Raw genomic sequence first — 72,089 nt, 5'->3', positions numbered from 1 at the left:
GTAGCTAAGATTATAGGCATGAGCAACTAATGCCCATCTTAGAAGGTAGTTTTTAATATTAAAACAATAAAAAATGAGCTGGAAGCATACCTCAAGCACAAAGCACAAAGCCAGCATCAAACTATAATACCATCAAAAATGAAAATAAAGACAAATATGATCGAGTCTTAAAGTTTGTAAAGAACATACTTTTATGAGGTACAGTGGGTCTCAATGTCACCAACTCCATTTGGCAACAACAGTCATTATTGGAACACAGGGTGTCAACCAAGCTTATTTGGATAGTAGGCATGTGGTGACCTCCAATTTCTATTGAGATGGAGTCTCATGGAAGTTTCTGTCCCAGCTGGACTAGCACTGTCATCCTCCATGTAACACCTCAGCCAGCTATGGGTCCAGAAGGGGTCTCAAAAACTTTTCTGTGTGGACTGGCCTTGCAACATACTCCTCCCATTCAAAGTCTCCCAAGTAACTGGAATTACAGGCATGAGCCACCAGCACTCAGCTAGATGACATCTATATTCTAATATATCCCAGGCACTTTGACTTACATTGTAGCCAGTGGTCACAACTGCATTTCTCAGAAGATGAAACTCTCTCAAAATGGAAACAAGTTTTTTCTTTGTTGCTGTTTTTGTTTTCTTTTCCTTTTGTCTTGTTTGTTCATTTATCTGTCTTTGGGAGGGCAAGGGGGAACAGAAATGGAGGGTCAAAGGGTGACCAAATGCAGCAGTGGTACTCACTAGACACTGTTGAAAATGGGTGATGATGGAAGGGAAAAACAGGGAGAAAGCTAGGGAAGGGGTGACATTCTCCAAAAAGAAATGTACTCATTACCTAACTATGTAACTGTAACCCCTCTGAAATCACTTTTATAATAAAAAATCCAAAGCAAAAAAAAAAGAATTTTATTTTACTGAAAGGAAAACTCTCTGTTTCATAGAAGTTAAGTTACTTCTCTAAGGATGTTCTTTGACCCATGTTGGTTCTCTAAAAATCATCTTACTATAAAACCTACCCCCTCTCATGGGCCGTGACTGGTGACTTCAGAGAAGCCATTTGGCCATTGGCCAAAAGAAGTCATTGGCCAATTCTACTTTGATTAAAGATGTAAACATAAATAAGGATGCAGCTTGTTTTATCTAATTTGTATATTTCTACAAGGTAGTGGGTATTATTTTTCACTATTCTTTTTGTTGTTGTTCTTAAATCTGTATAGCCTCTTTAGAGGGAGAATTCCTTTGTATACTAATATGACCTTAAGTGACATTAATAATGCAAATATTACTTCACAAATATCATTTAGGTATGAAGAATTACCACTTCAGAAAAAGGAAAGCAAGTCTCACAGAAATACACCTTTAATATGGAACCATCGAATCCTATACAAATTGCCACCATAAACCTAGTGGCTGCTGTCAATAACTCTCTAACCTCTATTGATTGAAAAATGGAGGAAAGTACTGAGTTGGGAAACCAATGGCCAAATCCTCACAGGTAACAGAGGGACCTTGAATTACCTTTGGCTTTTTCAGAGCTAACTGCTTTTCACCAGTGCTTCATTAAATTATTTGGCCTTGTGAAAGCCATGGGATAATTGTTGGAATAAAATGAGGCGGCATGTCTGGAGGTATTTTAGGAAAAAAATCCTTTGCAATTGTAACTATGTTATACATAATATTTTATTATACTAGAAGGCATATAGCTGCTTGCCTATGAATTTATTTAAAGAAAATATTTCAAGATTCTAGGCAACAAGACAGCTCAAAAAAAAAATATACAGAAAACGGCCAGAAGTGGCGCTGTGGCTCAAGTGGCAGAGTGCTAGCCTTGAGCAAAAGGAAGCCAGGGACAGTGCTCAGGCCCTGAGTCCAAGGCCCAGGACTGGCCAAAAAAAAAAAAAAAAAAAAAGGATTCCTTGTGACACAGTGAAGGACATTCTAAGTTAGAGTGCAGTGACATGAAACAGGGAAATGATTTTTAGAATGAGATGTTGCCTCAAAAGACCCAGAATAAAGTCTACCTTCAAACCAGAGAAGCCTTTTATTCTACACCCAGAAGAGTTGACTTTGAATCCTTGCTCAAGACATGTACATAGTGTGAATGCTATTTATCTGAGGAGAGGGTAGATGACAGGAAATGATAGACTTTGTAATCTGTGCCATTTTTTTTGTTGTTGTTGTATAGAAAGAACCCCAGCTCACACTGAGGAAAATGATCCCAGTTGTGATTCTACCTACCAGCACAGAAAATGGTCATATTTTCAGATTCTAAAGGAATAGCTTCTTTCCTTTTTTTCCTGCATTTCCTGGGGCTTGAACTCTGAGCTTCTTTTGCTCAAGGATAGTGCTCTACCATTTGAGCCAAAGTGCTATGGACTTCCTTGCTGGGGCTGGCTTTGAACTGTGATCCTCAGATCTCAACCCCCTGAGTAACGAGGATTACAGGCATGGGCCACTGGCAGCCAGCAAGGAATAGTTTTTTAAATGTCTTAGTTAGAGAGCTTTCATTTAACCATCTCCCCATAATGTATAAGGCAAATGACTCAGTTGAGCTAACTTACAAACATTATGAAGGACCTATATGTATATAGAGTCCTGGAAGTTTTGACATAGTTATAAGAAAGATATGGTGAACTAAATTAGGAATGTATAATTAGATAAAAAATAAACTATGATTGAGGGAATAGGTGGGGTTTAGAGATATGGTAGGAGAATGATGGAAGGGGTGACATTGATGAACATTAACTGTACTTATAAACAGATGTGTTGAATTGAAACCCCTTTGTAAGCCACTTAATTTAAAAATAAATTTAAAGTTAAAATAACAATAACTAAGCTATGCTATTTCAATTACTTACTTCCAAATGAGAATTTCCTCTGTCCTTTTTCTTTCAGATCTCCAAAAGGAGATACAAGTTTAGCACCGTATTTTTCATGCTTTAAAATTGAGATAATTACTTTTGCAGATGTTTTTATGTAATTACTGGATTTACCTTCTTGTATATACAAGCTATTTTTTTCTCATATAAGTGGAGTTCCAATTCATATTTGCACTGATGATTAGGTTTGTAATGAACTGGGTAGAGCAGGTTTCCACATGCTATTGCAGACATGCTAAAAAAAAAATGAACTCTATAAGCCTGCATACTACATTCTATGCTACCAAAATTTAATATCATTTAAACTTCACCAAAACCTTTGAAGCGTGTAATTTTGTTATACCCTATTTGCATATAACAATGCATCTGCCTGGTACACTAACAAGTCTAACACTCCATTGCTTTCATGGTTTGGAGTCTTAGTATTGGTAATTTTTCACACAATTGTGGATAGAAAGTGGAAACAGGGCATGTAGGGGTGTATGGATTAGAGGTACCTTAACACCAGCATGTTCATTAAAAATTTGCAAAATCATAGCACCTGTGATGACGGGAATCTTGTTTCAACAACTACAGTTTGGAATGACTCAATTCAACTGGCACTATAGAGCAAATAAGCTTTTATAAGACTAAATCTGGGAAACAGAGAGGTGTAAATTCCATTGGCTTTAATAGTTTTCATTAAGAGGCTACTAGAAATTCCTTACAGTGCTCATCTATGTTATAATAAACTAGGAGTAGGGAACCTTTTTCTGCCAAGAGCTATTTGGATATTTATAAGATCATTTGATGGCCATATAAAACTTTCAACTTAAAAAAATTACCCTGCTATATTTCTCCAAACGTTTAATTCACTCACTTCATATGAGTGAGTAATGGTGTTATTTAATACTGATTATGATGTATGTGTTTTGCCAGATTCATGTCAGTCTGAAACACAGTTAACCATTTGAAAGAGTAAATTTTGAAAAGGAATGTTAATAGTGATTCTAAACAAGCACACATATTCCAATGCATGTCTCCGCAAAGAGGAACATTCATCTTTGCTTATGTAACATTTATAGAACTCAAACAGTGGGAGGATGTATCTAGATTTCAGCTTATCATGGCTTTGCAGCTGAAATATTTCACATTTTCAGTGATCAGGCACATCATCAACTTACTTTTCATATTTTGGTGGGGTTGCTTTTTTTGTGCCAGTCCTAGGACTTAAACTCAAAGCGTGGGAACTCTTGCTGAGCTATTCTTCTGAAGTCTAGCACTTTACCACTTGAGCTACAGCTCTACTTCTGGCTTTCTGGTAGTTAATTGGAGATAAGAGTCTCGTGGACTTTTCCTGGCCCATCTGGCTTCAAATTGTGATTCTGAGTTGTCAGCCTCCTGAGCAGCTACAAATAGAGGTGTGAGACACCAGCACCCAGCTTACTTTTCATATTCTTGTCTGAGTCTTTAGTTCAATATTTCAATTATTTTCCCAAGTTTACCAGCATATTCAAGTGTCATGGAAAGTGTTTGTGTTTCCCCGAGTAAGGAAATGTGCTGTGTTATTCCTTCCACATTGAACTTTCTAGGGCCTTTAACTTTAAATGATTTACTCTTTGAAAACAGGGAACTGAGAAGCTAGTTGGGGCCCTATGGCTCTGAGAAGTATTCAGGAATATCCACCATGAAAGCTATCCAACACAGCCACTTGTTATCACTAAGTTCCTTGATAGAATTTTTCCTTATCCATGAACTGCTTGACTTCATTCCACAGTTCATAAAACTTCATGTACACGTCCCCGAGACTTCGTCATTGCACTTCAGTGATAAACAAGATCATTGTACTCAGTTAAGATCAGTTACTCTGGACTGGGAATGTGGCTTAGCAGTAGAGGGCTTGCCTAGCATGAAACCCTGGGTTCGAATCCTTAGCACCACATAAACAGAAAGAGCCAGAAGTGGCACTGTAGCTCAAGAGGTAGAGTGCTAGCCTGAGCAAAAAGAAACCAGGGACAGTGCCCAGGCCCTGGGGTCCTAAGCCCAGGACTGGTTAAAAAAAAAAAAAAAAGATCAGTTTTCTGTAAACTGGTAGCTGTTAAACTTTCTGCTTTTGATAAAATTTATGCATGACACTATAGTTGACAATTGTTGAGCCCACATGACTGTGTACAGAGACTTTCTTGGTGTGTGGTACAGTAGCATATAATTACATCACTTGATTAAGTTTGAGAGTATTCTGTTTTTTTCTTCTTTGTGTGTGTGTGCGTGTGTGTGTGTGTGTGTGTGTGTGTGTGTGTGTGTGTGTGTGTGCTGATCCTGGAGCTTGAACTCAGGGCCTAGGCACTGTCCCTGAACCTTTTTTACTCAAGGCTAGTGCTCTACCACTTGAGCCACAGCTCACTTGCAGCCTTTTTGGGGTAGTTAATTAGGAATAAAAGTCTCACAGGCTTTTTTGCCTGGGCTGGTTTAGAACTGTGATCCTCAGATTTCAGCTTTCTGAGTAGCTAGGATTATAGGCATGAGCCACTATATCCAGCTTCTATTCTTTATTGACAAATACAACTAATCCTTTTTGTGAACCCACCATGGCTGTCGTTCTAAATGTAGTAAGGGTACTTAACTTGTCAAATGTAACTTCAATTTTTTTTCATTGATAAAATAAGTCTCTGAAACAAGTGCTCAGTTTTTGTAGTGCTATATATGGCTTCTAGTGGCAGCAGTTCCTCTTGAGTGTCAAGCTCTACAGCTATCCCAGTGATAAAGACAGGCAGTTGGACAGTGTATGTTATATCCATTGTCTTGTCTCAAGTCAGAGAGAAAAACTAGAAATCTGAAGAATTCCATGATGTTTTTGTTTTTCCCCACTATCAGTACTATGATCCAAGTTTCTCTAAGGCAAAGTAACAATTTTACTTTGTTTGGTTCTAACAACTGTATGGCAGCACCATGAACTGTTTTCTTTGCTCTAGGCCCTGTAATTAGCTTGCTCACTACATATCTCATCTGAAAGACATCATATAACTCATCTGGATGGGATCTCTGTCACAGCGAGGGCTAGTGAAAGTCACTTGTGATTCCAGACTCTGCTGAGAGCATTAATGTTATCAAGGTAAATATGACTTTCCAGTTCAGGGAGTTAGTATATTTTAAATTGCTATGACAATCCAGATTAATTTCATTATTGATAATACATTGCTACAAACTAGGCACACAGATTGCCTTTGACTTCAACAAAATATAATCATTTGTCTATTTCTCTTGGAAAGTTTGACAGTCTGCATTAACTGGAGATGGAATCTCATGGACTTTTCTACCTAGGCTGCGTTGGAATTACAATCCTCCCATCTCAGCCTCCTGAGTATCTAGGATTACAAGGCCTGAGCCACCAAACCCAGCTCATTAAACATTTTAATATTTATCTAGTGTGTCACCAGCAACATGTTTATTTTGATTCGATCCCTATTCTAATCCTGCATCTTGCATTTGATACATATCCAACATTCATGTAATTAACCTTAGAAGTCATTTCTACATCCTTCAATTTCTTTCATCTTCATCTCAGATTCCCTTTTTGCAAGGCTTGTTCATTATGGATGTGTGGATACTGGTCAGATGACATCATTGTCAATCATCAGATGTAATGTCATCAGTGTCACAAGGAATCATTTCGTCACATCTTATCATCTTTGGATCACCATGGTATCACCACAGTGTGTTACCACATGGACAACATGTACATTCCCAGGCTGCCTTGGGCACTGATTGTCCTCCAAGTCATCACAAAGTAGACAGACTGCCTGCCATTGATGAGAAATGTACATATCTGTCCAATTGTGTACCTGTCATGTATGTGTCCTGTCTATCCTGTGATGGAAGAACCTTGCTTGAACCTCAAATTTTACATTATTATTACAATTCACATAATATAACTTAATGTTACTATGATAAAAAAAATTCTAGGTTTTATTGAATTTCTAGTTGAATTTCTAGGCTGTGGATCAAATGATTTTTGTTTAGACCACCCACCCCAACCAAAAACACAAAAGCTCAATGACTCTATTTCCCTAGACCACTTTTTCTCTAAAATGTTATTCAATTGTTCAGAACAGAATAAAAGATAGAATTCTTCCTTTTACAAAATGTGAATTCCAAGGATATGTGCATCTTGACATAGAAATTTGGTTACTATCACTTGTTTACAGGTTGTTTTAAACTACCTTTACTTTTTTTTTTTGCCAGTCCTGGGGCTTGGACTCAGAGCCTGAGTGCTATCCCTGGCTTCTTTTTGCACAAGGCTAGCACTCTGCCACTTGAGCTACAGCACCACTTCTGGCTTCTTTTTCTGTTTATGTGGTGCTGAGGAATTGAACCCAGGGCTTCATGAATGCTAGGCAAGCACTATACCACCAAGCCACATTCCCAGACCTACGTTTACATTAAAATTTTTTTTTTTTAAATAGTGGCCTAGAGACTGGGAATGTGGCTTATGGTTGAGTGCTTGCCTAGCATGTACAAAGCCCTGGGTTCGATTCACATAAACAGAAAAAGCCAGAAGTATTGCTGTGGCTTAAGTGGTAGAGTGCTATCCTTGAGCAAAAAGAAGTCAGGGACAGTGCTCAGGCCCTGAGTTCAAGCCCCAAGAAAACAAAATCATATGACCTTATTTTCTTCTCAGATGCTTGGATGGACTTCCTTGTGAGTCACTTTTGGTTTTACAAACAGTACTAAATTATGGCAAGAGAGAGCATCACCAAGGATCTGTTATTGACTTGCTATTTTAGTCTTCTATATAAAGACATTGTTGTGGGCTCTCTCTCTCTACTTCCCCTCGCTTGGGGGGGGGGAAGGGGCTTGTCCACCCCTTCCTGGGTGGTCCTTTATCGCTCTCACCTGGGAGCGACAGCCACAGGTAGCCTCGTCTCTCTCTCTCTCTCTCTCTCTCTCTACTTCCCCTCACTTGGGGGGAGAAGGGGCTTGTCTGCCCCTTCCTGGGTGGTCCATTATTGCTCACGCCAGAACGATGGCCACAGGTAGCCTCAGTGGCGTGTGGTGGCAGGGTGCCCCAAAACCGCCAAGAACAACACAGATGTGCGGGCCCCTGGAGAAAACCTCTAGGGCTTCTGTTTATTCAAATGAGGAGCCTCCCAGATATACCCCAAAGGTGGGCACAAGAGAGGGGCCCCTGATTGGTCCCAAGGGGCTGTCCCTCAAGTGATGTCAGACTTCCTTCTCTTCCTGTTAAAGACAGGAAGGGGAGGGACAGGCTGAGGTCAGCTGTGGCACCTTAAAGGTGCAGCTGACCCCAACACATTGTCACGTCTTGAAGTGATTTTTTAAATTTGCAAACACTAGTTGTACAAAGATGATTCACTGTGCCATTTCCAAATACTCATCCTGATCAAATTCACTCCATCACTCTCTCATGACCCTCTCCCTTGTAGAAACAATATCAACAGGGTTCATTGGTCAATTTTCATACATACAAATAAGCTACAGTAATAGGTCCATTTATCTTGATGCTTGAAAATCACTTGAATAACAAAAATAAGACATTTAAGTGTAATTTGGACCTAAATTATCTGAAGGTATAAAATACTAACAAAAACTTTATGAAGACATGGTGCTGGCAAAACTGGTTCAACACATGCAACAAACTAAAACTAGATCCTTATATATCACCCTGCACCAAAATCAATTCCAAATGGATCAAAGACCTCGAAAATAAAAGAGATACCCTGAAAACACTAAAGGAAGGAGTAGGAGAAACACTTGGGCTCCTTGGCACAGGACGGAACTTCCTTAACAAAGACCCAGAAATGCTACAAATCAAAGAAAGGATGGACAAATGGGATTGCATCAAACTGCAGAGCTTCTGGCAGGGCAAAGGACATAGCTCGCAAGATAAACAGAAAGCCCACAGATTGGGAAAAGATCTTTACTGGCCATACAATGGACAAAGGCCTCATATCTAAAATATATGCAGAACTAAATTACATTCCCCCAAAACAAAACCTCAAAGAACCAATAGCCCCTTCAACAAGTGGGCTAAAGACCTAAAAAGAGACTTCTCTGATGAGGAAATGAGAATGGCCAAGAGAAATATGAAAAAGTGCTCTACATCATTGGCCATAAAAGAAATGCAAATCAAAACAACATTGAGATTCCATCTCACCCCAGTAAGAATGTCCTATATCAAGAAAACTAACAATAACAAATGTTGGAGGGGATGTGGCCAAAAGGGAACCCTACTTCATGGTTGGTGGGAATGTAAACTGGTTCAGCCACTCTGGAAAGCGGTATGGAGATTCCTCAGAAGGCTAAACATAGAGTTCCCCTATGACCCACTTTTGGGCATCTACCCAAAAGACCCACAAACAAGAACACACTAAAGCCACGAGCACAACAATATTCATCGCAGCACAATTTGTCATAACTAGAATATGGAACCAACCCAGAAGCCCCTCAGTAAATGAATGGATCAGAAAAATGTGGTACATATACACAATGGAATTTTATGCCTCTATCAGAAAGAATGACATTGCCCCATTCGTAAGGAAATTGAAGGACTTGGAAAAAATTATACTAAGTGAAGTGAGCCAGACCCAAAGAAACATGGACTCTATGGTCTCCCTCATAGAGAATAATTAGCACAGGTTTAGGCAAGTCACAGCAGAGCATCACAAGAGCCCAATAGCTATGCCCTTATGAACACATAAGATGATGCTAAGTGCAACGAATTCCATGTTATGGAAACGATTGTTACATCACTGTTGTAACTACTTTCAACGTGATATGTGTAACTGTAGCTTCTATTATTGATGATCTTCTTGTATCCCCTTCCTGTGGTTGTACCTGCACTATCTCTGTATCTTATCTGAATACATTGGAAACCGTGTATACTAGTATTAGAACTAGAAAACTGAAAGGGAATACCAAAATCAAGAGACACAGGGTAAAAAAAGACAAACGACTACAAAAGCAATACTTGCAGAAGTGTTTGGTATAAATGAACTGAACAACTCATGGGGGGGAAAGGGAAAAGGGGAGGAGAGAGGGAGGAATGAGGGAGGAGGTAACAAACAGTACAAGAAATGTATCCAATGCCTAATGTATGAAACTGTAACCTCTCTGTACATGAGTTTGACAAAAAAAATTTTAAAAACTTTATAAAGACAGTACTTGATTTTTGGAAAAACTGACATAGACATATCATACCATAATCTATAATTTCCCACTAATACTAAAAGTATTCAAGCAATATCTTTCTTACTGTTGTCTTAGTTCTCTTACATAAAATAAGGATATTGATTATACCTCCTCTTTACAAAGTTGTGGTAGAGATTGACAGCAATAATGGAAGTTGTTACTATTACTAGAATTTTTTTGACATTTTGGACCACATAACCTATTCATACTAAATCAGACGGTTTAAAGTATACCTCACAGTTTGCACTGCCTAAAGTTTTTGCATATTGGGTCTGTTAATAAGGGTTTGGGTTTTTTTTTTTTTGTGTGTGTGTGTGTGTGTGTGTGTGGTACTGGGGTTTGAACTCAGGACTTCATGCTTCCTAGGCTGGTGATCTACCACTTGAGACGTTTCCCACTCTTTTTGTTGTGCTTAGTTTTGAAATAGGGTCCTGTTTTTTCATCCTGGTTGGCATGGACCAAGATCTTTCTATTTGTTTTCTATGTAGGTGGAATGCCAGGTGCACCACACCAATTGTTTTTTTATTGGGATGGGTGTCTTTTTGCCCGTGTGTGTGCGTGTGTGTGTGTGTGTGTATGTTTTCACACTTTTTGCCAGTACTGGGGCTTGAATGCAAGGTCTGTGATCACCTGGCTTGCTTGTTGAGATGGGTCTTATGTGGCCCACAACCACAATTCTCCTGATCTCTGCTTACCACCTAGCTGGGATGACAGTGCATGCCACCTTGCTGCCTAGGTATTGGTTGAGAAGGGGTGGAGGGGAGTCTCATGAACTTTTTGTCTGGGCTGACCTCAAACTGAGATCCTCTCATCCATGCCCCCTGAGAAGCTAGGATTACAGGAGTGAGCCACTGGCACCCAGCAAGTTAAAGCCTTTTATCATGAAGGGCAATATCACAGTCAATATACTTTAAAAAAAAAACCAAATTATCCAAACTAATAGTGCCTATCTGTGGAGTGTGGTGAATTTCAATCCACTGCCATGAGTGAATAAAGGTTACAGTGAACAAAGCAATCAGTGTGACTTCTGAGAGGCACATTTATCAAGCAGTTTAGCCCTGGGACATCTGTACTCTATAACTCTATTTTGGATGGTGGATAGCTTCTGCCAGGGACAGAACAAACTGTTTTTTTTCTTTAAGTGTGCGTTTCCTCCTTCCTATTTCCTAGTCATGAAAGAGTAATGGCTATAAATTTGCTTCAAGAAGTAAAATTAAATCAACAGTGCAGTTGTCTTTAAATTTGGCACAAAGACACATAAAATACACACTACAAAGAGTAATGAATGCAAAAAGACTTTGCTGGGTTCTAACCAAAATGGAATTTTACAAATAAATGGTCCTGCATCCTAACTCTGGGCAGAGGATAACTTCGTTGCTCACACTGTGTAGATAAACTGTAAAAGGGAGCAATGTTGGGGTGGAACAGTTCTTCAGGATGAAGAGTTGTCTCTCAGTGCATTACATAACCTTTGCCACTGCTGATCTTAAATGCCATGGAGTATTAAATGCCAGCAGTACCTCTACAGATCTGCAAATCCTTCTGGGGAGATGGGTAAGCCATTGCTGTAGAGAAGCATGTGTTATAGATAATAGAGATATTCACATAATTTTTGACTGATTTTCTTTTTTGAAAACTCTGAGGTCTTGAAGACTGAGATGACATTTCCTCATCAATTAAACCCAACATCTCTGACTCAGTTTTGGGAACTGGATTCGAAGTCACTTTCCAATATTCTAGAAAATGAATACTCTGCAAAGAGGGATGGAGTATTGCCAAGAGACAGAATTTATTCTCGTTCTATCACTTCCTATCTGTGATATCCTGCATCATCTTTGCTAAGAAAGGGATAATGTATTTATCTATGGCTTAACAAATGTATAAATATGTGCAAATCTTAGCTCAGTTCCTAGTAGTCAAAAGCCCTCAAATGTCAGCTGAATTGCCACATTATGGCTGATACTTAATAAATACTCCCAACTGACTAGAACTATTCTTAGGGTTATGTAAAATTATGGACTTCAAACTTTAGGGGTTCTACCTACTCCTTCAATTAGAAGCACTATCACATGGGAAAGAGAAAAACAGCTGTTTGCTAGCTAGTGTGGAGGGGGAGCTCAAAGGGAAGGCCTCTCTCCTGTCACCAAAAGCAAAAATGACTCACCTCTGCCCTCCTGTGCAGGCTTTTTGTGAGTCTTTCACTCTCAAAATTCCTATGACATCTAATTTCTCCCAAATAAAATGTGCTTGGGAAGGGAAGTGTCATTATAGCTCAGCAGGGATCCTCTGCTCACACTGGGAAAACCTATCCAATCCCGGGACCTATGGGACACCAGCCACCACCCCAGGGACTGATTCCTGAGAATGATGGGCCTGAACATGAAAATCATTTTATTCTATTTTTAAAATATAATTGAAGTGTTTTATAAAATAGGTATTCTTCCTTGAGAAAGGCAGACATCTGTATAGATAGATCTGTATAGTACTAGAAATTCATTTTTGTGACGCTTCCTATCTTTTATACATTGGCAGAATTTGCTTTTGGACAAAGACAAGCACTAGCCTCATTATAAAAAGAGCATCTCAGGTAAGTCACACGGGTCTTCAGAAAACCAGCTTCAGGTATAAATAGGAACAAATGAAAGCTAGTATACCACACATGTCCTTTCGTTGAGATGAAAACGCTGACATTAATGCCATGCTACATGGTTGAACAAAGGAGATGAGGCCAGAGTGCCTTGTGGATTGCACTGCTCAAGAGGAAAGCGTAACGAAGGGACAGAGTGAACTGGACACTTCAGCTGCAAAACAGGTTAGGGCAGAACTCGACCTTATGGTAAGATAAAATAAGTAAATTTCACACATTATTTATGCTCAAAAATTGTTTTAGGGCTGGGAATATGGCTTAGTGGTAAAGTGCTCACCTTGCATGCATGAAGCCCTGGGTTCGATGGCTCAGCACCACATAAACAGAAAAAGCCGGAAGTGGTGCTGTGGCTCAAGAGGTAGAGTGCTAAAAGGAAGCCATGGCCAGTGTTCAGGCCCTGAGTCCAAGTCCCAGGACTGGCATAAAATAAAACAGCTTTCAAAAAATTGTTATATTACAAAGAATTCTTAGGAGCATTCTGAATTCTAATCATTTGTACTTTTTCTTATACTTAAGTTATTCCAGTTGCTTGATAGCACATATTTGTATTCTGAAAGAAATATTTTGATTTTGGAAATCACTGTATATCACTTGTGCCTAAAACCCAGTAAGAAGTTACATATTCTTCACTAGTTTTCCTCATTTAATAAATTAAGTACCTAAAACCCAGACGCTGTTGATCTTTTTCAAGGTGACAAGGAGGGGCCGGTGTACAATGGGTCCATAATTAGCATCATACCTATCCCCCCAGTACTCTGAGGCACACCTCAGCACCTCTGAAACACCAAAACTTACTGAAAGCCTGCTAACAGGCTAGCTTTTGTTTATATATACAAGAGTACGTAAGTTTCCTTTCCTGCAAACATCTATACGTGATGTATTTACATGGTCTAAATCATATACACATATAAAACAGCACAAAGATGAGCTTTTTGGTACAAAAGAATGTTTTGAACTAATAGTTTAGATTCTGTGAAATCCAGGGGGCTGAAGAAGCTACTAAATTAAATGTTAAAAAATTACATTAACCTCTTACCATTATTTCAACAGTTTATTTATGTTAATGACAGGAATATTTTCTCATTAATTTTGTAACAGTGAGTGATAAGCTAGATGTAGAAAAGCTAACACACATCAGTACCTTGACATTTCAGAGAAAAAGGGTGTTACAATGGAAATTCATCTATCTTTTTTAACCAAACAATGTTGAAATAAGTAAATTTTTAATAGAAAACTGAATCTTGTTCTTTCATACTTTAAATGTAAAAGTATTTTAATAGAGAAAATTCCATTTTATGCATCAATTTAGATTACAATAAAGGTACTGGATTATAGAATGTATCAGCAAAAACACTGGTAAATGTAAAAACAAACTAGCTGGAGAAATTTCCACATAGGATAAAATCAATGATCACGTAAGTTCAACATGATTACAATGACTAAAACAAAAATACAGAGTATAATTTTCAGTTTCTGGTTTGGCACATATATTAATACATTTTCAAACATTAAACAATTTTACACCAGTATCTACTAAAACCAATTACCACAATAAAATTCCTAAAGCTTAGTTAACTATTAACATCTTAAAAACTAATTCCCACATGAATTTTGTAAGCAAGTATATCCTCTGTGCTGTGTAAGCTGTCTGCCTTAGGATTCTGCAGGATTAAAAAGTATTTCCAAGTTAGTTTAGGCTGAATCCCCCAATTCCTTTGGTGGATCTGGTCAGGCCCTTATTTGCATACACTCATCACAACTTTGAGAAGAATGGAAGGCCTTCATACATGTCAGTTTTTAACTTTATCCAATCATTAATTTTCTGCAGAGTTGTTTTTTCTTGACTTAGTATTTTTGCAAGTTTCTTCATCTTTTGTTCATTCCGTTCTATATACTTCAACCCTTCTGACTGCAGCTGATCCAGCTTTTCATTTCGACTTTCATCTAGAGGTATATTTTCACACATGACAGGATTGAATCTAAAGTATGTGTCAGGAGGTAACAGACCATCAAGCATTACATGAACTTCTGTTAAAACAAAAAGGAAGAAAGAGTGGAGACATTCTGCAATACTCTTATTAACTTTGTCTTCTTTTATAAGTACTTGTTTATTTCCCTCAAACTAATAGTACCAGAAACCCATAGTAAACAAAACTACCAAATAAAACCTACCTTCCAAAATACTTAATGTATTTTGCTAACTTAGGATACTTGCTTCAGCTTTCTCTTCTTTGTGGAAATGTCTTTCCAAACTTCCTTTTTTGGGGGGTGCAAGGCAAGAATTGTGTTTACTGGGATATAATTTACATTTAATAAATTCACCAATTTTAACTTAACTAATCATGCATATACATTGTGTAACTACTAACCCCCCCCCAAAAAAAAAACCTCACTATGTGAACATATTTTTCTTATGGGTACAAACCTAGGAAGAAAATTCCTGAGTCATATGGTAAAAAGTGTATTTTTTTTTTTTAAAGAATTGTCATGTAGGGGAACGTGGCTTAGTGGTAGAGTGCTTGCCTAGCATGCATGAAGCCATGAGTTTGATTCCTCAGTACCACATAAAAGAGAAAAACCCAGAAGTGGCACTGTGGCTCAAGGTGGTAGAGTGCTGGCCTTGAGCAAAAGTAGTTCAGGGACAGTGCCAGAACCTGAGTTCAATCCCCAGGATTGGCCAAAAACAAAACAACCCCTCCCCCCCCCAAAAAAAAACAACTGCCACACTATTTTCCAAAAAGAACTGCATCATTTTGACACTCATAATATTTGATACTGACATTAATAATGTGTTTATCAATAGCTGGACTTCAGTTCCAGTTTCCTGCTTAGTGTATACTTTTTTTTTTTTTTTGGCCAGTCCTGGGCCTTGGACTCAGGGCCTGAGCACCATCCCTGGCTTCTTCCTGCTCAAGGCTAGCACTCTGCCACCTGAGCCACAGCGCCCCTTTAGGCCGTTTTCCATATATGTGGTGCTGGGGAATCGAACCAAGAGCTTCATGTGTAGGAGGCAAGCACTCTTGCCACTAGGCCATATTCCCAGCCCGGTGTATAGTCTTGAAATAAGAAAGAGTAAGTCTTCCAGTTTTTTTTTTTTCTTTTGCAAATTGTATTGGCTATCCTAGGTCCTTTGGGAACTCTTCTGTAAGAGTTGTATTGAAATACTAGAAGGGTGATATTGATCAAGATGCACTGTGCTCAAATGGACATGTCAAATTGAAACCCTCTTGTACAAAGATAATTTTTTAAAAAGAGTTGCACTGACATTGATTCAACTTCAAAATGTTACAACTTCCAATTTCTTATGCTATATCTAACTTAGGCCTTTAAAGTCTCTCAGTAATGTTTTATCGTTTTCACTGTTCAGGTCTTTTCAATAGTATACTGTGCCAGGCATGGCAGTGCATGCTTATAATTCTAGCACTTAGGAGCCTGAGGTAGGGTCACCACAAGTTCTAGGCTAGCCTAGGCAACACGGAAATATTTTATTTCAAAAACATAAAGGGTGGGGCTGGGGATATAGCCTAGTGGCAAGAGTGCCTGCCTCGGATACACGAGGCCCTAGGTTCGATTCCCCAGCACCACATATACAGAAAACGGCCAGAAGCGGCGCTGTGGCTCAAGTGGCAGAGTGCTAGCCTTGAGCGGGAAGAAGCCAGGGACAGTGCTCAGGCCCTGAGTCCAAGGCCCAGGACTGGCCAAAAAAAAAAAACAAAACATAAAGGGTTAAGTGGTTTGTCTTTGTTATTTCCAATGTACCCTATGAAGTGATGCCTTTTTCTATTCCCTTTCTTCCCCATGGTTTCACCCCTGATGTCACTGTAACTGACTTTGGTACGCTGGGTATTGTATGTATATTTATTGGAAGTAGGGGAGGGTAACGCCAATATGGAGAGATGAAGGGTAAAAGGCGAACCAATGCAACCGCAATACTTACAAGACAATATGCTGTAAACCAACTGTACATCTCAGGGAAGGGTGGGGATAGAACCAGGGAAAGTGGGAGAAAAATGGAGGAGGTAATAACAAGTTTGATAAGAAATGTACTCACTTGTACTCACTGCCTTACGTATGTAACTGTAACTCCTCTGAACATTACTTTGACAATAAAAAAAGTTAAAAAAAAAAAACATACAGGAATAAGGAGTTGAAGGTATGGCTCAAGTGGTAGAGCCTAACAAGCAAGAAATCCTGAGATCAAACCCCAATTACTATAGAATAAATGAATTTTCAGATCCCCTTCATTGGGTTGAGAAAGTTCCCATATGTTCTTTGCTGTTTTGTTGTTTTTTTTTAATCATGAATGGATGCTGGATTTTGTCACATGTTCTTTCATAATCTAATGGGATGATCAATAGGGCAAATTATACTGACTTTGAAAAAATGTTAATCCTATATTCATGGGATGAACCTTACCTGGTCATGTAATGTTTTGAATATGTTGTTGAATTATGTTTATTGGTATTATTTCTAGATTTCTGTGAGTATATAAATGGGAAATACTGGTTAGTGGTTTTCTAGTTTTTGATTCTTTTTCTTGGTAATGTTTTTGTCTGACTTTGGTGTCAAGGTAGAACTGTATAACAGAAGCTGGGAAATGTGTCTCTTCTATTTTCTGAAAGTGTTTTTATAAATCTACTGTCAAGTATATCCTAAATTTCAAATACTACATGGTTTACCTCCAGTAGTTTGATTCATCTTCCATTTCTCTCATCATGCTATGTCTTTCTCCACCTTACTGAACATATACGTTTCTTCACACAAATGAACAAATCAGTATTTGACCAAAGACTCTAGCAGATTCTTTTGCGTATCTCTGGAACACAATCTGATGCTCATGAAGTTGCTTCCTCTGTGGTATTCTGGTACAAATTCTAGTTTCCTTTGCATCACTAAACACCAAATTCTGTTTCCTAAACTCTTAAGAGATTGGTCTGCTTTTAAAGTTCCTGTTCCATGCTACTGTTTTTTTTTAAAGTTTTTATTATAAAACTGATGTACAGAGAGGTCCATGCTACTGTTATCTAATATATGCAAAACACTGTTTTCTTCCATTACCTTGTGGTAGGAGGAAATATCTAGCCCTGCTATTTTGTCATGGTAAGAATGGAATGGAATATGTTCAAGCCCTGGCTGGGTGCTGGTGTCTCACACCTATAATCCTAGCTACTTATGAGGCTGAGATCTGAGGATCACAGTTTAGGCTAGCCTGAGCAGCAAAGCCTGTGAGACTCTTTCTCTCCAATGGACGCCCCTCCCCCCGCAAAAATAAAGCCAGAAGTGGAACTGTGGTTCAAGTAGTAGAGTGCTAACCTTGAGCAAAAAAGCTCAGAGACAGAGCCCAGGACCTGAGTTCAAGCCCCAGGAGTAGCACCAAAAGAGAGACAGAGTAAGAGAGAGTAAGAGAGAGAGAGAGAGAGAGAGAGAGAGAGAGAGAGAGAGACAGAGAGACAGAGAGACAGAGAGAGACAGAGAGAGACAGAGAGACAGAGAGACAGAGACAGAGAGACAGAGACAGAGAGACAGACAGAGAAGAGAGACAGACAGACAGAGAGAATGGGAGGAAGGAGGGAAGGAGGGAGGGAGGGAGGGAAGGAGGGAGGGAAGAAAGAAGGAAGGAAGGAAAAAAGAAAGGAAGGAGAAAAAAAAGAAGAAAAAGAGCCAAGCAATAGTGTGAGGCTCTGGAGTCCAAGTACCTCCTCCCCCCAAAAAAATATCCCAAAGAGATATTGTATTCCTATGCTCATTGAAGCTTTATTCACAATAATCAAGGGAAAAATATCTCTGAGGAAATAACCTTTGATCTGAGTATAGATCTGAATGAAGTGAGAGTCATGAGACTCCAGCACGTATCTGGGGAAAGAGCAGGAGGAGGGGAGAGAAGAGAGCAGAACAATAACCGAGAGGCCCTAAGGCAGGAGAATTCTCAGCAAGTATAAGAGTAAGAATTAAAGTGTGGCTGATATACTTTATGCAGGGACACACTGCCCTAAGTGATATATTTTCAAATACTAGTTATTAACAGTCTAGTAAATTTCAGTGAGTGAGGTTCTTGGGTTCTGTTAAGTGTGATGGGAAGCCTACAGGGTTTTCATAGGGGGAAGATGATTTGATTTACATTTTAAATGTTGTTGTTGTTTTTTTTTTTTTTTTTTTTTTTGCCACTCCTGGGCCTTAGACTCAGGGCCTGAGCATTGTCCCTGGCTTCGTTTTGCTCAAGGCTAGCACTGTACCACTTGAGCTACAGCGCCACTTCTGGCTTTTTCTATATATGTGGTGCTGAGGAATCAAACCCAGGGCTTCATGTATACAGGGCCAGCACTTTACCACTAGGCCATATTCCCAGCCCTTTAAATGCATTTTTATTGGACCACTCTTGCCTGTGTAAGTAGAGTATATTACAGGGGCAGCAGTATGCTTTGACACCAGACACAATCTAATTCCATACTAATTTGAATTCTTTTAGAGAGGGTAAGTGTACACTTGAATCAAGTTGACTTTTTTATTGTTGCTTTTATGTTTTTTAACTGGCTAGTGTCTTATATGCTATACCTGCTTTTGCTGTTTCTTCACCCATTAGCAGGTGAAGTACTACTACTCTTAAGTAGAAACCAGTCTCTATTGAGGTCAGTTAACAAGAAAGGGTAAGTAGGGCTGGGGATATGGCCTAGTGGCAAGAGTGCCTGTCTCATATACATGAGGCCCTGGGTTCGATTCCCCAGCACCACATATACAGAAAACGGCCAGAAGTGGCGCTGTGGCTCAAGTGGCAGAGTGCTAGCCTTGAGCAAAAAAGAAGCCAGGGACAGTGCTCAGGCCCTGAGTCCAAGCCCCAGGGCTGGCCAAAAAAAAAGAAAGGGTAAGTAGAGAGAAAGAAAACAAACATAAATTATCCCTTGGGCATGTGAAGCCCACAATACAGATACCATATACTCTTTTGCAGTTAAGATCTGCATTTTTTGGCCAAACTAAACGCTGTAAGTTTAAGTGTCTTAAGGAAGCGATGAATCAGACTTACCTTCTGTATCTGTAGCACTGTTGATAACATTAGAAAGTTTGGTTTTCAAGCTTGTATATGTTGCTGTGTTTCTCACATCACTCTCATAACGCCCAGTGCCCAAGGACACTATGCACTCTAATGGGACATCTGGCCAAAGACATTTACACTCGTGCATTGCCAACGCTGATGGGTTATTCAGAAGCAAGCCTCCATCCTGCAAAACAAGTTTTTTAAAAGAATCTTTTAAATAAGAAGTCACTACTACAAATAAGAAAACAAGAAGTATATTTTGAAAAAGGTTGATATTAAAGAGAAAATTAAAGAACATAACAAGCCAAACAAATTAAAGTGAATTAATTTGTTTTACATACTATAACTGTAGAACTCATGTGAAAACTCATCAGGCCTCATGAGGAAATTTTGTATTAAGCTTTCCTTCCCTATTTTGAACAACCTTTTGGAAGTTTTGCATACAATGACTAGAAATACTGATATGAACTGTATGCTTTTTCTTTTGTTGAAAACAGTGCCTCATTATGCACCCCAAGTCTGGTCTTCAACTAACAATCTTCCTGTCTTCCAGGAGTGCTGGTATTACAGATATGTACCATCATGCCCAGCTTCTGAACTGTTATTTTTTTCCCAATCCTGTGATTTGAACTTCTTTTGCTCGAGACTAGCACTTACCACTTAAACCACAGTCCTATTTCCAGCTTCTTCTATTTATGTGGTACTGAGGAATTGAACCCATGACTTCATGCATGCTAAGCCACATTCCCAGCCCTCTGAACTTTTTAAAAGACACATTATCTTTACTTAGTGGTTAATCAGATTACTAACAGAACCATGGTTCTACCAATTAAAACTAGTTCTTCTCTCCTGTGTAAAATATAACAAAATTAATTGTAAATTAATTGAACGTTTAATCAACATTATTTTAAAGAATTAAACAGTAAAAAGAGGGAAAAATATACCCATAAGGGTATTTTAAATGCATTAAAATAAAAGTATTTAAAATTTTGGTCAAGTATAACAAAATGCATTGCACAATTATATAAAATAGACCAGGAATGCAGCTTACTAGTAGAGCAATTGTGTCAGGCCCTGAGTTCAATCCCCCAGTGCTGCAAGAAAACAATAAAACCTCTATTTTACTTATTTATTTATTTAGGTTTTTTTTTTTTTTTTTGCCAGTCCTGGGGCTTGGACAGGGCTTGAGCACTGTCCCTGGCTTCTTTTTGCTCAAGGATAGCACTCTACCACTTGAGCCACTTCTGGCCATTTTCTGTATATGTGGTGCTGAAGAATTGAACCCAGGGCTTCATGTATATGAGGCAAGCATCTTGCCACTAGGCCATATTCCCAACCCAAAACCTCTACTTTTAAAATACATTACTTTATTAACTATTTTATTTAAAATACAGGGTTATATGTGAATATATACGAATATATAAAACTATATTCATATATGTACTCATACATATTCTTAGATATCTTTTGTTGGATATAAGACTGTATAGTTTGTCTCTTAATTCTCTGGAAAGTATCTATAAAGAAGAGCAAAAGTTTCTTAATTTTGATGAAATTCATGTTATCAACTTTATTTTATGGATTAATTCTGTGTAACTGCAAACAGTCTTCACCTAAACCCAAGCATCAATGTTTTTTTCCTACTTGTTTTTGAGATTAAGTGTACACTTAACTTTTATTTTGCATTTAGAACTATGATCTACTTTGAATAATCTCTGAATAAGGTGTGTGGTTTAAGGCAGGTTTTGTTTATTGTTTTTGCCAGTCCTAGGGCTTGAACTCAGGGCCTGAGCACTGTCTCTGGCTTCCTTTTTGCTCAAGGCTAAGCACACTGCCACTTGAGCCACAGCACCACTTCTGGCCATTTCTATTTATGTGGTGCTGGGGAATCGAACCCAGGGCTTCATGTATATGAGGTAAGCGCTTTTGCCAGTAGGCCATATTCCCAGCCCCAAGGCAGGTTTTTTGTGTTTTTTTTTTTAATCTATGGGAGAGACAGAGAGGAAGGGGTTGGAGAGACAGAGATAGAAATTGTGACACAGAGGGCTGGGAATATGACCTAGTGGCAAAAATGCTTGCCTCATATACATGAAGCCCTGGGTTAGATTCCTCAGCACCACATATATAGAAAACAGCCCAAAGTAGCGCTGTGGCTCAAGTGGCAGAGTGCTAGACTTGAGCGAAAAGAAGCCAGGGACAGTGCTCAGGCCCCTCAGTTCAAGCCCCAGGACTGCCCCCCCCCAAAAAAAAAAGAAAAAAGAAAAAAAAAGAAAAAGAAATTGTGACACAGACTGATATGATCAATGGTCCCAACAGAATTTGTTGAAAAGTCTGTATTTTCTCTGTTGAACCTCTTTTACATCTTTCTGTTTTGTATTTTTGTCAAAGATCAAATGCCATACATGTAGGTCTCTAGTTCTGGACTCTATTCTGTTCTATTCATCTGTATTATCTGCCTTAATGTAAATGAAACAGTCATGATCACTATACTTCTATAGTAACAAGTTTTTAGGTTGGGTAATAGGATTCCTCTAATCTTGTTCTCTTATTTTCCCTGAATTGTTACTTTAATTTCTATTACTTTTCATATAAATTTAAAAGCTTGATTATATAATTCAAAGAATCCAACTGAAGGGGTTTTTTTTGTTGTTGTTGTTGTTTGCCCTTCCTGGGGCTTGAACTCAGGGCCTGGACACTGTCCTTGAGCTTTTTGCTCAAGGCTAGGCTAGCATTCTACCAGTGCCACTTCCAGCTTTTTCTGTTTAGGTGGTACTGAAGAATTGAACCAAGGGCTTCATGTATGGTAGGCAAACACTTTACCAGTAAGCCACATTCCCAGCCTCCAACTGGAGTTTTGATTAGTATTACATTATATCTATAAATCACTTTGGGAATAAACATTTTACTGTGTTAGACTTTCAATCTCTCTATCACTTACTATTTATCTGCAATACCTGTATTTCTTTAACTAGTATTTTGTTGTTTCCAACATATAGAATCTTTATCTGTTTTTTTTTTTTGTTGTTGTTGTTGTTGTTTTGTCAGTCATGGGGCTTGAACTCAAGAAGACTGGGTACTGTCCCTGAGCTTTTGTGCCCAAGGCTAGCACTCTACCACTTTAGGCCAGTGTCACTTCCAGTTTTCTGGTAGTTAATTGGAGGTAAGAGTCTCATGGATTTTCCTACCTGGGCTTGCTTTGAAACATGATCCTTAGATCTCAGCCTCTTGAGTAGCTAGGATTACAGGCGTGAGCCACCAGTGCTGGTTTTTTTTTTTCATTCATTCATTCATTCATTCATTCATTCATATATATATATAATGAATAAGTATTTTTTGTTTAAATTTGGGTTTACAATTATTGTTTTTATATAGGAATATAATAGGTTTTCCCAGTTTCCTTTCTTTATGGAAAATTATTAGCACAACACCAGTATCAGTTTTATTGCTCTCTGGCTTGAAGGCCCCATGAAAAAACGTACAGGATGCCAGGCACCCTTGTAATTCTAGCTACTCAGGAGGCTGAGATCTGAAGATCATGGTATAAAGCCAGTTTGGGTAGGAAAGTTTGTGAGACTCTTACCTCCAAATTAACCACCCCAAATCCAGAAGTAGTACTGTGGTTCAAGTGGTAGAGTGCTAAATTTGAATAAAAAAGCAAAGTGACAGTGCCCAGCTCCAGGATCAGCACAAAATCCAAACAAAGTAAAAGAACAACAACAACAACAAAAACCATTCATCCGAGTTTTGTTCTAGCTTAATACACTACTGTTACAAAAATTTTCCATAAAATATAAAATAGAAATACCTTTCATCTTTCCATTAGTTTGTACTTGGTTATTTTATAGGTGTGGAAGTGTTTGTTTTAGCATTATAAAGCAACCTTCTCACACATAAGCATCTTAAATAATACTTGAGTTATGTCACTGAGATCACACTAGAAGGCAGCTATATAGAAATGTCTCAAAATACTAACCACATTTCCCAGAGAATATTAACTGCCTCTTTAGATTACAAAACAGCTAGTCTGAGGCTCATGGACAATTATTGCAGTGTATGTCACTCATCACCAATATAAATAGCTTAATGTTTTTGAAATTACAGGGAAAAGTGGGACCTGTGGGTTCTCAGAAAAGCAGTTTGGTTTCATTTCCCATTGCTTACTCTATTCTCCATTTCGGTATAGATTGTTTATTGTCACTTCCAATCTAATTTCTACCTCCTTTGACTTACTGATCTCCATCCCTTGACCACATCCCTGAAATTGGAATGTGCCTTATGTTCCCATACTGTTCACTAGAAAGAGACATCCTTTTAAAAGAATCTCTTATCAACATAAGCATATTTACCCATAAGCCCATATTATTTCAGGCCTCTGAATCTTTCCATTCATGTCTCTTTGTGGCTGAGATGTGCCTGATTAGCAACAATCACTGAAACCTGAACAGCAGAAACTGGCCCGTGAATAGTCCGAGTCTGAGACAAAAATAACACCTTGTTTGCCACCTGCCAGACAGGAGTTAACCAAAGAACAGTGAAGCCTCTGTTCCTTGACTGGGCTCAGAAAGAGAGCAATTTGTTTCAACAAAATGAGAAAAGGAGAGCATACATTCTAGGTCTTGGGCTTATTTTTGTTATTGATTCAACAAAGTGAATTTTTACAGAGTGCATCTTAAACACTCTAAGTAGAATGGCAGGGAATATGCAGCAAGGAGCGAAATCCTAAACATATTGAAGTGTAATCTAAGAATGTGAGAACTAGTGGCTGAGTGCTGCAAGGTTACACCTGGAATCCTAGCTACTCTGGAGGCTGAGATATAAGGAGAGCAGTTTGAGGTCCAGCCAGAATAGAAAAGTCTATGGGTATCTTATTTCCTATTAAGAAGCAAACAAAACAAAAAAAAAAAGAAAAGGAAGTAGAAGTATGGTTCAAGTGGTATAGCACCAGCCTACAGAAGATTAAAAAAAAAAAAGCTAAGCAATAGCCCAAGGCCTCAAGGCCATGAGTACAAGTCGTAATATCGGCAGAAAAAAAAAAAACCAACAATAATTTAAACTGCTCAAAAGCTTTGTTTTCCTATCACTTTATTAAAATTTTGAATTAAGACTTTCATAATAGGGCTGGGGATATGGCCTAGTGGCAAGAGAGCTTGCCTCATATACATGAGGCCCTGGGTTCAATTCCCCAGCACCACATATACAGGAAATGGTCAGAAGTGGCGCTGTGGCTCAAGTGGTAGAGTGCTAGCCTTGAGCCAAAGGAAGCCAGGGACAGTGCCCAGGCCCTGAGTCCAAGGCCCAGGACTGGCAAAAAAAAAAAAAAAAATACTTTCATAATAGGAGAAATGTGACAGACAAAATTTAAGTGAATCTGGGGCTGGGAATATGGCCTAGTGGCAAGAGTGCTTGCCTTGTATACATGAAGCCGTGGGTTTGATTCCTCACACATATAGAAAACGGCCAAAAATGGTGCTGTGGCTCAAGTGGCAGAGTTCTAGGCCTTGAGCATAAAGCAGCCAAGGACAGTGCTCAGGCCCTGAGTCCAAGCTACCCCCCCCCCCAAAAAAGTGAATCTACATACGGAAAAGCAATAAGCTACTAGAAACATTCAACTTTATAATTTAATCATAAATTTAAGACAGCTTAACTGTGGATAGCATTCTGTTACTAGCAGCTGTGATATCAGCCTAATTACTTAAGACTAATTCTTTGTTAAATGGAAATAGTTGTCTCAAAAAGCAATGAATTAATGAGACAACATATGCAAAGCAATAAAATATTTGGCACATAGCTAATTTAGCCCATGTTTATCATTATTCTACTATATTGCTTCCTTCAAAGTATGCACTCCAAAACCACCGAAACAGATCAGCCTGTACTTTGTTATAATATTTCATTCTTATTTTCTTCTTGTTTGTAAAGGGGCTTGAACTCAGGGCCTGGGTGCTGTCCCTGAGCAAATTTTTTGCTCAAGGCCAGCATTCTACCACTTGAGGCATAGCTCCACTTCCAGTTTTTTGTTGGCTAACTGGAGATAAGAATCACATGGACTGGGCTTTCAACAGGGATCCTCAGACCTTAGCTCCTAAGAGGCTAAGAAGAGGAGAGAGGCTAAGAAGAAGCTAAGAGGAGAGAAGGCATGAGAATCCCAGTGCCTCACATTATTTTTCACCAATAAAACTATTGTAACTGGCTATGAATCACTATATGAAACACACACACAAAATTATCCAAATTATACTCTCATGTCAGAAGGCTTATTAAGAAAAACAAAAATATTCCTGGCTTGCCTGTCTTTTGACATGAGAACATGATGTTTCCTTAGTTATCTTTGTGAACTTCTTTTAATCATGCAAAGATTGCAGAGTTAAGATACCCATACATGTTAACTTACTTGATGAAGATCGTTTCCCAATACATATTCTGCGAAGTAGCCGGGAGCAGCAGATGAGGCTCTAATTGCTTGCCACATTTTATACTGACAGCCACCCAAATAATGAGAGTTGATTCCAGGAAAATGACCATAGTTTCTAAACACAAAAGCTTTTGGTGCTATCCCTCTGTTTACTATGGTACTTACAGCAGCTACCTAGGGAATTAAAAAGTACAATTCAACTGTAAGTAGCAATGTTTGAGATCTGTAAAAATTAAATACTATTTAGTCTCATGAATGAGTTATCCTCATGAATTAACTTCAATAAGATCTAAGTGAAAACTGTTCATATAAATATTTCCTAATAGAATAACATATTTAAGGACTGAGACAATTCTGAGACATATCATGAGTAAAATAAAAAATACATGACTTTTCATTTGGTTTAAAAATACACACTTGATTTAAAAGCATACACATTTTTAGGTCTTTATATAATAAGTGAAACAACAGTAGTTACAATTAATGAAAACTAAAAACAAGTAAAATATTTTCATAGTATCATTTACATTGGTTTTTGTTTGTGTTCTTTGAAAGCATTATAACTTTAGTAAAGCTATAACATATATATTATGTAAGTGCTCAAAGATTTCAGGACATTAAAACTAGGTAGCTAGATAGTACATATTCGAAGTTCCTGTAAGTTATCTGTGTCTTTAGATAACAATGGATAAGAATTAGCTATATACTAAAATCCAGAGTCTATGCTTGGGATACAGATACTTGATTTTAAAAAAAATGTATGTGTGGTTGCTCTGTTTACCAGGATGAAGTACTTTTTGATATGGCTCAAGTTTCCCTACAATCACATCAACTTTTATGATCTGGAAGCAAGAAAGCCAGCAAAAATAGCTCTGGATATACAGGGGAACAAACCCAATATGTAAGCCACATCCCAGGGTCCCCTCCAAAGGAACTAGACTGCTTCTTTATCATGGTCTGTAAGACCAAGAGTGGTCTGATCAGCCCACTGTTCCAGTCTCAGCCCACATGCTGCCCTGGATCTTTGGCTCTAGTCTGCAGGAACTCTTTTAGTTCCTGGAATTCTCTGACTCCTCTCGCACAGGCCATTCCTTTTGTCCCCTTGCCAGTAATGCTCCTACTCAGCAGCCTTCACAATGAGAACTCACAGAGCAGCCTTCCCTTGCGTCTCTTTAAATATATGCTTCCAGAGAAGTAGTGTGTGTCATAGTGCTTACTTCAGGAAACTCTACAGACTCTCTGTGATTACTTCATAGATAGTTATGGCACTTTGAAAGGCTGTAAATTCCTCTATGTTTGTTCACTACTATGAGTTATTGCAGAATGAATTCAAGTATGAAAATGCCAAGTTCAAGAGAAACAAGTGTTACTTGATACTTTTATCATTCCAAGTTATCATCTGAGAATAAATAACATGCTGCATGTTTTATATATGTATAAATATGTAAATTATACTCTAAAAATTATTATTAGTATTACTCATTAAAGAACTCAAGCCATACTCCGACCATCAAGTTTCAAAAACTTAAGGAGCTACTCTGAGACATACCTAAATGATATTAAACATTTTTAATTGGGAATCTATTTAAACATTAATATTACCCTACATTTGGCACATACATTTGCCTTTAAAAGCTACAGGATTTAATTATATCTTTTTTGTTGTTGTTCAGTCCTGAAGCTTAAACTCAGGGCCTGGGCACTGTCCCTGAGCTTTTTTGGTTAAGGCTATCACTCTACCAGTTGAGCCACATGTCCACTTGTGACTTTTTGGTAGTTTATTGGAGATAAGAGTCTCTCGAACTTTCCTGTCTGGGCTAGATTTGAAACTTGATTCTCAGATCTCAACCTTCTAGGAGGTTGAGTATAGCTAGGATTACACTCATGAGCCACTGGTGCCCAGCTTAATTATTTCCTTAATAACTAGATTTGATGAAAATAGTAGTGATAAAAATAATTCTTCCATATTTTCAGTCTCAAACTTCCATGATCTTAAACTTGTTATACTTTTACCAGATATAGAAAAGAATTAATGATCACAATATCTTCATAGAATGACCCAAAAGATAAAGAATTAATACTTTAGTAGAAAAAAACTCCTGAGAATTTGTCTCCTTAAAAAAAAAAAAAAAAAAAAAGCTAGCTGGGCACTGGGGCTCATGCCTGTAATCCTAGCTACTCAGGAGGCTGAGATCTGAGGATTGAGGTTCAAAGCCAGCCCAGGGAAGGAAAGTCCATGAGACTCTTATCTCCGATTAGCCACAATTAGCCAACAGAAAACCAGAAGTGATGCTGTGGCTCAGCTCAGGGATACCACCCAGGCCCAGAGTTCAAGTCCCATGACCCACTTAAAAAACCTCTTAGCTTAGGGTGAAAACTGTCAAAAGCTTGTTTGTATATATGAAAATAGAGATCAATGAAACTTGTTTCAATAATTTAAGAGGGAAGTAGGACGAGTGAGAGTTAGATAGAAGGTTTAGTTGACTGGAATACACTGTACAAATGTATGAAAAATGTCATAATGAAATCCCCCCACCTATACAACAAGATGATTTAAAAAATAAAAAGATCACCAGAATAAGTGTTTTCACCAGTTCTTGTTCCAACTAGACGTTATATTTAAGAAACTTACCTTAGTGCACATAGGATTTCTTGCTGTTTCAATCATCAGTGCAGATCCCATTCTATCCCTTTATTAAATGAAAATAAATGCAATATATCAAAACGACTTTTAACTTAATAATTAATAAACATAATTTCTGTTTTCCCACAAATTGTGTTAAAAGGAACAAGACAGAGCATAGTCAGTCTCCTTTAAGAGTTTTATAATCAGTTAATACATATTAAGCAATATTCAGTTACTTATTAACCTCTCAAACTATAAGTATCTATAGTAATCAAAATGATGTAAACTGAAACACTAATTTCAACTCTCAAACTGGTGTGTGTGTGTGTGTGTGTGTGTGTGTGTGTGTGTGTGTGTGTGTGTTTGTTCTTGGTTTTTTTTTTTGGTGCTGGTTCTGGGGCTGGAGCTCAGGGCCTGAGTGTTGTCCTTGAGCTTTTTTTTGGGGGGTGGGGGGGCTTCAAGGCTAGCTCTCTAGCATTTGAGCTACAGCTCTACTTTTGGCTTTTTCGTGTTTAATTGGATATCAGTCTCCTGGACTTTCCCTCTGTAAGCTGGCTTCAAATGGTGATTCTCAGGTCTTACCCTCCTGAGTAGCTACAGCCATAGTCCACTAGCACTCATTTTAAACACTAAATTGGTGTTCATGATGCACAAATTGATGTTGAAAGATGACTAAGGTAGGACTATTTTTGGCAGACCGATGTATATTATACATACACATGTATACTTATGTAGCTATATTGTATATATACATATACATACATATTGGTATATATAATACACACATATATGTATACACACAGGTACATATAGACAGACACAGTTAAAAGAGTTTAAAAACATGTATATCATGTTGTGACCCAAGATTTCACTTTAGAAATTTCTCCTAAACAGTTGCTGGGTTATAGGCCTACTTGGGACTGAGAGTAGGAGAAATGTGGTTCTAGGCCTCTCATCCTATAGGTGTTGCAGTGGTATGTGTCTATGATACTAAGCTATATAGGAGGCTCAGATATGGAGGCTCAAAGTTTCGGGCAGCCCAAGTATAAAGTCATGAAATTCCATCTCAAAAGAGGGAAGCCAAGGGCTGGGAATATGGTCTAGTGGCAAAAGTGCGTGCCTCATATACATGAAAGCGCTGGGTTCGATTCCTCAGCGCCACATATATAGAAAATGGCCAGAAATGGCATTGTGGCTCAAGTGACAGAGTGCTAGCCTTGAGCAAAAGAAACCAGGGTCAGTGCTCAGGCTCTGAGTTCAAGGCCCAGGACTGGTTAAAAAAAAAAGAGGGAAACCAGATGGGGTGTAATGTACCTGTCATCCCAGCTATTTTGGGGAGCTTTAAAATAGGCAAATCTAGGATCAAGTGTGTGGCTGGGTAGGAAATGAGATCCTATCTCAAAAATAACTGGCAAAAAACAGGACTGGTGACATGGCTTAGTGGAGCATTTGCCTAGCAAGGGCAAGGCCAAGTTCAAAGCCCAGTAATCAGCTCTGCACCCCACTCCCAAATATATACCAAAGATATAATTAGAGGGTTGGGGACATGGCTCAAGCAGTAGAGTTTTGCCCTAGCAAGCTCAAGGGCCTTGGTTCAATCCTCAGGACTATACACATAGAACGATCAAATTAAGAGACAAGTAGAGATGGAGGATGTCCACCTAAAAACTTTATTTTGGACGATAAAAACACGGTAGGTATCCTTCAGAAGTACTATTGTTCTCCAACATGAAAAGTGTTAAATAATGGCATATTCATGAGGATGAATAGGGTGAAGTTGCTTATTCAACTCTATGTATGAAAACATAACTATGAAATCTGTCCAAAAGGGGAAGTGGAATATAGGAGAATGACAGAGGTGATAGTGATGCATTATACACATTTGTGGAAATGTCATGATGACCTCCTCTTCTGTACAACTATCAATATGCTAGTAAACATGGTATATCAAAAGATAAAACCATGAACAATTTTCAAAACTATTAATGACATAAGAAATTATTTCTGTTAAATGCCAACAGGTATTATCTTCCAAATTTTGAAGAGGATAAACAGTCACACACTCACTTGCCTGTAGGAACTTCTATGGAGAAATACTAACAATGCCTTTCATAGGTAAACATTATTGTTTTAATATAGTCTCTATTTCTATATGATTGTTTAAAAAGACATTAAAGTTTGAGCCAATAATCATTCCTCTTATAAACTAATTTACTGCTGGGCGCTGGGGGCTCATGCCTGTAATCCTAGCTTCTCAGGAGTCTGAGATCTGAGGATAGTGATTCAAAGTCAGCCTGGGAAATAAATTTCATGGGACTCTTATCTCCAATAAACTACCCCACCCCAAAATAACTGCCCCCCCCCCACCAAAACCGCCAGAAGTGATGCTGTGGCTCAAGTGGTAGAGCACTTGCTTTGAGGGACAGAGCCCAGGCTTAGAGTTCATGCCCAGGACTAGTAAAAAAAATAAATAAATAAACTAATCTGCTGATGTATTCTAAAATGTGGGAAGTTTATTTCCTACTACAATAGCACTGCTCACAATCACACAAAAATTATAAAGAACAGAAACACCTTTAGTATCCATAAATATCTTAATAGAAATGATTAAGAAAATATGGTTCTGACATACTTTAGGATAAAGTGTAGTGTTCAAAACGTCAGCAGATTTTAATAAAGTCAAAAAGAGAAAAGCTTACAAGTTTAAGACACTATAATTTCTGCTGTACAAAGAGTATATAAAAATATGTATGATCCAGCAAAAGCAAAATACACTGTAAGGTCTATAGCTTTCAACAACAGGATTATGAGTGATTTTTTTTTTTTTGGTTTCCACATTATGCTTATATTTTAAATTTCCAGATAATACCTAATCTTTTAGAATAATGACTTGAGGTAAAACTAAGATATACCAAGCAAAAACCATAGTATATAAATATGGTCTATATACAACATGGTTTCACTTTTTTTTTTTGCCAGTTCTGGGACTTGAACTCAGGCCTGAACACTGTCCTTGGCTTCTTTTTGCTCAAGGCTATCAACCTACCTCTTAAGCCACAGCACTACTCTGGCCTTTTCTATATATGCGGTGCTGAGGAATTGAACCCAGGCCTCATGTATGCGAGGCAAGCACTCTCCCACTAGACCATATTCCCAACCCAGCTTTCATATTTTTAAAAAAAGCAAATTATAGCTTATATTACATATAAATTTCACAAACAGGAAGCCTTAAATCTATGACTAAAATAGGATTTACAAAACCAGTAACAAACTTGATGGTAGAGACAAGAGGGGAAAAATGAAGGAGAATAAGAAAGTGATGAGGAAGCATTATACTGACTTAGAAAATTGTAGCTTCCTTGTACAATGACTTAATAATTTATGTCTTTTTTTGTTTTTTTGGGTACTGGGGATTGAACCCAGTACCTTGTACTTGGTAGGCAAGCACTTTGCCACTGAGCTACATTTCAGCCAATGACTTAATAATTTAAAAAACAGTAACAATGTTTATGTCCAACTAGTGAGATAAATATTTCTCTGTATTTTCTGTACATTTCAAATCATAATATGCAGAAAATCTACACAATGAGAATATTTTAAAAAATAATCAACTTACTTAAGAATCTTTTCCCACATCTGACTGTCATAAAATGCATGGCTCCAACTCATTTTGACTGTTCCAAGAATCACATTTTGGGAAAATACGTCTGATCCTAATTTTCGATAAAGTTCCTCACATTCATCCAAAGGCATATGAAACAATCCCAGCATAAAAGCCAAAATGGCACCTGAAAAAATTTTTAGTTTTAATAAGCATTGATGTTACTTAAGATCTTATAATCTAAGTTGCCCTGAGTTACAAATTGTTCTTAAACTCTAGCTTTGATATCTTACATGGCACTGGGGACAAATTACTTCACTGAGCCCCAATGGGGATAAATTATAAAGTTCATACACCAAGATAACACAGGTCCTAAAAGAATTAAATGTTACCCCAAGATGATAATGGTAATAATCTTAAACAATATAAAAATACAGTTTTATACTTAATATGTAAGAAAAGATTTCATAAGAGATAAAAGACCTTACTAACATTAGTAAATTACTTAGGTTTAGTCATAAAATACATTTTATTTGGCAACTCACCAATTCATTAAGCAATTACTCCTTCAGGTTAGTCCTAGAACCAATGTAATTAAAGAAATTAGGTACTCTAGGATGTCCTTTTAAATAGCTGATTTCATATCCTAGTTGCAGCTGGTAGGATATACTGCCACCTAGTGTGCCTAACCAGCCTAATCCTAAACTGAAGAGAGAAGGGAGGAGAAAGCTTCAGGGAAAGGAGAGAGGACAAGACAGGGCAAAGATAAGCATATCTCAGTACTTAACCCAAGATGACAATAGAACACAAAGCAGAAACAAGAAATATTATCATATATTATAGATACTCATATATTTTATTACAGTTGGCATCATTCCAATAAAAGATTAGACTAATTATGCTTTAAAGATATATTATGGCGGAACATAACAATTAATTATAATTTGTAGAAATCTAATTAACACATCAAAAATTCTTAAAAATTAAATTTTTAATCTTAAAGCAGAACTACTATAAATAGTACTATATACCACTTTCCTATATGAGATATTAAAAAGCTGAATTACGTTTACTAAGTTAGTAAAGGCATTAACCTTAAACTAAATGTTTAACTTCATCGCAGGTACAAACTTGGGATGTATTTACAAAATGGAAAACTGCAAGTTAAAGTGAATGCAAGTGAAGACATGATGGAAAAGACAAGGTGCTAAATTCACAAATGTACATTTATATAAACTGATTTGAGATTCTCTTTACAGAGCAGTCCCCTAATAACGATGGAGCCAAAGCAAGAAGTTGGCTTGTAGATATGTTTAAGTGTTGCATTGCTAGGTCCATCCTACAATTTAACAGAAACAGTTTTCTGTAATCCTTAGCTATTCAGGAAGAGATCTGAAGATCTCAGTTTGAAGCCAGCCTGGGGCAGGAAAGTCCATGAGACTCTTATCTACAATCAACCATTAAAAAGCTGGAAGGGGAGTTATAGCTCAAGTGGTAGAATGCCAGTCTTGAGTAAAAATGCCAGCCTTGTGTAAAAAAGCTAAGGGACAGCACCCAGGTCCTGAGTTCAAGTCACAGTACCAGCACCCCCCACCCCCAAAAAAACCAGGAAGCCAGGAAAGCAGGAAGGAGGGAGGGAGGGAGGGAGGGAGGGAGGGAGGGAGGGAGGAAGGAAGGAAGGAAGGAAGGAAGGAAGGAAGGAAGGAAGGAAGGAAGGAAGGAAGGAAGGAAGGAAGGAAGGAAGGAAGGAAGGGGAAGGAAAAGAAAAGTTCCAATTTTGCTAACATCCCAAGGAAGTAGTGCTCCTGTAACTCTACTCCAATGGACTCCTTGTAGAGTCCACTCATCTCTGCAACTACTCTCATCACTTAGTCTTCAAAAATGAGAACTGGGAAATTCCACTTGTGAATATTTCTCACACTCAGTACTAATAATGTAAAGATATCTTTTGGTTTTACTGTAAATATTTAGAATTACTTTTATAATTCAAACGAATAAGAAAAAGGAACAGATGGTAAACCAACAACATGAGAAATTAAGTCCAACAGTAAAATATACAGTAACAACTACCCTAAATTACTTTATTTCCTCTATGTAAGCATGGAATATGTATATCAACTAGCAGTATTAAATAGCTTTTTACAAACAGACATATTTATTGACTTACATTTTGGGTTTAAACAACCACCTAAAATGATGTAGGAATTAATCTCATTGACAGGGTCTCTTCACAAAAAAAATCCAATCATTAATTTTCTATTAGTTCAAGTACATCTCTCCTTGCAGTGAAAATACTTACAGAACAATAATTTGTCTTTGTCACAATGGATTGAAACAACCACAAAAGCACATTGAAAGCTACTTTCAAATATTAACTATTCATAATGAATATTTTAAAACTTCATTAAGCCAAAGGTTATTTATTGAAACATGAAACTAATATCCATCATCTCAGCCTCAAGCCTAAGTGTTCAATACTCTTTTACATAATGCACTGTTGGAATTTAACACTTAAATATGATAAAAAAAAAATTACCTGTGCTTACACCACAAATGTAATCAAAGAGCTGATGAATTGGCTTCTGAGTAAGCTCAACTAATTTCCGAAGTGTCTGAAGAGCAACTACACCCCTACAAAACACATTAAATGCAAAATGAGAATTGTAGATTAATTCAATGGAATAGATCAATTCTATAAGTTACTTTTGTAGTTTATATGCTACCATGACAACTAATTTTTTTTTTTTTTTGGCCAGTACTGGGACCTGGACTCAGGGCCTGAGCACTGTGTCCCTGGCTTCTTTTTGCTCATGGCTAACACTCTGCCACTTGAGCCACAGCGCCCCTTCTGGCCATTTTCTGTATATGTGGTGCTGGGGAATTGAACCCGGGGCCTCATGTATACAAGGCAAGCACTCTTGACCTTAGGCCATATCCCCAGCCCCATGACAACTAATAATACAAATCAGCATCAGTAAAAATTGCCTGACTGAATTTGTATGATCACTTTTGAAAATCTATTATCTAAATGATTTAAAATGCGTGCTATAACAATACACATACACATTTGTATTCGTAACCTCTTTAAATAAATATATAAAGATGTGTCAGTGTCAGATATTTTTGCAAACACTTCAACTCTGAAGATCACTTAAAACCTTCTCTCAGCAGCCTTAAGTTACCATACATTGACTCTTCTTTTTTTTTTCCTGTCAGTGATAGGACTACAACTCCGATTCTAGGCACTATCCCTAAACTCTTTCACTCAAGACTAGGGCTCTACCACTTGGAGCCACAGTGCCACTTGTGGTTTTCTGGTGGTTAACTGGAGAGAAGTCTTATAGCCTTTCCTGCCTGGCTGGTTTTGAACTGTGATCCTCAGCTCTCAGCTTCCTGAATAGCTAGGATTACAGGTGTGAGCCACCCATGCCCAGCCGGCATAACATAGTTGGTACTTAAGACACATATATTAATGTTGTATGATTTTGATTAGTCTATTTTAAGCTCTCTTTTATTTATCTAAGCTTTAAAATTCAACAAACTTAAGACAATCTTCAGCATTAAGGGTAAGTTAATGCTCCTGACTTATTATTTCTGGATCTTTTTCAAGGGCAGTAGATAGCTTGAATGTACAAATATAAAATAGTCTAGGAAGTGTAGGCCAATGTAGGATGTTCCATATGTGTGGACAATTCTTTTTTTTTTTTGCCAGTCCTGGGACTTGTACTCAGGGCCTGAGTATTGTTACTGGCTTCTTTTTGCTCAAGGCTAGCACTCTACCACGTCTGCCACAGCACCACTTCTGGCTTTTCTATATATGTGGTGCTGAGGAATCAATCCCAGCACTTCATGTATATGAGGCAAGCACTCTACCACTGGCTCTATTCCCAGACCTGTGGATAATTAATATCAAGAGAATATACAAAAACTTCTATTGCTAAAAACAAGGCATGGGGCATGTGAGCATCAGAACACAGTGGTAGTTAGCTAACACAAAATAAAATTTACAGTTTCAAATTTTGCCTTGATACTAACAAAAAATCGTTAGAAAGTTTTCTAAGATTAAAGTAGAAAATAAAATAAAATTCAAAGGGAATACCAAAATTGAGAGACAAAGGGTAAAATAAGAGAAACAACAACAAAAGCAATACTTGCAAAACTGTTTGGTGTAAGTGAACTGAACACCGCAGGGGGGGAAAGGGGGAGGGGGGAGGGGGGTATGAGGGACAAGGTAACAAACAGTACAAGAAATGCATCCAATGCCTAACGTATGAAACTGTAACCTCTCTGTACATCAGTTTTACAATAAAAACTTTTAAAAAAATAAAATATATTGATTTTTTTTTATAAGTGAGACAAATAATTAAAGATATGGTTGGGAAAGTAGCTTAGTGTGACAACTAAAACTATTTTTAGACATCACCAAGTATCATTTTATGGGGCAAAATCACCTCCAGTGGAAAATCCAAATGTACAGATCCAAAGCTACCTCTACCTAATTTTCCCTACATTTCCTCACTCTAATTTCTTTTATGTATAACTCTTACTCTCTAAGATGATTTATTGGTCACAAATGTCTTTTTCACCATTATCTCTTCTTACTTAAAGTAGGCATCTGAATGTCTTTTAATATTTTTTTTCAGATTTCTACTTTAATATTACTTCTTTGTAAAAAAAAAAGTCAGTGAACATTCTTTAAAATATTACTATTAATATATTTCCATATGGTTACAATATGTAATAATGAAATCTTCCCCTCTGTAACTAATATAAGCAAATGAAAAACCAGATAAATAAAATAGTATTATTACTCTAATTCTTACTTTACTTGGCTTTTTCTTCACTATTATCCAATAATCTATTTTTGTTTTTTCATGTGTTGTCTTCTCTCTAGAATGCAAGTACCGTGAAGACAAGGATTCTGTCTCTTTTGTTAGTGCCCCAAGAATCTAAATCAGTATTGATGACATAGGGGCACTCAATCCATATTTATTATTTCCTTAATGAATGAATAGTGGATAGTATTACTATCCATTTCAACTTCCCTAAACTTAATGACAAAGGTTTTCCCTGCTTCTCATCTAACTGCCACTTTCCTACTTGTTTGGAATCAATTCTATGAACTATATATTACTCTCTCCAATCCTTCATCATTTTATGTAACACATGCATAAGTACACCTTCTTGGATTATTTCACTGTCCTATGTATGAAGTATCACCAAGCTAGCCATACCAGCATTTGGGAGGTTATAAAATAGTGAGTTTGAGGCCAACTTGGGCTACACAATTGGTTCCAGGCCAGGCTGGGATGAGTTCAAGGCCAGTCTCAGCACAACAAGTCCCTCTCTCATCAAGAAATAAATATCCACAAATATCTCCATGGATTTTTCTCTTTTGGTAGTTTTTGTCAATTGAGCACTTCTAAATGGATGATGCAACCTTGTATGTAACCTCCAAAGCAGAATTGTTTTTCCCACAATCAATCACCTCCTATGTCTCTGCAATCCTGTTTCTATCACTCATATGGATTACTTTTTCTTTAAGAATGTCTTGTATATCTTTCCTTCCTCCTGCAGAGTTCTAAATGTCACTATATAACATCAGTACTTTATTATAGTAGGTTGATTTTTAAAAAGCCATCATCTCATAACTCAGCACAATGTCAAAGTAGAAAGGACTTAGATAACAAGTAGGACCATGCAATTTAACAAGGCAAGAGTATTACTTTACAGTACCAAGTGGGTGGCACAAGAGAGTAAAATCAAAGAGGTGAGTTAGTATCATGGATCTGTTAACATGCTAGAAAATTCTGAGGGAAAAGGTTAAAAAAAAAACTATCCAAAAATCTAAGTAACAAAAAGGCAGAAGCTAAACCATGATAGAATTAAGTATGGACGGTCAGTAATGAGACTGAAGGCTGAGAATGACATTATCTCACTTGCTTCTAGTACTGCACCAGAACTGGGATCTACAAGGGAAAATACAGGAAGCTCAGAAGTTACTGGTAATGGAATTTATATTCTAACCATCACTTGATTAAGTGACTAGTTCAAAGACACATATGGGTAAGATAAATGGAACAAAAGAATGCTAAAGTTATAAAATATGAAATTTTAAGGCAGTGGTTGATAAGGTTCTAAACTACTGAGAAGACCAAACTAAAACATAAACACTAGATTAAATAGAAATGATTCAAGTACACTTCATAATGCAATAAACAAAATTTGCTTTATTTCATAATTTTGATTTAATAATATCAATTCAGTGTTTTTTAAAACCTCTGAATTAAATCTATAGTTTTTAAAAGTTGTTTTTCTAGCCTTACCTTGTTCCTCCACCATCAATTGTAAGAATTCGGATTCCTCTCCCTTTCACTGGATCCACATAACCAATTAAGGCCAAAATTTCTCTAACTGCAGCCTGAAGAGTTTCATCTTTAATTTGTCTCAGTCGTAATAAATATGGAATAATTCTTTCCTATATTGAGAAAAAATATTACTCTTTTACTTTTGTCAAATTAAGGACAAACATAACTGGGCCAGGCACTGGTGGCTCATACCTATAATCTTAGCTAACAGGCTGAGACCTGAGGATGGCAGTTGAAAGCCAGCCCAGGCAGGAAAGTCCGTAAAACTCTTATCTCCAATTAACCACAGCAAATGCCAGAAGTGAAGCTGTGGCTCAAGTGGTAGATGGTAATTTTGAGCAAAAATGCTCAGAGACAGTGCCCACAACCTGAGTTCTAGCCCCAGGACAAGCACAAAAAGAAAAAAGAAAAAGAAACAAATTGGGAAGGATCATGAGTTCTAAACCAGCCTGTGCTACAGAGACCCCATCTCAAAAATAATTTTTAAAAAAGACAATGACAATCTATGACTCTTTTTAACTAATTCAAGTAGATCATCACATGGTATCAACAGATACATGTTCATTACTTTCTCAGCAATCTCATAGATTAGTTTATGAAGTATTAATGTCAATAAACATTTAAGATACATCTTCCCTAATATTAGGAATAAAAATTCACTTTAAATATCTCACGTTTACTGGCTAGCAGTCTACCAACTGAGCCCTAAGTATCAACCAACCCCTTAAGTACTTTTTTTTTCTTTTGCCAGTCCCAGCCTGGGGCTTGGGGCACTAGCCCTGGCTTCTTTTTGCTCAAGGCTAGCACTCTACCTCTTGAGCCACAGCACCACTTCTGGCTTTTTCTGTTTATGTGGTGCTGAGGAATCAAACTCAGGGCTACGTGCATGCTAGGCAAGCACTCTTTTTAAAGAATGCTCAATGCTTAACAACTAGAGATAATTTGTTTAACATAGATTTACAAAGTAACAACTGTGATAATAAAAGGTTAACATCAATTTTACTGAATATTTTGTCCAAATCAAAAGAGAGTTGGGTGCTAGTGACTAACATGGGTAATCCTAGCTTCTCAGGAGGCTGAGATCTGAGGATTGTGGTTCCTACCCAGTCTGGGCAGGAAAGTCCTTGAGACTCTCATCTCCAAATAATCACAGAAAAAAAAACAAAAGTGGTGCTGTAGCTCAAGTGGTAGAATGCTAGCCTCGAGCAAAAGGAACCAAGGGACAGAACCCCGGCTAAGAGTTCAAGGCTCAGTACTGGTAAAAAAGAAAAAATAATAATACGTTTTCTTACTCTTACTTAGGTTTCTACTTCTTCATACAGATTACTGGAAATTTTAACTGTTACTAAAAGAAAAAAATCCACCTTTTGTGCACTGCATATAAACACAAGGAGAGGGGCTGGGGATATAGCCTAGTGGCAAGAGTGCCTGCCTCAGTATACCCGAGGCCCTAGGTTCGATTCCCCAGCACCACATATACAGAAAACGGCCAGAAGCGGCGCTGTGGCTCAAGTGGCAGAGTGCTAGCCTTGAGCGGGAAGAAGCCAGGGACAGTGCTTAGTTAGGCCCTGAGTCCAAGGCCCAGGACTGGCCAAAAAAAAAAACACAAGGAGATGCCACAGTGGAATACCAGCAAATGTCAGTAACTCAAGTAGAAGATAAAAACTGACCACTGAAATTCAATAATTAGTGTAGGCAGAATACAGTTGCCTGTCCCAGTTACTAACAGCTGAAGCAGGAGAGGCATTTGAATCCTGTGGTCTGGGGCTAAGTCTGTATACCACAGTGAGACCAAGTATCCCTCTTTCTCCCTCTCCCCCTCTGATAACATAAAGTTATAAGTTTATTTTGTTAATTTTCACTTTTTATTGAAACCTTATCTTCTAATCTTCTGAGACCCTTCAAGAAACTCTCCATTTTTTGATAAACATAGGTTAACACCCAAGTAGAGTATATCATCCAAATTATGAAAGCAAAACAGAATGCCTATCTAAAGAAACTCCAGAGTTCCCAGCCTAAAAATCATCTTCAACTGATAGAGGTGGGAATCAGTTTCCTCAAGTAGAATGTAAAATATAGGGCTCCACTTGATTAGTATTTTCCTTCTTGATCTTCAGGCCCAAAGTTCAGTAACTTGTTTAGACCTTGTTTCCCATGGTCTATTTTCTGATCCCTGTATGATCCTACTAGCAACAAGATTTTGGATTTATCTGGTGCCTTTCTCCCCAAAATACAGAAGTACTTATGTAACTTGCTCACTTTCAAGGAGAACAACACGGCTTTGTTTTCTTTCCAAGTTAGAATTTCTTGGCATTTTCTCCTAGTTGCAGTAACAAGTGTCTCTGATGTTTAAAAATGACCACCTCTTAAATAGGTACCAAAGCTCATGTGCTAGTGGCTCAGGCTTGTAATACTAGTTACTCAGAGGCTAGGATATGGAAGATCCAGTTCAAGATCGGCCTAGGAGAAAAGTATATAAGACTTTTATCTTAAAAATAACCAGTAGGGCTGGGAATGTGGCGTAGCAGTAGAATGCTCACCTACCATGCATGAAGCCTTGGATTTAATTCCTCAGTACCATGTAAACAGAAAAAGCCGGATGTGGCACTGTGGCTCAAGTGGTAGAGTACCAACCTTGAGCAAAAAGCTCAGGGAGGGGCTGGGGATATAGCCTAGTGGCAAGAGTGCCTGCCTCGGTATACCCGAGGCCCTAGGTTCGATTCCCCAGCACCACATATACAGAAAACGGCCAGAAGCGGCGCTGTGGCTCAAGTGGCAGAGTGCTAGCCTTGAGCGGGAAAAGCCAGGGACAGTGCTTAGGCCCTGAGTCCAAGGCCCAGGACTGGCCAAAAAAAAAAAAAAAAAAAAGAATACAAAAAAAAAGCTCAGGGACAGTCCCCAGACCCTGAGTTCAACCCCAGGACTGGCACACACAAAAGGCTGTTTCTTAGCTTCCACAACTGTGAGAAATTATTTTCTGCCATGTAGAACCACTTTCTGCATATCACTATAATGTTACATATAATTAGTAATAATATAGGTACATTTGCAAAGAGACTATATAAAATGAAAAGGAGAGGTAACAAGTTTGACAAGAAACACACTACCTTATATAACCCCTCTGTATATCACCTTGACAATAAAATTAAATTTTAAAAAGATTATATAAAATGAAAGATAACTTCAAATTCCTGTAACCTGAAATATTAAAGTTTATGTATCATAATATGTGTGTCATATCAAGGGGAATTGTCAAAAAGTAGAATATGGCTGGCACTGTTGGCTCATGCTTGTAATCCCATTTACACAGGAGGCTGAGATCTGATGACTGCAGTTCAAAGCCAGCCCGGGCAAGAAAGGCCCTAAGACTCTAATCTCCAATTAACCACCTAAACTCCAGAAGTAGACCTGTGGCTCAAAGTGGTAGAGCACTTGCCTTGAGCAAGAAAGCTCAGGGACATCACCTAGACCCTGAGTACAAGCAGTACAACTGAGAAAAACAAAAAAAGTAAAGGTCAACAACTTTTGGAATGAAAGATTAAAAAGAAGCACAAACAGAATTACTAGTAATTTTTAAAATTTCTATTTTATAAATTTTCAACTTGTTCACAAGTAAACTCAGATATAAAAAATCTAACAACAGTTATATTTTATAGCAATACTCAGTTGGTCTAAATTATGTTTCCTATACTACATTTTAAAATGCAGATACAAAAAAGGTGAGTTGCTTTAATGATGCAAATTCAGTTATTAAGAAGATAATTAAAACACTTAGAATTTCAAATATCAAAGACCATGAAATAAGAACTAGCCATGGCTTTTATGTAGAAATTGTGTTTCCTTTATTTTGAGATAGGCTCACAATGGCCTCAAATTTGCGATCTTCCTATGTCAGCCTCCAAAGTGCTTTAATTACGGATGTGAGTTATTATGCTCAAGCTCTCTTAAAAGCACAGTTATGCTGGATGTCAGTGGCTCAAGCCTATAATCCTAGCTACTCAGGAGGCTGAGATCTGTAGAGTACAGTTCAAAGACAGCTTGGGCAGGAAAGTCTATGACACTCTTATGTCCAATTAACCATCAAAAAAGCCCAAAGTGGAGCTATGGATCAAGTAAGTGGTAGAGTTCTAGCTTTGAGTGAAAAAAGCTCAGACAGTATACCCAGGACCTGAGTTCATGCTCCAGGAGCTGCACCAAAAATGAACCAAAAAAAGTATTTACATTGATCAAAAGGCCTTGTACTAGGGCTGGGATTGTGGCTTAGTGGTAAAGTGCTTGCCTAACATGCATGAAGCCCTAGGTTTAATTCCTCAGTGCCATATAAACAGAAAAGGCCGGGAGCAGTCCTGTTGCTCAAGTGGTAGAGTGTTGGCCTTGAGCAAAAGAAGCTCAGGGCAGTGCCCAGTCCCTTAGTTCAAGCCCAAGGATTGGCTGAAAAAAAAAAAGATGTCTTGTACTTATAACCTGACTTCTGGAATTGAAACTTCTTTGTACAATTACCTAATTAAAAAAGAAAAATTTGACATCTAGACAATTTTGACAATAGGTCATTCTAATTAATTGATGGATAAATGTCTATTTTACTAATGTTCAGCACTTGGGGCACAGCTCAAAGGTAGAACTTCTGCCTAACAAGCATGTCACTTCAAATCCTGGTGTGATCAAAAAACAAAAACAAAAAAAATCCTGATCTAAATATTCACTGATACATTTTAGATATTAGTAGTAATAAAATAATTTACATTACAAGATAAATCCATTAGCATAGTATTCAGAATAGAATACGTGGAACAATTAATATGCATATGTATAAAAACTGTAGTTTTTTACAAGCCTCTCCTTTTTCCATTTAAAAAGGTTTACTGATGTTTAATCCCAAGACAAGAGCAGATTAAGTAGGAATTACCTTGACGGCTACCCCTTTTCCTTCAGGAAATTCTAGCAGATGAAAAGTCAATTCTTCAACTCTAGTAATGCAGAGCTTTGGGTCTGTTGTTCTTCTTAAAGCCTGAACTAAGGCCCGGGTTCTATTATCAATACTCACTCTTGCAATAATCTGTAAAGACATGCCAAATACATATGATTAAAACATGAAACAGATGTTTCTTAGGTACCATTAGGAAATGAAAAGTTTTAATTTGACAAAATTAATACAATTTATAGGGCTGGGAATATAGCCTAGTGGCAAGAAAGCTTGCCTCGTATACATGAAGCCCTGGGTTCAATTCCCCAGCACCACATATATAGAAAACGGCCAGAAGTGGCGCTGTGGCTCAAGTGGCAGAGTGCTAGCCTTGAGCAAAATGAAGCCAGGGACAGTGCTCAGGCCCTGAGTTCAAGGCCCAGGACTGGCAAAAACAAAAACAAAAAACCCCCACAAAATTAATACAACTTACAACCATAATGAATTAACAACTTGCCTTTTCTCGCTGAAGAGATAAATGCTTTTTATCCTCTGTAGTTTTGTCTTTGCTGATTGCTTGCTCGGTCTTAGTAGACTCTTCCTGTTCCTCTGATTGACTCTTTGAATCATACTTTAACTTGGGGACAAGTCCACCAATATAGCCACCTACTAAAGCTTGTACACCTTCAGTGGGACGAGAAAGAAAGTTAGCAATACTTTGTTTAGTAGAAACTGGAAGGAGTTCAGACATCCCAGTTGGACTTGCAGGCTTCTCTGCCGTGTCTATGGAAGACTGTGAGCCTGCCTTATCTGTAGTAGGTGTAGCAACTCCAGGATCTAAAGAACTGGACTTCACTTCTTCAAGCTTGCCAACCTCTGGTTGGTCCTGGACATGTTTACTTTCCTTTATTTGAGACATCTTCCCTTCACGATTGAAGTAGGAGTTAATGTGACTTGATAAAAAGACAAATGACTCTCCAACTTTTGTGGTTATACTACTTGTGTAATGATAAAGGCTCTGTTTCCCTATGTCTTCGTCTTTATCTATAGTGTGGCTTTTCTCTTCTGCAGGACTCTTTTCTGATGATTTGTCACTGTATTTTTTCAGAGATTTAATAACTTGCTTAACATTTTTCTGTTTGAACCAGCCACTATCTGATACTTTTCTTAATATTCGAGAATTTGGTTTAAATTGAGCTAAGCGTGAAATCATTTCATTTTGATAGCCAAAAACAGCCTTTGATACAGAGTTCAAAGTGCTTTTAATACGGGACATACGAATGTTCACTTTTGTAAGTCCTTTGGGAGCAGAAGTGCTAAGTTTCAAAAATCCAATTCGTAAAGCATGGTTGCTTGGAAAGTACCAGTGCTTATCACAGAAAAAGGCTTCATTTCTTGTCCATTTACATCTTACTTTGCTTATATGAAAACTTCTTTGTAGGTTGATATGGCTTATCCTGTGGTAATGATTAGGTGTGCAAACAAAATGCAGTCGCTGGCTTCTCTGCTTGCCCCAAAGACTTCTTGCATTACTAAGGAGGTAAATATATATATCTAAAGTGAAATTAATAGACATAATTTGAAATCATTTATTTTTATATGACATTCTCTCACTTCATTCATGAATGCTTCAGTAAAGAAATATCACAATTCATGGTCTTACCTGAAATTTAAAAAAAAGAGAATTAGAATTTAAGTTAAAATCAAAATTAAACATAATACTAACTATGACAATTGAACTACATTCAGCAAACTCTCAAAAATGACAGAATAATATATTTCTAATATGGCTGGTACAAATTTTGTTTTATTTATTTATTTATTTTTGCCAGTCCTGGGCCTTGGACTCAGGGCCGGAGCACTGTCCTTGGCTTCTTTTTGCTCAAGGCTAGCACTCTGCCACTTGAGCCACAGCGCCACTTCTGGCCATTTTCCATATATGTGGTGCTGGGAAATTGAACCCAGGGCTTCATGTATATGAGGCAAGCACTTTTGCCACTAGGCCATATTCCCAGCCCCCAAATTTTATTTTTAGCCAACTAAAAATAGTATGTTAGAAAATAAGAATAGAAGTATTAGGATGCTTGTAAAAATTAAACTAATTTAGGAAAATTCCTGATAGGTTTTTCTACACCACAAGATTTAATTTAATATGTAACTTAGATAGTACACTTTTCCTTCATTAAGTGTTTTACTAGATCATGCAATGTTATACTCTTTATTTCATTCATTGGGAATGAATATTTAACTATGCTCCACATGGTACTGGATGCTGAAGCCACAAACAGGACACTAACTAGCTTCCATAGTCTATGCCGTGTCAAAAGTCTATTCGTGGGCTGGGGATGTGGCTTAGTGGCAAGAGTGTTTGCCTCCCATACATGAAGCCCTGGGTCCAATTCCCCAGCACCACACATACAGAAAATGGCCAGAAGTGGCACTGTGGCTCAAGTGGCAGAGTGTTAACTGAGCAAAAAGAAGCCAGGGACAGTGCTCAGGCTGAGTCCAAAAGCCCCAGAACTGGCAAAAAAAAAAAAAAAAAAGTCTATTCGTAGTCATAAGTGCTTATTGAATCAAAGAAATCTGACTAAAAGTATGTCTTAACAAATATTTTAAAAGTTATTAACAGATTATAGTGACTTCTATCTTATTAGATTAAGTGACTTCTATCTCATTATACTGGAATAAAACTATATATTACTAGCATTACACAAACATCTTAAGACTGAAATATGTACTTCCCAGAATCAAAAGAAAATAAAAACTAAATAAATTTACCAGGACCTGTGAGAAACAGCAAAGACAGATTTACATGAAAAGTTTATAGCTTTGAGTACCTACATTAAAAAAGAATCAGATGTGTGGAAACAGGTATGGAAACATATGCTTTTAGTATTGGACTTAGGGGACAGAGAGGAGAAGAAGTTTGAGACAGCTGAGGCTATCCAGTGAACTCTTTTTCTTTTTGGTGTGTGTGTGTAAAAGACAAAGAGAGAGAAAATAAGTGAATAAATACATGAAAGGAAGGGTGGGAAGGAAAGATACAAAGGGAAACTGAAAGGAGCTACAAAGATCTTTATATGAATAACCTAATAATGCATGTGGAGTATTTAGAAAAATAAGATCAAGGGGCTGGGAATATGGCCTAATGGTAGTGTGCTTGCCTCATATACATGAAGCCCTGGGTTCGATTCCTCAACACCACATATATAGAAAAAGCCGAAAAAGGTACTGTGGCTCAAATGGCAGAGTGCTAGCTTTGATCAAAAAGAAGTCAGGGTCAGTGCTCAGGCCCTGAGTTCAAACCCCAAGACAAAAAAAAAAAAAAAAAAAAAAAAAGAAGAAGAAGAAGAAGAAAGAAAAGAAAAGAAATAAGATCAAGCCAAACTCAAAACTTAACAAATACTAGAGGTAAATAAATGAAATGGATCCTAAAAGAATAATGTAAAAAAAAGACCAATGAAATAGTTCTTTGAAAAATTCCTCAGAAAATCCCAAATGGTAGAGAATGACATTGTAAGCTTAGATGCCAAAGGTTTGGATAGAGGCTGGAAATTTCCTGCTTGCTGGTGAATACAACAAAGATGGAATTTTGGCAGCTACTGTTTTCACCTGCTGAGAGCAACAGTGGTGACTTTTTTGTGTGTGTTTTCCCCCCCATCCTGGAGGCTTAAACTCTGGAGACCAGTGCTGTCCCTGAGCTTCTTTTTGCTCAAGGAGAATGCTCTACCACTTGAGCCACTGCACTACTTCCAGCTTTTTTTGAGTAGTTTCTTGGAGATAAAAGACTCTCATGAAGTTTCCTGCCTGGGCTGGCTTCAGACTGCGATCCTCAGATCTCAGCCTTTTGAGTAGCTAGGATTACAGGTGTGAGCCACTGGCACCGGAGAGTGGTGACTTTTAATACCCAGAAGAAGCCACCATAAATGGCAGCAGAAACCAGACCACAAAAGGCAGCTTCTCCTGAGGTTGGGAAGTGTAGGAACTTGGGTAACCCCTGCAGGCCATAGAATATGGGTGCTGTAACAAACAGCTGGGCCTCTGAAAGCAGGGGTGTAACAATTTTCCAAGGCTCTACCCTCACTTGTTAGGAGAGAACTACATGGCTGAATGCTAGGGCTGCAAAGAACCTTTGAATGGGAGGTCTGTGAATTATTTATGTCCAGAACCTGCTTCCTGGCTTAATGTGCTGACTCCTGGGAAAGACACAACTTTCACATCAAGACCTAAAAATTGGGGGCTGGGAATGTTGCTCAGTGGTAAGAGTGCTTGCTTAGCATACATGAAGCCCTGGGTTCAGTTCTTCAGTACCACATAAACAGAAAAAGCTGGAAGTGGCACTTTGGCTTAAGTGGTAGAGCACTAGCCTTGAGTAGGGAGAGGCTCAGGGACAGAGCCTAGGCCCTGAGTTCAAACCCTAGCACCAGCAAAAACCAAAACCAAAGCAAAAAAAGATCTAAAAATCCCGCTGCCCCAGCTCCCACACCTCAAAATGTTGGCTGTTTATAGACACACAAGAACAACTGAAAACTCTTGCTTTGTTTTATGTCTGTCTCTCTTTGGTTTGACTATTAATATCTTTACACAGTTAACTGTATAGATTTTATTCCCCTGGTATACTTGATACAGGCGCGCGTGCATGTGTGCGTGTGTGCGTGTGTCAATGAGGGGGCTTGGGTACTGTCCCTGATCTTTCTTGCTCAAGTGCTCTACCACTTTGCGCCACAGATAACTAGATTCCCAACTCCAAAATATGGTCAAGTCCCCTGGTGTCATTAATACATACTAAAAGAATTTAAACTCAAAGAATCAAAGTCCTAAAAGCAAAACACAAATCTATAACCCCTAGAATACACTACCTAAAATTCTAGCACTCCAGAGGCTGAGACAGAAGTTTTGCAATTTCACAGCCAGTTTGAGCTACCTCTCTATGGTAATGCCTTCACTCTACTTTCTTGGGTTTTTTTGTTTTGGTTTTTTTTGCCAGTCCCGTGGCTTGAACTCAGGGCCTGAGCACTGTCCCTGGCTTCTTTTTGCTCAAGGCTAGCACTCTACCACTTGAGCCACAGTGCCACTTTCGGCTTTTTCAATATGTGGTGCTGAGGAATCGAACCCAGGGCTTCATGAATATTAGGCGAGCACTTTACCACTAGGCCATATTCCCAGCCCCCACTCTACTTTCTTACAACCCAAGATTCCTAGAATATAACACAGGAGAATACATACCTAAATGACCTCAGGATTGGGAATAACTTTTTAGATACAATACCAAAGGCATAATCTATAAAATAAGAATTGATAGAATAAATCTTATTAAAATTAAAAACTGCTCTCTTTGAAAGACAATGTAAAGAGAAGGAGAAACTAGCCTGGGCAGAAAAGTTCAAGTGACTCTTTATCTCCAATTAACCACCAAAAAAGGGAGAAGTAGAGGTGTGGCTCAGTTGGTAAAGTGTCAACCTTGAGTGAAGAAAGGTAGGAGACAACACACAGGTCCAGCCCAAAGGGAAAAAATAAAACAAAAAGGGGCTGGGAATATGGCCTAGTGGCAAGAGTGCTTGCCTCGTATACATGAAGCCCTGGGTTCGATTCCCCAGCACCACATATATAGAAAACGGCCAGAAGTGGCGCTGTGGCTCAAGTGGCAGAGTGCTAGCCTTGAGCAAAAGGAAGCAAGGGACAGTACTCAGGCCCTGAGTTCAAGGCCCAAGACTGGCCACACACAAAAAAAAAAAGGCTGTTACTCTAATTTGATGAAGCATTCTTAAAAACTGATAAGGAACCAACCTGATTTATAAATAGGCTGAAGAGGGCTGGAAAGTATCTCAGTGGCAAATCACTTGTATCCTGAGTTCAATCCCAAGTACCAAAAAAGAAAAGACTATACACACACTTAAAAAAATAAAAGGGTAGCGGGGCACTGGTGGCTCCTACCTGTAATCCTAGCCACTTAGGAGGCTGAGATTTGAGAATCAGAGTTCAAGGCCAGCCCAGGCAGGGAAGGAAGTCCATGAGACTCATATCTCCAATTAACTACCAAAAAACTGGAAGTAGTGTCCCAGCTCGAGTGCTAGAGTGCTAGCCCAGAACAAAAGAGCTCAGAGACAGCACCCAGGCCCTGAGTTCAAGCCCCACAACTGAAAAAACTAAAAGAAAACACAACAGCTGAAGATGTTTACAAATGTCCCATCAAAGAAAATATACAACCAGGTGCCAGTGGCTCACACCTATAAATTTATTCCTGGGGAAGTTGGAAGTCTGAGGACCAAAGTTTGAAGCCAGACAGAAAAGTCATGAAATTCTTATTTCCAATTAGCTAACAAAAAAGTGGGAGGTGTGGCTCATGTGATAGAGAGCTAGCCTTGAGCAAAAAAGCCAAGATTCAGGCTCTGAATTCACTCCCCAGTACTGAAAATAAAAAATTTTTAAACCCAACTGAAGACAAATGGTACGTTTCCTCTCATATGTGGAAGCTAGATCTAAAATACACTAGCACTTGATAAATTATACAGGAATCAAGGCATTTATACTCAGCGAAACCAAGGAGTATACTCTCAGAAGAACACAAAGGTACAATGCCTATGCACCTCTGATCATATAGAAATGAACCCTAGGAAATGGAAAGAAACTGCTGTTTTTGTTTTCTTTTTTTTTTGTTTGTTTTCTTTTGTCTTGTTTGTCCACTCATTTTAAGACAAGAAGGGGGGCACAGAAATGGAGAGACAAAGGGTGAACAAATGCAGCAGTGGTACTCACTAGATACTACGGTAAAAATGAATATAACTTGTGGGTAAGATGGGAGGGAAAAACTGGGAGAGAGCAAGAGAAAGGGTAACATTGTCCAAAAAGAAATGTACTCATTACCTGACTTTATGTAACTGTAATCCCACTGTACATCACCTCTATAATAACAATGACAAAGACAAAAAATGAAAGCCTACATATACATACTTACTGCCTCAACAGTATAAGCCCTGGTTCATTTATCCTTATAAACTGAGCAGTGAGGTCCAAAAGAGAAAGGAGAAAGTTTACTTTTTACTTCTGTTTTTCTCAATTAATAATGTATATATACAGACAGACAGACACACACAGGTAAAACATGGCCAGAAAACCATAAGTGGTGCTGTGGCTCAAGTGGTAGAATGGGAGCCTTGAGCTAAAGAGCTCAAAGACAGGGCCCAGGCCCTGAGTTCAAGTCCCATGACCAACTGAAAAAAAAAAGGTAAAACATAAGCAACTTCAACATTACATGTCATATGAATGGAGGAAAAACCAGTGACAAGAAGGTATCGAGGAAAGTCTAAAAAATAAGTTAAAAGCTAGGATCTTATGCAAATGAAAACTGGTCAGAGCTGATTAACTACAAGAAACTTCAGAAGAGCCAAATAAAACCTTCTGTAAGGTCATTTCCAAAGCCTAGGGCAATGGAACTCTAACACTGAGCAATCTCCACTGAATATTAACTAAGAAAGATTACAAAACATGCAAAGAAATGAACCATCACCTATAAAGATCAGTAAATACTGCTAGCAGAAAAATATGCAACCAAGATATACAAATGGAAAAAACATAGGTCTACATGTTCACAGATGTAACAGAGAATAAAAATAAACAAGCTGGGAGCTGGTGGCTCAGACTTGTAATTCTAGCCACTCAGGAGGCTGAGATTGGGCTGGGGATATGGCCTAGTGGCAAGAGTGCTTGCCTCGTATACATGAGGCCCTGGGTTCAATTCCCCAGCACCACATATACAGAAAATGGCCAGAAGTGGCGCTGTGGCTCAAGTGGCAGAGTGCTAGCCTTGAGGAAAAAAAAGTATTTGCTGGGAATGTGGCTTAGTGGTAGGGTGCTTGCCTAGCATGCATGAAGCCCTGGGTTTAATTCCTCAGTACCATACAAACAGAAAAGGCTAGAAGCAGTGCTGTGGCTCAAAAGGTAGAGTGCTAACCTTGAGCAAAAAGAAGCCAGGGACAGTGCTTAGGCCCTGAGTCCAAGCCCCAGGACTGGCAAAAAAAAAAAAAAAGTTATATTATAGGGGCTGGGGAGATAAGAGGATACAGGTTCAAGGTATCTGGAGGGAAAGACTTCACAACTATAAGAAAAGACATGAAAGCAAAAAAATGGCTCAAGTAGTAGAGTGCTTGCCTAGCAAGTGAGTTCAAAATCCTAGTACAAGGAGGAGAGGAGGGGAAGAGGAAGGCATGAGGGAGACAAGGGGGAAGGAAGGGAATGAAGTGAATATTGAGACAATGTAGATTCTAGGCAGAAGAAATGAGCTCTTTATATTCAGGAAAAGCAAGGGCAAGGTGATTAAAAAGAAGTAGGGAAGGTGAAGAATCACAGATAGGGCCAGCAAAGTAAATCTAGAAAATGATTAATGAGTTTTGCACTATTTCCAAAAGATAAAAATCACTTGGCTAATTATATGGGTATTACGCATAAGCATGTATTAATTTGGCATTGAAATACAGACTATGAAACCAAAAAGTGAGAACTATTTCAGGAATATGATTTCATGACTCAAATGACAAATTTTAATACACTTACCTTAGAAACTATACTACTAAAGCCAGGCACAGGTTGCTCACATTTGTAATCCTAGCTACTTGGGAGGCTGAGATCTCTGAGGATTATAGTTCCAAGCCAGACCAGACAGGAAAGTCTGTAAGACTCATCTCCAATTAACTACCCAAAAAGCAGAAAGTGGAGCTGTGGCTCAAGGAGACTTCTAGCCTTGAGCAAAGAAGCTCAGGGACAGCTCCCAGGCGATGAGTTCAAGCCCCAAGATGAGAGAAAAAAGGAGGGAAGAGAGGTATGAGACAGGGAAGAGACAGAGACAGAGAGAGAGAGAAGGGGATAGGGGAGAGAGAAGGAGAGTTGGAGAGAAAGGAAGAGACACACAGAGAAGAAGAAACAAAGAAGGAAAGGAAAAAAGAAGAGAAAGAAAAAGGAAAGATATAGTGGCAAGAGAGCTTGCCTGGTATACATGAGGCACTGGGTTCGATTCCCCAGCACCACATATACAGAAAACGGCCAGAAGTGGCGCTGTGGCTCTAGTGGCAGAGTGCTAGCCTTGAGCAAAAGGAAGCCAGGGATAGTGCTCAGGCCCTGAGTTCAAGGCCCAGGACTGGCCAAAAAAACAAAACAAAACAAGAAAAAGGAAAGATGGAAACTACACCCATTAACCACTGGGGGAAAAAAAGCCTTACAGCTCAAGTAGTAAAGTTCTAGCCCAGAGTGACACAAAGCTCAGGACAGTGCCCAAGCCAGTAGTACAAGCCCCAATACAAAAAGAGTAAAAACAAAGACTGTGATAACAAAAAAAGAAAAGGAGTTTCAAGGAAACAGCCTTAGGGAGAAAGTCATTTATGACAAAGGGAACTTGGGAAAGAGCCAATTTAATGAGAGAAAATTCTTTCTCCCAAGTTTACAGGATGAAATAATGGCAGAACATTCTAACTCAAACATAAAATATACACTGACTATGGATTTACATATGGAATTACTAACACAATGACAGTGGGAACCATAAAGCTAGGATGGATTTATCAAAGGATAATTTACAGCACTGGGGGAATAAAAGAACCAGGCAAAAGCTCCTTTTTCATTCTTAATCACAAAGACATATTATGTCTTCTGTGACTTTTCAGGATATTATTCATGAGCCTATTAGTATTTATTGGGTTTCAAATATTAAAAGTGGTTCAGAGGGCAGTGAATGTGGCTTTGTGGTAGCGTGCTTGACTATCATGGACGAAGCCCTGAGTTCAATTCCTCAGTACCACATAAATAGAAAAACCAAGAAGTAGCACTGTAGCTCAAGTGGTAGAGTGCTAGCCCAGGCCCTGAGTTCAAGCTCCAGGACTGCCAAAAAAAAAAAAAAAAAGAGGTTCAGAGGCAACATGGATGGGTAGAGCTTTGAGTACCACTCAGGAAGAGGAAGAAAAGTGCCCAGGAAATAAGAAAGCATGGGGGAAAAAACAACTCTAAAAATTAGAGAGCAAGTTTTAAAAAATAATGGATAAATAAAATACAGAAGATTGGAAATACTGGTAGAGTAAGGACAGGAGATCTTGTTCTGACCTCTTCAGAAATGTATGTTCCAGAAGTGAAGCAATATGCACACTTCAGAATAGTCTTTCTGGGGAGGGAGAGGGGAACACAACTCAGTACAAGTTGTTCTAGTGAAACTGATCCTGACTTCCAACAGCATTCATGGGAAGTACACTCACTATTCACAGCTTTTAACTTAGATCTGATGTAGAAATAAACACATTCAATAAAATGAATAAGAGAAAGTTTCATTAACATAAATTATAAAAAGCATATTCTTATATTGAAAGTACAATTTGCATAACCAAGACTGCAAAACAACACAAGGAGAAACATAGGCTCTTATAAAAACATAAGCTCTTGGTTCAGATTAATGTACTTACAAATTCTCAAAATGGAAGGAGGAACTAGGAACAAATATTGTCATTATACTCAGTGTATATTATGTAAAAAAGAACTATGGGGTTGGAGATTTAGTTCAGTGGAAGAGCATTTGACTGGCAAGTGCAAGGCATGAGTTCAGTCCTCAGCTCTGTAAAAAAACAAAAACTATGTAACTTGAGGGGATAATGAAGGAAGAGGTGGGTGATTGATCCAAACACACTGTACTCATAACTTACAAAACTGTAACCCCTTTGTATAACTACTTAATAATAGTAAAAAAAAATCTAAGAAAACCCCTCGCAGTTTAACAGTCTTAATATTAATATTTGTTTCAATGGCAATTCTTTGATACCCTGAAAACACTTGACTTTTACTGCAGATTCAGAACACACCTACCTGTTCCTGAGGAAAAAAAAACAGTATTTTTTAAAAGTAGTATATGATAGCCTCTTATGTCACGTCTCTACTAAGTTTTCTCTGTAAGGGTCACCAAATTTCTTTAAAGTTATCATTGTACTAGGCTTGGAAATCCAATAAAACATACCAACAAGACACTAAAGAACTGTGCCCACACCCGAATCCGTATAAACAACCTCAGTCCTGGATAGCATCAGGTGTGGCTAGAGCGAAAAAAAAGGTGGGGGGAGGACCGGCAAATAAAATTATCAAGTGATGCAAGCGCACAGATGCACACTAACAGGTCGAAAACCAAGTCAAGTTGGGAACCCATCGTTAGCCACCAGTGAACTGTGGAGAACAGTACACAGTCCAGAACAGGGCAGACTCAGAAAGGCCAGGGGCGGGACGAGGGGCGCGGGGCGGCGGGGTGAGCAACGCCTACGGACGCAGTGGAGCCCGGCGGCGCTACCCACCAGCCAAGGGCCTGAAGGCCCCTTCCCGGGTCGAGCCGCACCGGCCTGGGCCAGGCTGCCGCCCGGAGCCGCAAGGATGAGACCTCGGAAGCGCGCGTCTCCCCAGCCTCAGATTCTGGAGGTGGCCACAGGAGAGAGACAAGAAGTCTCGGGTACTGAACCAGTGTCCAGAGCGACCAGCCTGCCTAGCGTCCCGCCCCTGTCCGCTGGCGCCCAATTACCGGGATGTAGGCCGCAATCCTCCGGTGGTGGTGGTGGTGGAGGTGGCGGCGGCGCCCCGGCCGGTCACTCGAACCGCATCAGCCGTGTCAGCTGAGATCCCAACACAAACAGAAACGCCGCGGAGGCTGCGCCTTCCTACTCGGCTCCGCCCCTCAGCGGAAGTGACGCACGAGTCGTGCGTTTTGACCCGCCCACGCAGAGACGATTCCTCAGCCTCCCTCCGGCCTGGATCTCCCTGTCAATTGTCAGTCTGTTTCCGTCCAGGCATGCGCAGTAGGGTGCAATAGAGGCGTGAGTCCGTCACGGACGGACGTGCGTGCGTTTACGAGCGTGTTTGCACGCGCGCCGAGAGGCGCGGCTTGTCGGAGAAAAAGGTTGGACTTTAGGGCTCTCCAGAGGAGGTCAGGTGATTTTTAAGTCCGGTGTACCTGACGTCAGAATGGAGTCCCGGGCTCCTGCTCAGCGCCTCGGAACCGTGTCACACCTTCCTCCTCGGTCCTAGATATCCTGTCCGCGCTCTGCCGACGGTGTTATCGCCCCCGGGGTGGGGGGTGGGGAAGTGGCATGGCCGGCCTGTCCAAGCGAGTTGTCACTGCTGAAACCTTTGTGTGCTTCCCTAGGTTGGGACACCCGTCCAAATGTTACTCAGAAGCACTTTCACATATATTAATTATGGCATTGGCGTTAGCATATACCACCAACCCTGTTTTCTTGAAATTCTCCCATTTTACTCATACTAGTGTAAGGTCCCCGGGAAGGGATCCATGCAGGTGCCCTCCCCCCCCCCCCCCCCGTTAAGTCTCCACCCAGTTCCCTGGGGGACCAGCATACCTTGGAGGCAGTTACCTCCCCCTTCCCTGAAGTCACATCTTAATCCACCTGGCCCCACCTCCCCTGTCCCTCCTTCTCTCAGCCATAGGTCACCTAGGCCACAGGCCAGCAGTTTGGCCCAGGACTGCCAAAAAGAAAAGAAAAAAGAAAGGGGAATTATGTGGGCTGCCAAACACTGTAGGTGGTGTGTGTGTGTGATGAAGAGTTGGCTGTATGGAAGCAGAAGGAAGATAATGAGTTTCAGGCCAGCCTGAGCTATAACTTGAGGCCTTAAAAAGCCAGCTTGCTTGGCTCTTGGGGCACAAATGGTTGGATTGTTGTACATCATTGTACTTGGTAAATCCCAGAAACGCACAAGCTATCTAACAGGTACTTAAAGCTGTTTTTGCTGAAAAGTACTGAATTTTTACTTGGACCCACTAAAAGGAGGAGAAAAGCTAGGAATCTAGCTCCACTTCATTTCCTCTTTTGTTTGTTTTGTTTTTGTTGCCAGTCCTGGGGCTTGGACTCAGGGCCTGAGCACTGTCCCTGGCTTCTTGTTGCTCAAGGCTAGCACTCTTACCTCTTGAGCCATAGCACCACTTCTGGCTTTTTTCTATATATGTGGTGCCTGGGAATCACACCCAGGGCTTCATGTATACAAGGCAAGCACTTTACCACTAGGCCATATTCCCAGCCCCTCCCCTTTTGTTTAAGCCATTCATCTAACTCTCCTTTGGAATCCCAAGAAGACGGAACTAAGGGAGGGATGAATAAAACTGTCTCAAAGAAAATCTCTAAGACCCGCAATAACAACTTTTCCTCTGTAACCTCTCCCGAAACAAGGACTAAGAGTGGTCAACCAGGCCACAGCTGTGACTGGGAAATTTCTGCATTCCTTTTACTCCCTTCCCTAATTCTTTTGTCTATTTAAATCTTAAGGTCATTTCTGTGACCTGAAGATGCACTAAAGGTATGTTTAAGTGCTGTCTTAAGGTGGCATGCCCAAGCCATGCAATAAGCCTTCATTCTGTGCCCCACCATTTGCCTATTTGGTAAGTAGAGACAAGTGGCCAGACCTGACATGAAATCCCAGGAGTTTGGGACTGAGGTTGAAAACCCTAATTCCAGGAACTAGGAATTTGGCTTAGTGGTAGAGTGCTTGCCTAGCATGCATGGAGGCCTAGGTTCAGTTCTTCAGTACTATATAGACAGAAGAAAACAGAAGTGGCTCAAGTGGTAGAGTGCTAACCTTGAGCACAGACAGACTCAGGGACATTGCCCTGGCCCTGACTTCAAGCCCCAGAACTGGCCAAAAAAAATCAACAAAAAAACCCTTCCAATTTCAATTAGATCTTTTATTTAGCTCTAGTAAATACTCAAAAGATGTACACCACAAATTAAAACTTAGAATAGATTGCATAAACTTTAGCTGAGAAATGTTTCTTTTTATTAAAGAACATATTCTGACACATGTTACAATAATAAGACTTTAGGACTACTGAAACTATTTCAATAAGTGTCAAGACAGGGAGAAAACAGCATAAATTCAAGTTCAAATATAACAAAGCTGGGATTAGGAGTCAAAGAGCAAAGGAGTAGTCAATAGATGGAAAATTACTAAGAGGTGACATTAAGGGCAGGAGACATTCTCAATAAATAGACTTGACAGATTCTTGATGAAAGTGGGCACAAGTGACCAGTCACCTAAGGGTGAAGAACTTTTTTTTTTTTTTAAGTTAGAAGACCCTTACTACTGTTGTAGGGAGTATAGCTGACTCCATCTTGATTAGGAAAACATGATAGCAATTGTTAAAATGAAGTTAAATATTAGGTCAACCTGACCGCAAAATTCTGCTTCTGTAAATGGCTTGTTTGTTGCTTGCTCTACCCCCTGCGTCAACCCCCTACACCTGTGCTACACTTTTACCTTTAGAAACCCCAGCTGAAGGACTGTTAGGGGTCACTGTCTCAGCTCCCGAGGCTAAGTCTGTGCTACGTCCTTGGCCAGTCAGTTCGCTTTTTACTTCCCCAATGAATCCATCTTTTTGCTTGAGACTGTCTCTGAGTGGTGGACTCTTGGAGGGACGTGGAATCTCCTCCCTCAAACCCGTAACACTTACTACAATTTGGCTCCAATAGGTATAAATCAAAGGCTTGAGGAAAACAATTTGATAAAAGGCATGACTAAAGTTTGATCAATGAAGGCTGGGAATGTGGCTTAGTGGTAGAGTGCTTGTCTAATATGCATGAAGCCCTGGGTTCCATTCCTCAGTACTACATAAACAGAAAAGGCCGGAAGTGGCACTATGGCTCAAGTGGTAGAGTGCTAGCCTTGAGCAAAAGAAGCTCAGGGACAGTGCCCAGGCCCTGAGTTCAAGCTGCAGGACTGGCCAAAAAATAAAAAAAAAAACCCCAAAACATCTCAGTAAAAGCCAGTGATCCATAGGATGGTGAAGGGAAGGGAAAAGAGAAACCAGCTTTGTTGGGGGAAGGTGAGTACAGGCAAGAAAAGATTGGGTTAATGGTAAAAGCATGAATATAGTCCAAATAGATGGTTAGCAAGTGTAAAAATAGAATGATGTAATTGTATTAGGAAGAGAAAAGGAGTAAAGAATGATGTAATTGTATTAGGAAGAGAAAAGGAGTAAAGAAAGGGGATAGGTAGAGATAGATTGGAATATAGTAAATGTATGTCTGGGACCATCACAATGAAACTCCCCCTTATATAGATAATGTGGTAAAATAAGCTCTTGCTGTCATTTCATCTCCATGGACAAAACCATTAAGGCATAATTATGAGCCTGTTACCTTTCAACTTTTCCTTCCTACAACATACTCCTTACTCTTTAATCTCCAGTTACACTTATAGTTCCAGAAATACCCTGAACATTTTTGTAGTTCACACCTCTGCTCAAGCAACTGATTCAGCTTCCCTTTCTCTTTCAAAATTATAAAGATTTCTTCTTCAGGAAAATCTTACCTTACAGCCCCATAGATTAAATTATTTCTTCTGTCTATATTTGCTTTTTTCTATTGCTTAATTTCGGAGCCCTAGCCTATATATTAGTTAACTTTCACATATAACAACTTCTACAACTCTCCCTTTTCTCACATTCTTAGAAACTTGATTCACTCTTTTAAGGCTATTGTTATCTATGTCCAGGGAATGAGGTTCTGTAATTAGACATCCTCAAAACTCTCAGCAGTACAGGCAGAGCCTGAGCATCTTGGGTCTTTCAAGGTAAAAGAAGTTCCCACAGAAACATAAGATATGGTGTAGGAGAAAAGGATTGTGTGTGTGTTGTGATTTTTTTCTTTTCTTAAAAATCCCCTCAGGAGCAGACTTCAGGGCAAAAAAACAAAAGGGCTGGGCAACACAGAAAGCAGATGAACACTAGTTGGAATGTGATTGAACTGGTGCCTAAATTAATGGAGAGGTAACATATGTCCTTTAATGCTTTTGGAAATTTAGAGATCTGACATGGACTCAGTTTATGAGAAATGTGATAATGAGAGAGAGAGAGAGAGAGAGAGAGAGAGAGAGAGAGAGAGAGAGAGAGAGAGAGAGAGAGAGACTTTGACTCAGGGCATAAGAACTGTCCCTTAGGTTGTTTTTCACAAAAGGCTGGCCCTCTGCCACCTGAGCCACAACTCCACATCCAGCCTTTTGGTGGTTAATTGGAGATGAGTTTCATGGGCCTTCTTGCCTGGGTTGGGTCTGAACTTTGATCCTCAGCTGTCATCTTCCTGAAAAGGTAGGACCACAGGTATGAGTCATTAGTGCCAAACTGAGCATATATGTTGAGGTGGGGCAATCTTAGATTCCAATTCTATCTTTGGTATTTCCTTTAGAAAGTTAAACAATGTTGTGGTTTTGTGTGTGTGCACACATACATGCACATCAATTCTTGGCTTCAACTCAGGGCCTTAGTGCCATCCATGAGATATTTTGTTCAAGGGTAATGCTTTACTACTTGAGCCACAACTACACCTCCAGCTTTGTTTTGGTGGCTAATTGGAGATGAGTTTCCAGGCTTTTTCTGCCTGTGCTGGCTTCAAGTTGTGATCCTTAGATCTCAGCATCCTGATTAGCTAGGATTATATCCATGAACTACCAGTGCCCTGCTAGATTTAGTATAATTCTTAGGGGAGTACTCATCAAGATAGCATATATCTGAAATACCAGCACTCAAGAGGCTGAGGTAACAAGACTGCAAATTAAAGGCCAGACTGTTATAACAAGACCAAGTCTCCAAATAAATAAATGATGTTTTAAAAGGGTACTAGTATTTTTGTTAGAAGTGCTTAAAAACTATTTTTCATGAACCCACAAACTAAAAGTTGGAGAAAAACATGGCATACAAGCCTCAATTTTGCGCGTCTTTGTTCTAAACAATTCTGAAGTCACTTTGCAATCAATCACCTTGAAACCTGGAAAGGACAGAACTCACCAATAATATCCTTTGACAAAGGATCAAAACTACTCTTAAGGAATAATATAGCCCCTTCAAGATGGAACACCAACTAGACACTCATTACTGTTATCCTAACCAGTGATGACAGTGGTATCTAATAGAAAATTACAAACTAAAAACACTCACCTTTCTCGCTTACAGCCATATTTAAAAACTTCCCTAGATGCCGACCTTGCTGAATCAGCTCCCTTCCTTTCCCCCACCCCTCACATATACCCTGAAGCTGTAAAGCAGATAAACCTGTGAAATGAAGGCCAACATGTCTGCTAAACACAAGATTCTGAAAAGAAACAAAAACCCTTCTAATTCAAGATTATACCTCTGCAATGAAGAGTGAGCCCCTTCCCCTGTTCCCACCCAGCCTTTTTCTCAAAACAAACTACCCTAGACCTCTTTCCTGTCTGATTTCACTCTCTCTGCCTAATAAAAAGGTGACTTCAGCCGGGTGCCAGTGGCTCACACCTGTAATTGTAGCTACTCAGGAGGCTGAGCTCTGAGGATCTCTATCACTCAAGTGATAGAGTGCTAGCCTTGAGCCAAAGAGCTCAGGGAAGTGCTCAGGCCCTGAGTTCAAGCCCCACAACCGTCCCCCTACCCCACCAAAAAAAAGTGACCTCAGTTGTAAGACAACACACTATTGTCTTTCCAGTCTAGCTAGAAGATTCTGGCATCCCTTTCAGGCTTTTACCCCTGAGATAAAGTCTTTTGGTTTGTTGAGTTCACTTTCTATCTGTTCTTTATTCTGATTTTCTAGTGACTGAGTTTTCTTACAACATCTACTTCTTTTTTTTTTGGCCAGTCCTGGGCTTGGACTCAGGGCCTGAGCACTGTCCCTGGCTTCTTTTTGCTCAAGGCTAGCACTCTGCCACTTGAGCCACAGCGCTACTTCTGGCCGTTTTCTATATATGTGGTGCTGGGGAATTGAACCCAGGGCCTCATGTATACGAGGCAAGCCCTCTTGCCACTAGGCCATATCCCCAGCCCAACATCTACTTCTTAACTCCTTCTAAAATAGGAAAAATAGTGATCAACCAAGCTATACTTTGACTAGGACTGTTTAATAATTATGCATACCTTTCTCTCATTTCCCCCAGTTGTCAGTTTAAAGCTAAAGCTCATGTTTGTACTTCAAAGGATGGCTGAAATACCTTCCCAATGGAATGACCATGCCATGTAACAAAATCTTTCTCTGTCCTTTATTATATCTTTATTTGGCATGTAGGGCCAAATGGTTGTTGGATCTTAACACGTGGAACTCAGGAGATTGGGAGGAGGAGTCTAAAAGCTATGGCTTCATTTTCAGAATGGCAAATGGGCAGCAACTTCAACTTAGAGACACCAGCTTCAGTAACTCCCAAGAGAGTCAAAGTTTTGAATACAATGCAAATTCTTAGATGGTATCTATTTGGTCACCTTCATCCATTATCTTAATTACTACTATAGCTTCTACACCACTTGTTACTTCACCTTGTACTTTTGTTATGCAGATGAATTATTTGGTAAACCTCTTGAGTCAATCTCTGGTAGTTTCTAAATTTTCCTTTTCAACTTCTCTTAGTCTCCAAATGGAAAAGAATTGAAGTCTCACTCTAGACTAGGATCTGGCTAAGGAAATACAGTGGCTGGTTGGATGTAGACCACTAGATCCATACCAGCAATGTGGCTGTTTCATTTTCTTATGATTTGTGTATTCACTGAAGTAGCACTATAATTCACCCCTCCCCTAATTTCACTTTGCATTCACAATTTGGCTTAAGAGGGCTAGCTTTTAGCTTGTCTCAGCTTTAGCATGACACAAACAGAGCTTTGTCATTTCTAGCCTTTGATTTAAAATTAGAGATTCTTTCACTTAAACTTACAGGCTACTGTAGGATTATTAACAGATCCAATTTAATGTAATCTCAGGGAATAGGGGAGACAATGGACTGGTCAGCCAATGGAGCAGTCAGAACACATACATAAACCAATTAAATGTACCAAAACAATGGGAATGGTAATGAAACTGAGGTTTTAGACCCCAGGCCCAAACTGCAGGAGTTCCACATTAGGTCTGGCACTTGCTCCATATATAAAATAACAAGACATGGTGAGCAGGGAGCCAGTGGCTTACACCTGTAATCTTATGTACTCAGGAGGCTGAGATCAAAACCAGCCTAGTCAGAAAGTCTGAGACTCTGAGCCTTGGGGTGAGGATGGGGTAAAACTGACATGATTTTCTTGCTGGCTATAAACAGAATGTGTCCAGCTTTTAGATCTTGCCATGATCCTGTAGTCATGCTTCAAAGCTAACAAGGTAGTTTGAGTCATTGTATTGCATCTCACTGACTCCATCCAAAAAAAGGTTCTCTACCTTTAAGGACTCAAGTAGTTAGACTGGGTCCACCAGATAATCCAGGCTGATCTTCCTGTCTCAAGGTCTGTAACCTTAATTACACCTGAAGAGTACCTTACCTATTGCAGATTCTGGAAATCAGTTTGTAGATGTCTTAGTGTGGGGGTGGGAGGCTGATGATGAAGTTAGGTTTATAATGCCTAATTTTACATGCAAATCTAATGATTTCATATGAACTCTTTCATCTCCACCTACTCCTCTTTAACCGAAAGATGTTATTCAAATCATGAGAATGAAATCTAAGCATAGGTGATCTTTACAGTTAATTTCATATAAAGGGTAATCATTTTAATTAACATTTTATCTTTAACTTTCAAACATCTTAGTTTAATAAAGCAGGTGAATCTATTAGATATTGACACTGATATTATTTAACTTACTTTTTCAAAAAATGAAATCTACTATTACTCCTTGTCTCCCTAGATGCAACTATATCAAAATCAATGTTTTTAAGTATATATGCAACATATATATGCATATACTATTTTGTTCATTTAAAATTTTAAGTAATACTGAGTTATGAAACCTTTTGCCACCTAAGAATTTTTTCTAATATTGTGTACATAGTTATTCATGTTGATACATTAAGTCTATTCATTTTAGGTTTGTGAACAATTCATTGTTTTGGATATAAAAGTCTCTTAGCATAAGCTGACAAAAGTAATGCCATAAATCGTGTGGCTTAAATAACAAAAGCTATTTTCTCACTGATTGAAAGTCCAAGATCAGCATCCTGTTGGTTAGGGTTTTTTTTTTTTTTTATTTTTGCCAGTCCTGGGGTTTGAAGTCAGGGCCTGGGCAATGTCCCTGAGCTTCTTTTATCTCAAGGCTAGAATTCTACCATAGTGAGCCACAGTGCCACTTCCAGCCTTTTCTGTTTATGTGGTACTGAGGAATCCAACCCAGGGCTTCATACATAATAGGCAAGCACTCTACCACTAAGCTACATTCCCAGTCCTTGGTCAGGTTCTTGCAGTGAAGAGGGCAAAGAGCTCTCTGAATTCTCTTCTCATGAATACACTAATCCTACCTATAAGGTTTCCACCTATATGACCTCATTTAATTACTTCCTTGAAGGCCTATCTCCAAATACAGTCAACCTGAGAACTGGTGCTTCAAAGTAGCACTGATTAGAGGAGACTACAATTCAGCCCAAGGTCAGGAATGTGAGTTTTCTCAATAAAGCATGTGATAAGATTTTGAAGTAAGGAGATTCTTAGCTTGGGAGAGAAGGTAGGGGCAGAGGGAGGGTTCAGGAAAATTTGAACATGGAAACATAAAGGTACTATAGCGGGGCTGGGGGTATGGCCTAGTGGCAAGAGTGCTTGTCTGGTATACATGAGGCCCTGGGTTCAATTCCCCAGCACCACATATACAGAAAATGGCCAGAAGTGGCGCTGTGGCTCAAGTGGCAGAGTGCTAGCCTTGAGCAAAAAGAAGCTAGGGACAGTGCTCAGGCCCTGAGTCCAAGCCCCAGGACTGGCAAAAAAAAAAAAAAAAAGGTACTATAGCAAACAACACAGCAGAACCCATTTGAATTTATATTTATGAGTTTGGAACAGAAAAGTAAAAAAAAAAAATCTGAGTTCAACTAGGAATGAATTTAAGCACATGAGAACAGATGGACAAGCTATGCTTTTGAAAGTTTTTACCGAGAATGATGATAGACAATAACAAGAGTAAGAATAGACATGAACATAGAAAGGTGTTTGTTTCATAATTTATTGTTGTATAATTATCTATTTCAAAACTATCAGATTAAAACAAGCATTTTATTTTGGCCTTGAGGCATCTGAGAAGTTGTATTTTGTGTGCTCTGGAGCAGCTGATGCTCAAGAATCAGTTTCTAACATGGTTTCTAATGATAGTCTCATTCTTCAGAGCCTTTCCATGTGGCCTGGGTTTTCCCAGAATGACCTTACATGGTATCTGGCCTTCTAAGAGGAAGTGTTCCAAAGAAAACATGGAAGATGTAAAACCAGTTAAAGGCCAAGTCTGGAACTGCAAGTGTCAGTTTTACTATACTTTACAGGTCAAATCAGTCACAGAACCTACCCAGATTCAAGGGGATACCACTTATTGATAGGGAAACCACAAGTCCATGATGCAGATGAGGGTAAATATAGAAAAAATCCTCTCAAAAACCTTACAGTCTAGTGAAAGAGGTAGTTACTGTTATCATCATGATATAAAGAGTAAATAGTGTTATAAATAAAAGTCCAAGCCAGCATGGTGGTACATAATTCTCAGCACTCAGGAGGCTAAGGCAAGAAAATCTTGAGTTAGAGGTTAATCAGGGCTACTACATACAGTGCAGTATCACAAAACCTAAAACAACTAACCAACCAAAAAGATAAGAACAAAAAACAAAGCCCTGTATGAACATAAAGGAAACAATTTTGAGTGGAAAACAGGTATAAAATTTCAATGAAGTTGAAATATAATTTTTGTTTTTTTTCAGTCCTAGGGCTTGGACTCAGGGCTTGAGCACTGTCCCTGGCTTCTTTTTGCTCAAGGCGAGCACACTATCACTTGAGCCACAGGGCCACTTCTGGCCTTTTCTATATATGTAGTGCTGAGGAATCAAACCTAGGGCTTCATATATACAAGGCGAGCATCTTGCCACTAGGCCATATTCTCAGCCCTAAAATATTTTTTTTTGTTGTTGTTCGTGGGGCTTGAACTCTGGGTCTGGGTGCCGTCCCTGAGCTCTTCAGCTCAAAGCAAGCACTCTAGCCACTTAATTGGAGATAAGAGTCCCATGGATTTTCCTACCTGAGCTGGCTTTGAACCATGATTCTCAGATCTCAGCCTCCTGAGTAGCTAGGATTACAGGTGTGGTTAATTGAAATATAATTTTTTGGCGGTGGGAGTAATCTGAGCACTGTCCTTGGCTTCTTTCTTTTCTAGCATTCTACCACTTGAGCCACAGAGCCACTTCTAGCTTTTTCAGAATATGTGGTGCTGAGGAATCGAACCCAGATCTTCATGTATGCCAGGCAAGCATTCTACCACTAAGCCATATTCCTAGCCCTGAAATATAATTTTTAATCTGTTTTTTTTTTGCCAGTCCTGGGGCTTGGACTCGGCCTGAGTGAGCACTGTCCCTGGCTTCTTTTTGCTCAAGGCGCTTAACACTCTGCCACTTGAGCCACAGCGCCACCTCTGGCCGTTTTCTGTATATGTGGTGCTGGGGAATTGAACCCAGGGCCTCATGTATACGAGGCAAGCACTCTTGCCACTCACTAGGCCATATCCCCAGCCCCTGAAATATAATTTTTATAGACTAAATTTAGGGAATAAAATAGTCAGACACAAGGACAGACATCTGTCTGTCATGTTTGGGAAACACTAAAAAATCTAATGTGGGGAGAACAGAGGAGAATTAAAAAATCAGAGATCATGGATATTATGGTAAGTTTAGCTTCATTTTGTAGGCATTAAGAGAATAATTTGAGATTTCTAAGGTAGAAAATGAAATAGAAGGTGGGGTGATAGCATCTATAGTTTAGGTAAAAAGCGAACAGCAAAATCCAGGATGATATGAAGATGAAGGACTAATATATGCAAGATTTGCTAATAAGCTCTTGTAATAATTCAAATAATAAAAGCAGGCCCCAAACTGCAAATATACCTAAGAGGTTAATTACGTTAGACAATATCTTCAATTGATTATAGCTAAGACAACAAAGGATCTTGTATATGTATACGTCTTTTATTATCTTTAAGTAGTTGTCATTTAACAAAGCACTTATGTATATAATGTATCTTGATCAATGTCACTCCTTTCAACAAGTATCTTAAATACCTATCATTTATTAGGTCTAAAAGAATACAGCTAGATACATAATTTCTGTGAAATTTGTGACTTCAAATAGTATTTATTTTAAATTTCATGCAAAGTAGGACACTTAATTTTAAGCATGCCCCCATGGTCACCTAATTAAAATAGCTCTATATTTATTATTATGTGGGCACACAGTTCAACATCAATTAATTTTGTTTTCCAGACAAAACTAAGTGAAATGCATTTATAAAACATTTGTGATTCTGAATCACAGATTCTGAACTTTTTATTGAGCACCCCCTATTTTCCAAGTCCCCCAAAATGTTTCTTACTTTATCATATTTAAAAAAATGGTGAAACTATTTAAGAGACTCATAAGACATTGTTTCAACACGATAAGCAATTCAATTATACTGAAAAAATTTCTAGGACTATACATGTATTTTTTTTTTTTTTTTTGGCCAGTCCTGGGGCTTGGACTCAGGGCCTGAGCACTGTCCCTGGCTTCTTCCCGCTCAAGGCTAGCACTCTGCCACTTGAGCCACAGCGCCGCTTCTGGCCGTTTTCTGTATATGTGGTGCTGGGGAATCGAACCTAGGGCCTCGTGTATCCGAGGCAGGCACTCTTGCCACTAGGCTATATCCCCAGCCCCTATACATGTATTTTTTAATTTCTATTCTTTTTTTTTTTTTTTTTTTTTTGGTCATGGGGCTTGAACTCCGGGCCTGGATGCTATTCCTGAGCCCTTCAGCTCAAGGATAGCGCTCTACCACTTGAGCCACAGAGCCACTTCCAGTTTTCTGGAGGTTAATTGGAGATAAGAGTCTCACAGATTTTCCTGCCCAGGCTGGCTTTGAACCACAATCTTCAGATTTCAACTTCCTGAGTAGCTAGTATTACAGGCGTGAGCCACCGGTACCTAGCTCAATTTCTATTCTTCTATTCTATTTCTACAGTTTGCTTTTACAGTTATTTTTCTTAAATTCAGTATGGATATAAATAGTATATTTATAACACTACATCTTCCCTAAGAGAACAACTTCTTCCTAAGGTCAACATTGCTTACTTATAATTTCTTCCTTATAAATTTTTGTAAAATATGCAGAAGAGGGAATGTATAATATTAAGTATAACCACTCCTATTTTGGATTTAAAAAATGACAGGCACACATTTTAAAAAGCATACCAATTATGAAATATACACAAATTATGATTTCTAAAATAGACATACATAATTTAAAATTGGTACAAATATTACTTTATAAGTACAGGATGCTGAAAAATTTAAATGACTATATTCTAATGGCCATTTATATATAAAGTATTGAAATATCTATTTTCTCAAAAGTTAAAAGTACTCTTCTCAGAGCTGAGTTCAACTGCAATAAAATTATAGTAGTATTTTTCTTTATATTATAGATATGTAACCAGAAAAATGGTTAAATAATAAAGCATATTGAGGATATTCCAACAGTTAATATCAAATTCTATCCATCTTCTGTATATTCTTGTAGAAAATGTTTTAATAAAGGAAGAGAAGGAACTATACAGAAACAGACTCACGTCTATTAGCGGTCTACTAATTACCCTTATTTACAAAATACAATTAGGGGATGAAGCTTAATATCTATCAACCACTTCCTGCACAAAGCTAAGCAAAAACTGTACCACTGGTCTCCATTACCAGTCCTTGGAGGTGCAATCTTAACAGTAGCTTGCCTAAGTCATATGCTAATGGTAGAACTGGGATTGATCTATTTGGGGCTTTTTTGATCATATCTTTCCTTTCTCATTTTATGACTATCCCTTATGGTATTTATTCACTATGATTATACTATAATTTGGAAAAGTATCAAGTCAGCCCTACAACTCTCCAGTTTTCTTCTGTAGGCATTACAGAAACTAGAATGCAGTTCATAACAACTTTCATAGCTTCCTTAAGATAAAAACTATCTGTAGGAGAAAGCTCACTTTATGTAGAATTTGGTTTAGTTAGAAAAAGCTTCTATAGACTTAAAATTTTTTTACTCTATATCATAGTGACTTCATATGTTGTGAAGTGATTTTCTATAATCTTGATATTTTCTTCAGATAGCCAGTTTTCTTGTTTTAGCTGGCTTATAAGAGCTTCCAAAGACTTCAATCTTCCTAGAGTGTGTTGCTCTTGTAACTCAAGAAGAGTTATCTTTGAATTCAGCTTAGAGACTTTTTGCCAAAGATGTTCCTTATTTATGTCTTGTCTGCAGTAAGAGTGTTCAGTCTGTAAAATGTTTACACTATGGTCGATATCTTTATATAAGGAGTCTTCAATGTCTATGTCTTCCATTCCTATGGTTTCATTTTGGGCTAAGATAGAAGAATTAGCTGCAGGTTTAAAATTTTCTGTGGGTACAAAAATGGCAAGAATAGATTCTTTATTTGTGCTTAATTCTTCAACTGTACTGATTAAGAATTGGTTTTCCTGTACTGCCTTAATTTCAATGGAATTAGGACTAACAAGATGACTGGTAGTTATTTCAAGTACTTCTTGGGTTTCCAAAGACTGGTGAGTACCTTCTGAATTTGAAGTTGTTAAAGTAATAGTTGTAGAATTTAGATTCTCATAAGATGTGTGAAAATCACTTACACCTAAGTCTTGGTTAATGGATGTTTCCAAGACAGAATTTGTTTTTTCAGTATCTTGTTTAATCAGATTAAGAGTTAATATGTTAGTTTGCATATTTCCTATTTTAGGAGCTGGTGGCTTCAATGTGGCAGGCAAATCAAGTACATCTGTGTGTTCACGGAGCATATCTATTTTAACTGTATTTTTCTTTGCTTCATTTGATGCAAATGACTCTTCGGGCTTGGCTTTTAGACACATTTCTTTCTCATCACCAATTTTTTTCTTCTGAGATTCTTTTTTACAAGATTCTTTTCCCTAGAAAACAATATTTCAAATTCTAAAAAGGATACACTTGTAGACTTACTCTCTTACCAGTACTAAGTTTGAGCAATATATTGGTCTGGCAAACTTATTTACACTGTTCTAAGTACATTAACAACTTAAATATACCTTAAAGTATTTTTAAAAAAATCCAGTTGAAGCTGGGCACTGGTGGCTCATGCCTATAATCCTAGCTGCTCAGGAGGCTGAGACCTGAGGACTGTGGTTCAAAGCTAGCAGACAAGAAAGTTCATTGGACTCTTATCTCCAATTAACCACAAAAAGCCACCAGTAGAGCAGTGGCTCAAGTGGTAGTATGCCAGCACTGTGCAGAAAAGCTCAGAGATAGCACCTTAGCTCGGAGCTGAAGCCCCACAACCAACAAAATAGAAACAAAACCCTCCAGTTGACATATGATAGAGTAATTTCAGCTTATTTAAATGACCAATAAGAAAAGCTTACCCATTAATTTACTTTAAAATTTTCAAAAATGTAGTATTATTTTTAGAACAAAATATTCTCAAGTATTTGTCTTCCTAACAGTAATCTGTATCTCTTACTATCTAATCACCTGTCAATGTGGATATGCCACCCGGTTCCGCATTACCCGCCTCTCCACTATTCCAATACCTGATAGTCTTCAGGCAAAGAAAATATTGTTGGAATTGCAGTTTGTTTTAAATAACGGATACCCCATCTGATGTCAAGAGAGTCAGGAGTAAAATGGTCACTACACAGGAACTGGTATTTACTGGGAACCCAAGAATCTCGTTTCATATTCTTTAACCATTTTTCAAGTCTTTCTTTGTCATGAAGAGGAAATCTGAAATTAGAAAAAGAAAAACAACAAAAACTTTGTCTTACAATATATCCATATAACCTATTTGCCCCATGCTCCAAAAGCAAGTCCATGATGTCTATCAAATGAGAGCATCTGGGGCTGGAAATATGGCCTAGTGGTAAAGTGCTCGCCTCATATACTTCGAAGCCCTGGGTTTGATTCCTCAGCACCACATATATGGAAAAAGCCGGAAGTGGCGCTGTGGCTCAAGTGGCAGAGTGCTAACCTTGAGCAAAAAGAAGCCAGAGACAATGCTCAGGCCCTGAGTTCAAGCCGCAGGACTGGCAAAAAAAAAAAAAAAAAAAAACCCAAACAAATCAAATGAGAGCATCTTTATGATAATGACTATGCAGCCAAAGCTTTGTTCTGATAGATTGGAACACATAATTCACAGTTCCTTTAAGGAAAATACATTACTTCAAAGAATCCACTTTTGTTATGTAATTTGCTTAAAACTAGAACACTGTTATAAATTCCCTATAAGTTTCCATCCAATTGGGTTTCATATATAGCCCAGGGTGGTTTCAAATTCTCCATATTGTTGCCTCAATTTATATTAGTATTCTTAAAATAAGTAGATGCTAATTCACACAAATCAGCTGAATAAAACTATTAATATATTTATGTATACATATATTTACTAGCATTTGCTTCACCTGTATGTAATTTAGTTTGCTTCTAGACTTCTGTAACAGACTAGGATCTCTAAATTTTAAGTTCTAAAATATGAACTCCAATGCAAAAAAAAAAAAAAAGCACTACATTAAAGAGGTCAGACTCGAAAGGTTTGGCACCACAAACCTATAATCCTGCCAACTAGTTAGGTTGAGGCAGAAGAATTATGAGTTGGGAGGGTCTAAAAAACAAGAGGAAAACATCAAGACTAGACTCATATTAAGTAAATGATATTTAATCTAGTGATATTCTAATAAAAAACATATACTATATAATTTCCTGTTTTCATAGTAATGTGGTATAGATATTATATATTCTTTCCCATCCCAATTGGATTTGTGCATTGTACATCTTATGCTTTATAGAAAAGTCTCCAAATTTAGACAAGTTTATAAGATTCTAGGGGAAAAGAATCCATGTACATTTTAGGACATAATTTTTAACACTAACACCTTAAGTTACCAAACCCTTGAAAAGTATACTTTGTGAATATATATCTCCTCCATCCTCATCAAGCTAGAGCCTTGTATTTGTATTTTACCTCTTAGCTGCACCTTCTTTGTGCATATTTTTATTGGTAACTGAACTTCCCTGCTTTCCTCAACCAATAAGAAATCTCCTGGAGTGTCTCCTAAACCATGTTAGTTGTTTATAGTCTTTATTCTATTTTTTTTGTGTGATTGTTTCACTGTTGTATGCAATTCCCTCAAGTACATAAGATAGCAACAGAATAAGATATATATATATACATACATATATATATATATATATATATTTTTTTTTTTAAGATGGATCTTGCTTTGTAGTCCAGGCTGGTCTTAATCTTACTCTCCTCCTGCCTCAGCTTCTCAATGTCTGGGATTACAGGTATGAGCCCATAGCATAAACTGAACATTTTAGGCTATAAATTTATGGTATGCCTTAGTATAATGTTAATACGAGCAAATTTGATTCTTCAAGATTAAGAGAATAAAATCAATTTTTATTTTG

General features: G+C 38.6%; 2 protein-coding genes and 1 long non-coding RNA gene across 6 annotated transcripts in view; all 3 read right to left on the bottom strand.

The window, feature by feature from the left end:
- Positions 1–13,748: 13,748 nt before the first annotated feature.
- On the bottom strand, positions 13,749–55,321 carry Pnpla8 (patatin like phospholipase domain containing 8). Of its 3 annotated transcripts, XM_048339787.1 has the most exons (11): positions 55,190–55,319; positions 45,271–45,319; positions 44,174–45,188; positions 43,660–43,809; positions 38,712–38,863; positions 34,922–35,016; positions 32,401–32,572; positions 28,791–28,848; positions 26,138–26,332; positions 19,735–19,930; positions 13,749–14,744 (listed from the first exon to the last, which is right to left on the bottom strand). In XM_048339787.1, the coding sequence occupies exons 2-11, from the start codon at positions 45,273–45,275 to the stop codon at positions 14,470–14,472; spliced, it is 2,313 nt and encodes a 770-aa protein (XP_048195744.1). In that variant the 5' UTR covers positions 45,276–45,319; positions 55,190–55,319; the 3' UTR covers positions 13,749–14,469. The 3 variants fall into 3 exon arrangements, with proteins under 3 accessions (XP_048195744.1, XP_048195745.1, XP_048195743.1); XM_048339788.1 differs by lacking the exon at positions 45,271–45,319 and having other exon boundaries at positions 55,190–55,321; XM_048339786.1 differs by having other exon boundaries at positions 44,174–45,319; positions 55,190–55,320.
- On the bottom strand, positions 23,641–25,341 carry LOC125346877. The gene is made up of 3 exons (XR_007210056.1): positions 25,321–25,341; positions 25,073–25,114; positions 23,641–24,850 (listed from the first exon to the last, which is right to left on the bottom strand). It is a non-coding gene; the product is annotated as an uncharacterized LOC125346877 (long non-coding RNA).
- A 12,268-nt stretch (positions 55,322–67,589) lies between the features above and the next one.
- Thap5 (THAP domain containing 5) overlaps positions 67,590–72,089 on the bottom strand; it is a 6,540-nt gene continuing 2,040 nt past the window's right edge. Inside the window, exons 2-3 of one of the 2 annotated variants that reach the window (XM_048339782.1) lie at positions 70,214–70,406; positions 67,590–69,577 (exon numbers count right to left, since the gene is read on the bottom strand). In XM_048339782.1, the coding sequence (XP_048195739.1) occupies positions 68,687–69,577; positions 70,214–70,406 (1,084 nt within the window). In that variant the 3' untranslated portion in view covers positions 67,590–68,686. Of the gene's footprint in view, positions 69,578–70,194; positions 70,407–72,089 lie in introns of those variants that run through there. The other variant, XM_048339783.1, reaches the window with a different exon arrangement.

The sequence above is a fragment of the Perognathus longimembris genome, chromosome 2 (assembly GCF_023159225.1).
Source record: "Perognathus longimembris pacificus isolate PPM17 chromosome 2, ASM2315922v1, whole genome shotgun sequence".
Taxonomy (NCBI): domain Eukaryota; kingdom Metazoa; phylum Chordata; class Mammalia; order Rodentia; family Heteromyidae; genus Perognathus; species Perognathus longimembris.
The sequence above is the reverse complement of the archived record's forward strand: the minus strand, read 5'-3'. Positions and strand labels throughout refer to the sequence as shown.

Bases quoted from the DNA above. Each gene is read 5' to 3' on its own strand.
- Pnpla8 (XM_048339786.1), bottom strand. From the start codon at position 45,232: ATGTCTATTAATTTCACTTTAGATATATATATTTACCTCCTTAGTAAT. The intron at 32,573-34,921 runs GTAATTTTTTTT...AAATTTTTTCAG, and splicing joins CATTTGTGGTGTAAGCACAG to GTGCCATTTTGGCTTTTATG. The intron at 19,931-26,137 runs GTAAGTTAACAT...CTTGTTTTGCAG, and splicing joins TGGGAAACGATCTTCATCAA to GATGGAGGCTTGCTTCTGAA.